This window comes from Lissotriton helveticus, chromosome 12 (genome assembly GCF_964261635.1).
Source record: "Lissotriton helveticus chromosome 12, aLisHel1.1, whole genome shotgun sequence".
Taxonomy (NCBI): Eukaryota; Metazoa; Chordata; class Amphibia; order Caudata; family Salamandridae; genus Lissotriton; species Lissotriton helveticus.
In genome coordinates, this window is record NC_136073.1 from 346466543 (window position 1) to 346538631 (window position 72089).

Genomic DNA, 72089 nt, shown 5'->3' on the forward strand with positions numbered 1-72089 from the left:
GATCCATCACCGTTATTTAGCTCACTGCCCCATCCCAGCTCAGAACCTGGCTATATGCAAATTAGTCTGTCCCTGGCCCAGTGCATCATGGGAACAGGGCAGACCAAACTACCAAGCCAATTCTTCACCAGAAAGGATACAAGCTACCGGGGACTTGTTTCTGGCATTTCAGCCTCGTCGGCCCGGCTCGCTTGAATCCTGATGGAGCAGTGAGCAAGGGACTCATGTCTGAGTATACCCTGCCACACCTATGGTGGCCAAAAACGATTCAGAAAAGGTGGTGGTGATGAACAGAGTGTCTGAATTAAGCAGACCACTCTTACCCAGTCCAAAGATCAGGGCTTGATCCATCACCGTTATTTAGCTCACTGCCCCATCCCAGCTCAGAACCTGGCTATATGCAAATTAGTCTGTCCCTGGCCCAGTGCATCATGGGAACAGGGCAGACCAAACTACCAAGCCAATTCTTCACCAGAAAGGATACAAGCTACCGGGGACCGGTTTCTGGCATTTCAGCCTCGTCGGCCCGGCTTGCTTGAATCCTGATGGAGCAGTGAGCAAGGGACTCATGTCTGAGTATACCCTGCCACACCTATAGTGGCCAAAAACGATTCAGAAAAGGGGGTGGTGATGAACAGAGTGTCTGAATTAAGCAGACCACTCTTACCCAGTCCAAAGATCAGGGCTTGATCCATCACCGTTATTTAGCTCACTGCCCCATCCCAGCTCAGAACCTGGCTATATGCAAATTAGTCTGTCCCTGGCCCAGTGCATCATGGGAACAGGGCAGACCAAACTACCAAGCCAATTCTTCACCAGAAAGGATACAAGCTACCGGGGACCGGTTTCTGGCATTTCAGCCTCGTCGGCCTGGCTTGCTTGAATCCTGATGGAGCAGTGAGCAAGGGACTCATGTCTGAGTATACCCTGCCACACCTATAGTGGCCAAAAACGATTCAGAAAAGGGGGTGGTGATGAACAGAGTGTCTGAATTAAGCAGACCACTCTTACCCAGTCCAAAGATCAGGGCTTGATCCATCACCGTTATTTAGCTCACTGCCCCATCCCAGCTCAGAACCTGGCTATATGCAAATTAGTCTGTCCCTGGCCCAGTGCATCATGGGAACAGGGCAGACCAAACTACCAAGCCAATTCTTCACCAGAAAGGATACAAGCTACCGGGGACCGGTTTCTGGCATTTCAGCCTCGTCGGCCCGGCTTGCTTGAATCCTGATGGAGCAGTGAGCAAGGGACTCATGTCTGAGTATACCCTGCCACACCTATAGTGGCCAAAAACGATTCAGAAAAGGGGGTGGTGATGAACAGAGTGTCTGAATTAAGCAGACCACTCTTACCCAGTCCAAAGATCAGGGCTTGATCCATCACCGTTATTTAGCTCACTGCCCCATCCCAGCTCAGAACCTGGCTATATGCAAATTAGTCTGTCCCTGGCCCAGTGCATCATGGGAACAGGGCAGACCAAACTACCAAGCCAATTCTTCACCAGAAAGGATACAAGCTACCGGGGACCTGTTTCTGGCATTTCAGCCTCGTCGGCCCGGCTCGCTTGAATACTGGTGGAGCAGTGAGCAAGGGACTCATGTCTGAGTATACCCTGCCACACCTATGGTGGCCAAAAACGATTCAGAAAAGGGGGTGGTGATGAACAGAGTGTCTGAATTAAGCAGACCACTCTTACCCAGTCCAAAGATCAGGGCTTGATCCATCACCGTTATTTAGCTCACTGCCCCATCCCAGCTCAGAACCTGGCTATATGCAAATTAGTCTCTCCCTGGCCCAGTGCATCATGGGAACAGGGCAGACCAAACTACCAAGCCAATTCTTCACCAGAAAGGATACAAGCTACCGGGGACCGGTTTCTGGCATTTCAGCCTCGTCGGCCCGGCTTGCTTGAATCCTGATGGAGCAGTGAGCAAGGACTCATGTCTGAGTATACCCTGCCACACCTATAGTGGCCAAAAACGATTCAGAAAAGGGGGTGGTGATGAACAGAGTGTCTGAATTAAGCAGACCACTCTTACCCAGTCCAAAGATCAGGGCTTGATCCATCACCGTTATTTAGCTCACTGCCCCATCCCAGCTCAGAACCTGGCTATATGCAAATTAGTCTGTCCCTGGCCCAGTGCATCATGGGAACAGGGCAGACCAAACTACCAAGCCAATTCTTCACCAGAAAGGATACAAGCTACCGGGGACCGGTTTCTGGCATTTCAGCCTCGTCGGCCCGGCTTGCTTGAATCCTGATGGAGCAGTGAGCAAGGGACTCATGTCTGAGTATACCCTGCCACACCTATAGTGGCCAAAAACGATTCAGAAAAGGGGGTGGTGATGAACAGAGTGTCTGAATTAAGCAGACCACTCTTACCCAGTCCAAAGATCAGGGCTTGATCCATCACCGTCATTTAGCTCACTGCCCCATCCCAGCTCAGAACCTGGCTATATGCAAATTAGTCTGTCCCTGGCCCAGTGCATCATGGGAACAGGGCAGACCAAGCTACCAAGCCAATTCTTCACCAGAAAGGATACAAGCTACCGGGGACCGGTTTCTGGCATTTCAGCCTCGTCGGCCCGGCTTGCTTGAATCCTGATGGAGCAGTGAGCAAGGGACTCATGTCTGAGTATACCCTGCCACACCTATAGTGGCCAAAAACGATTCAGAAAAGGGGGTGGTGATGAACAGAGTGTCTGAATTAAGCAGACCACTCTTACCCAGTCCAAAGATCAGGGCTTGATCCATCACCGTCATTTAGCTCACTGCCCCATCCCAGCTCAGAACCTGGCTATATGCAAATTAGTCTGTCCCTGGCCCAGTGCATCATGGGAACAGGGCAGACCAAACTACCAAGCCAATTCTTCACCAGAAAGGATACAAGCTACCGGGGACCGGTTTCTGGCATTTCAGCCTCGTCGGCCCGGCTTGCTTGAATCCTGATGGAGCAGTGAGCAAGGGACTCATGTCTGAGTATACCCTGCCACACCTATAGTGGCCAAAAACGATTCAGAAAAGGGGGTGGTGATGAACAGAGTGTCTGAATTAAGCAGACCACTCTTACCCAGTCCAAAGATCAGGGCTTGATCCATCACCGTTATTTAGCTCACTGCCCCATCCCAGCTCAGAACCTGGCTATATGCAAATTAGTCTGTCCCTGGCCCAGTGCATCATGGGAACAGGGCAGACCAAACTACCAAGCCAATTCTTCACCAGAAAGGATACAAGCTACCGGGGACCGGTTTCTGGCATTTCAGCCTCGTCGGCCTGGCTTGCTTGAATCCTGATGGAGCAGTGAGCAAGGGACTCATGTCTGAGTATACCCTGCCACACCTATAGTGGCCAAAAACGATTCAGAAAAGGGGGTGGTGATGAACAGAGTGTCTGAATTAAGCAGACCACTCTTACCCAGTCCAAAGATCAGGGCTTGATCCATCACCGTTATTTAGCTCACTGCCCCATCCCAGCTCAGAACCTGGCTATATGCAAATTAGTCTGTCCCTGGCCCAGTGCATCATGGGAACAGGGCAGACCAAACTACCAAGCCAATTCTTCACCAGAAAGGATACAAGCTACCGGGGACCGGTTTCTGGCATTTCAGCCTCGTCGGCCCGGCTTGCTTGAATCCTGATGGAGCAGTGAGCAAGGGACTCATGTCTGAGTATACCCTGCCACACCTATAGTGGCCAAAAACGATTCAGAAAAGGGGGTGGTGATGAACAGAGTGTCTGAATTAAGCAGACCACTCTTACCCAGTCCAAAGATCAGGGCTTGATCCATCACCGTTATTTAGCTCACTGCCCCATCCCAGCTCAGAACCTGGCTATATGCAAATTAGTCTGTCCCTGGCCCAGTGCATCATGGGAACAGGGCAGACCAAACTACCAAGCCAATTCTTCACCAGAAAGGATACAAGCTACCGGGGACCTGTTTCTGGCATTTCAGCCTCGTCGGCCCGGCTCGCTTGAATCCTGGTGGAGCAGTGAGCAAGGGACTCATGTCTGAGTATACCCTGCCACACCTATGGTGGCCAAAAACGATTCAGAAAAGGGGGTGGTGATGAACAGAGTGTCTGAATTAAGCAGACCACTCTTACCCAGTCCAAAGATCAGGGCTTGATCCATCACCGTTATTTAGCTCACTGCCCCATCCCAGCTCAGAACCTGGCTATATGCAAATTAGTCTCTCCCTGGCCCAGTGCATCATGGGAACAGGGCAGACCAAACTACCAAGCCAATTCTTCACCAGAAAGGATACAAGCTACCGGGGACCGGTTTCTGGCATTTCAGCCTCGTCGGCCCGGCTTGCTTGAATCCTGATGGAGCAGTGAGCAAGGGACTCATGTCTGAGTATACCCTGCCACACCTATAGTGGCCAAAAACGATTCAGAAAAGGGGGTGGTGATGAACAGAGTGTCTGAATTAAGCAGACCACTCTTACCCAGTCCAAAGATCAGGGCTTGATCCATCACCGTTATTTAGCTCACTGCCCCATCCCAGCTCAGAACCTGGCTATATGCAAATTAGTCTGTCCCTGGCCCAGTGCATCATGGGAACAGGGCAGACCAAACTACCAAGCCAATTCTTCACCAGAAAGGATACAAGCTACCGGGGACCGGTTTCTGGCATTTCAGCCTCGTCGGCCCGGCTTGCTTGAATCCTGATGGAGCAGTGAGCAAGGGACTCATGTCTGAGTATACCCTGCCACACCTATAGTGGCCAAAAACGATTCAGAAAAGGGGGTGGTGATGAACAGAGTGTCTGAATTAAGCAGACCACTCTTACCCAGTCCAAAGATCAGGGCTTGATCCATCACCGTCATTTAGCTCACTGCCCCATCCCAGCTCAGAACCTGGCTATATGCAAATTAGTCTGTCCCTGGCCCAGTGCATCATGGGAACAGGGCAGACCAAACTACCAAGCCAATTCTTCACCAGAAAGGATACAAGCTACCGGGGACCGGTTTCTGGCATTTCAGCCTCGTCGGCCCGGCTTGCTTGAATCCTGATGGAGAGTGAGCAAGGGACTCATGTCTGAGTATACCCTGCCACACCTATAGTGGCCAAAAATGATTCAGAAAAGGGGGTGGTGATGAACAGAGTGTCTGAATTAAGCAGACCACTCTTACCCAGTCCAAAGATCAGGGCTTGATCCATCACCGTTATTTAGCTCACTGCCCCATCCCAGCTCAGAACCTGGCTATATGCAAATTAGTCTGTCCCTGGCCCAGTGCATCATGGGAACAGGGCAGACCAAACTACCAAGCCAATTCTTCACCAGAAAGGATACAAGCTACCGGGGACCTGTTTCTGGCATTTCAGCCTCGTCGGCCCGGCTCGCTTGAATCCTGGTGGAGCAGTGAGCAAGGGACTCATGTCTGAGTATACCCTGCCACACCTATGGTGGCCAAAAACGATTCAGAAAAGGGGGTGGTGATGAACAGAGTGTCTGAATTAAGCAGACCACTCTTACCCAGTCCAAAGATCAGGGCTTGATCCATCACCGTTATTTAGCTCACTGCCCCATCCCAGCTCAGAACCTGGCTATATGCAAATTAGTCTCTCCCTGGCCCAGTGCATCATGGGAACAGGGCAGACCAAACTACCAAGCCAATTCTTCACCAGAAAGGATACAAGCTACCGGGGACCGGTTTCTGGCATTTCAGCCTCGTCGGCCCGGCTTGCTTGAATCCTGATGGAGCAGTGAGCAAGGGACTCATGTCTGAGTATACCCTGCCACACCTATAGTGGCCAAAAACGATTCAGAAAAGGGGGTGGTGATGAACAGAGTGTCTGAATTAAGCAGACCACTCTTACCCAGTCCAAAGATCAGGGCTTGATCCATCACCGTTATTTAGCTCACTGCCCCATCCCAGCTCAGAACCTGGCTATATGCAAATTAGTCTGTCCCTGGCCCAGTGCATCATGGGAACAGGGCAGACCAAACTACCAAGCCAATTCTTCACCAGAAAGGATACAAGCTACCGGGGACCGGTTTCTGGCATTTCAGCCTCGTCGGCCCGGCTTGCTTGAATCCTGATGGAGCAGTGAGCAAGGGACTCATGTCTGAATATACCCTGCCACACCTATAGTGGCCAAAAACGATTCAGAAAAGGGGGTGGTGATGAACAGAGTGTCTGAATTAAGCAGACCACTCTTACCCAGTCCAAAGATCAGGGCTTGATCCATCACCGTCATTTAGCTCACTGCCCCATCCCAGCTCAGAACCTGGCTATATGCAAATTAGTCTGTCCCTGGCCCAGTGCATCATGGGAACAGGGCAGACCAAACTACCAAGCCAATTCTTCACCAGAAAGGATACAAGCTACCGGGGACCGGTTTCTGGCATTTCAGCCTCGTCGGCCCGGCTTGCTTGAATCCTGATGGAGCAGTGAGCAAGGGACTCATGTCTGAGTATACCCTGCCACACCTATAGTGGCCAAAAACGATTCAGAAAAGGGGGTGGTGATGAACAGAGTGTCTGAATTAAGCAGACCACTCTTACCCAGTCCAAAGATCAGGGCTTGATCCATCACCGTTATTTAGATCACTGCCTCATCCCAGCTCAGTACCTGGCTATATGCAAATTAGTCTGTCCCTGGCCCAGTGCATCATGGGAACAGGGCAGACCAAACTACCAAGCCAATTCTTCACCAGAAAGGATACAAGCTACCGGGGACCGGTTTCTGGTATTTCAGCCTCGTCGGCCCGGCTTGCTTGAATCCTGATGGAGCAGTGAGCAAGGGACTCATGTCTGAGTATACCCTGCCACACCTATAGTGGCCAAAAACGATTCTGAAAAGGGGGTGGTGATGAACAGAGTGTCTGAATTAAGCAGACCACTCTTACCCAGTCCAAAGATCAGGGCTTGATCCATCACCGTTATTTAGCTCACTGCCCCATCCCAGCTCAGAACCTGGCCATATGCAAATTAGTCTGTCCCTGGCCCAGTGCATCATGGGAACAGGGCAGACCAAACTACCAAGCCAATTCTTCATCAGAAAAGATACAAGCTACCGGGGACCGGTTTCTGGCATTTCAGCCTCGTCGGCCCGGCTTGCTTGAATCCTGATGGAGCAGTGAGCAAGGGACTCATGTCTGAGTATACCCTGCCACACCTATAGTGGCCAAAAACGATTCAGAAAAGGGGGTGGTGATGAACAGAGTGTCTGAATTAAGCAGACCACTCTTACCCAGTCCAAAGATCAGGGCTTGATCCATCACCGTTATTTAGCTCACTGCCCCATCCCAGCTCAGAACCTGGCTATATGCAAATTAGTCTGTCCCTGGCCCAGTGCATCATGGGAACAGGGCAGACCAAACTACCATCACCACCCCCTTTTCCGAATCATTTTGTCCATCATAAGCGTGGAAGGGTATACTCAGATGTGAGTCCCTTGCTCATTGCACCATCAGGATTCAAGCAAACCGGGCCGGCGACGCCTGAAATGGCAGAAACCGGTCCCCGGAAGCATGTTTCCTTCCCAGTACAAGAATTGGCTTGGTCGTTTGGTTTGCCCTGTTCTCATCATGCACTGGGACAGGAACAGACTAATTTGCATATAGCCAAGTTCTGAGCTGGGATGGTGCAGTGAGCTAAAAAACGGTGATGGATCAAGCCCTGATCTTTGGACTGGGTAAGAGTGGTCTGCTTAATTCAGGCACTCTGTTCATCACCACCCCCTTTTCTGAATTATTTTGTCCACCATAAGCGTGGAAGGGTATACTCAGATGTGAGTCCCTTGCTCATTGCACCATCAGGATTCAAGCAAGCCGGGCCGACGACGCCTGAAATGGCAGAAACCGGTCCCCGGAAGCTTGTTTCCTTCCCAGTACAAGAATTGGCTTGGTAGTTTGGTTTGCCCTGTTCTCATCATGCACTGGGACAGGAACAGACTAATTTGCATATAGCCAAGTTCTGAGCTGGGATGGTGCAGTGAGCTAAAAAACGGTGATGGATCAAGCCCTGATCTTTGGACTGGGTAAGAGTGGTCTGCTTAATTCAGGCACTCTGTTCATCACCATCCCCTTTTCTGAATCATTTTGTCCACCATAAGCGTGGAAGGGTATACTCAGATGTGAGTCCCTTGCTCATTGCACCATCAGGATTCAAGCAAGCCGGGCCGACGACGCCTGAAATGGCAGAAACCGGTCCCCGGAAGCTTGTTTCCTTCCCAGTACAAGAATTGGCTTGGTAGTTTGGTTTGCCCTGTTCTCATCATGCACTGGGACAGGAACAGACTAATTTGCATATAGCCAAGTTCTGAGCTGGAATGGTGCAGTGAGCTCAAAAACGGTGATGGATCAAGCCCTGATCTTTGGACTGGGTAAGAGTGGTCTGCTTAATTCAGGCACTCTGTTCATCACCACCCCCTTTTCTGAATCATTTTGTCCACCATAAGCGTGGAAGGGTATACTCAGATGTGAGTCCCTTGCTCATTGCACCATCAGGATTCAAGCAAGCCGGGCCGACGACGCCTGAAATGGCAGAAACCGGTCCCCGGAAGCTTGTTTCCTTCCCAGTACAAGAATTGACTTGGTAGTTTGGTTTGCCCTGTTCTCATCATGCACTGGGACAGGAACAGACTAATTTGCATATAGCCAAGTTCTGAGCTGGGATGGTGCAGTGAGCTAAAAAACGGTGATGGATCAAGCCCTGATCTTTGGACTGGGTAAGAGTGGTCTGCTTAATTCAGGCACTCTGTTCATCACCACCCCCTTTTCTGAATAATTTTGTCCACCATAAGCGTGGAAGGGTATACTCAGATGTGAGTCCCTTGCTCATTGCACCATCAGGATTCAAGCAAGCCGGGCCGACGACGCCTGAAATGGCAGAAACCGGTCCCCGGAAGCTTGTTTCCTTCCCAGTACAAGAATTGGCTTGGTAGTTTGGTTTGCCCTGTTCTCATCATGCACTGGGACAGGAACAGACTAATTTGCATAAAGCCAAGTTCTGAGCTGGGATGGTGCAGTGAGCTAAAAAACGGTGATGGATCAAGCCCCGATCTTTGGACTGGGTAAGAGTGGTCTGCTTAATTCAGGCACTCTGTTCATCACCACCCCCTTTTCTGAATCATTTTGTCCACCATAAGCGTGGAAGGGTATACTCAGATGTGAGTCCCTTGCTCATTGCACCATCAGGATTCAAGCAAGCCGGGCCGACGACGCCTGAAATGGCAGAAACCGGTCCCCGGAAGCTTGTTTCCTTCCCAGTACAAGAATTGGCTTGGTAGTTTGGTTTGCCCTGTTCTCATCATGCACTGGGACAGGAACAGACTAATTTGCATATAGCCAAGTTCTGAGCTGGGATGGTGCAGTGAGCTAAAAAACGGTGATGGATCAAGCCCTGATCTTTGGACTGGGTAAGAGTGGTCTGCTTAATTCAGGCACTCTGTTCATCACCACCCCCTTTTCTGAATCATCTATAAGTACCATGACATTTACATTTACATTTACATTAATTGTCTGCGGGAAACTTGGCTTTGGGCCAACACCCAGGCATTCGAAGGATATGTGCAACATCATAAACCTGCTAGTAAAAAAGATTTGGTCGTCCTTCCGGGGGGATTATGACACTTATGTCTACTAGAATGGTAAAAAAAGTGAAGTCTATAACTACAACTTGTAAATGGGTGTTGGTTAGTGAGCTAACCCTCTGTGTGTCTCAAATGCCAAATGAACGACTAATTCTGGTGAATACATACATACAATGGGGCTCTCAAGAGGAGTATGAAAATGAAATGGGTCTGTTTAAGGAGGAAATGAACCTGGTGTGTGATAAATATGGGAATGATCTGCTAATTATTATGGGGGATTTCAACCACAAATTAAACCCTAAAAAACTAGATCCCTGGCTAAAGGAATTTGTAAAAGCATTTGAGATAATGCCAGCACTATTCCCCACTTGTACTACGACTAAACAAGATGAAGCCTTAGGGAAATTCTTGGGTTCAAAGGGGCTAATCAGTTTAAATGGTAGGGTAGACTCTGATCGTCCGGCAAAGCAGACATTTAGAAAAGGAAATCAACACTGCCCCATAGACTATGTGTTTGTGAACGCATGGAACTTTGATACGGTCAAAAAATTCATGGTAACCCAGCGTGAGGAAAGTGACCATAATGCCCTATATTACGAATTAACGAGGGGGCCTTTAAAATGTAGTGAAAGAGTTCTTCCACATGTCATATACAAAACGTCTGACTACAAAATTAACAGATGAATGTCTAGCTACATTAGCAAGCTTCCAAGAGAATGTAATCTTGAAGGAAGTTACTGATTGGAAGGTTTCATGGTTTGAGGATAAAATTAAGCAGATTGTACAATGTCTCAGAGCTGACCTGAAAAGGAAGGACATGGAAGTTAAAAATAAAAGAAAGGAAGTGGAAGTTAAAAATAAAAGATCACCTATTAGAAAGCAAGCTAGCTGGTTTGATCCTGTGTGCAGGAAAAAAAAAAGGATAATAAGGAGAGTATAAAGGTCCCTACGGTTAAGGAATGATCAGGAGGGTATAACTAAACTAAATAAACTAAGGAAAGAATATAAAATGATGGTAAGGACTAAGAAGAGAATTTTTAAAGAAAAATTCAGGGAGAATTTACTGGAAACAATAGAAACAAAAAATGTGAAAGGGTTCTTGAAGTTGATCCAGGATGCCTCAGGTCAGACTCCTGTAACCCTGAGCTGTGTAGTCGATGAGGATGCATGAGAGCAGCATTTAGGTCAATTACATATGGCTAGTAAAGTGCCAGTAATAAGCAAGGATACGGTCCTTAAAGGAATGGAGGTAAAAGAGCTAATTCCATCCTTCTCAGTAGAAAAAGTGAAGGAAATAATTAGGAAGCTAAATCTAACTCGAGCTGCTGGGCCAGATAATTTGCCTGCTGTGATCATTAAAACTCAGCTAGACTTGTGGGCACAATTTATTTCCAAGATGTTCTTAGCTGTTTTGGAATCAGGGACTATTCCAAAATCCTGGAGGGGGCCGTTAATAGGCCTCTGCACAAGAAAGGTGATAGGAACGATCCTAAACTATAGATTAATTAATCTGCTAGATATTGGAGTGAAAGTATTTTCGAAAATAATTTTGGGCATATAAAAAAACTGGGTGGATTCACACTCGATCGTACTGGTCGAACAAAGAAGGCATCAAAGAGGGGCACTCAACTATAGATCATTGCTTTGCCCTATGGGCATTAGCACGTAAATCTATGGAAGAGCAGGGCAGATTATACTGCTGCTTTGTTGAATTCCGTGCAGCATTCGACCTTGTGGATAGGGAGTGCCTCTGGGAAACATTAAGAAGGCATAATATTCCGGAGGAGCTCCTAGCAATAATTCAAGTGTTGCATGAACAGAACTGGGCACAGGTAATTAAAGATGTAAGAGGGGGTTTGACCCCGGAAATAGCTATAAATAATGGCCATAGACAGGGTTGCGTTCTAACCCCACTTCTATTTTTGATATTTCTCTCAGACCTACCATCTTCCTTGATGGCCAATAGAAGTGTAAGCCCAAAAGTTAGTGGGAAGCATATATCCTGTTTTCTGTATGCAGACGTCTTAGTAATTTTAGACCAAACAGAGTTGGGTCTGCAAAGAAAGTTAAATTGGTTCAATACATATTATGCATCTAAACGCCTTAAAGTGAATATGGATAAACCATAATCCTGTGCTTCGGTAAGAGAAATCAAAAATTTAGTTGGACTTTGGGGCAAATGAAATTAGAAATTGTTAACCATTATAAATATCTTGGGATATGGTTCGACAAGTCTCTAAAATGGACTACACACCTGGAGGCCCAGAAAGTTAAAGCCCTAGCTTCAGTTTGTGGGCTGAAAAGTTTCAATAGTAGCTATGGTGACATGTCCCATAGACCACTGTTGAAGGCATTCAATGCAATGATCCTCCCACAAATGCAATATGGTGCAGAAATACTCTGCTTAGGAGGGAAAAGTACCTGGAACAGAGAAGAGGGAAAATGTTTAAAAGCACTATTGTCATTACCTAGCTCATCAATGTTACAGTCAATTAGGTTAGAGCTAGATGCGACTTTGTGAAATGTCCAGGTACAAGTAGGTTTGTTAAGGCTCTGGAAACGGCTGGGAACAAGAGATGAAAGTATCACAATGGTGTATGGAGGAGATTCAGAAGAGTGAACTTAGGTGGGCGAATGAAATAAGAAAGAAACTGTACTTCATCTGTGATAATTTAAACGTGGAAATGGACCCACAGTTCCTGTATATTGCAGAGTGAAAGAGTGAGCTTACACTCCTAGCGAAGGAATTGTCCAAATTAAACGATATAGAGTATCGGTTAAAAAAAGAGGCTGTGCAACCCTTGATAAATAGCTGGAGGAAAGAAAATTGGTATCTCAGCTTAGACACCCTGCCAAATCTGGGGCTTGGGATGGAACTTTTAAGGGTGAGAATTGGGATCAACCCAGCTTGGTCAAATGACAAAATAAAAAGGAAATTTTGGGTCCAGAGGGTAGATGCGCATGCAGGATTCGTACGAAATGTAATTGCTTGCATATATTAATAGACTGTCAAAAATTAGTAGTCGAGCGAAAACAGTTTTTACGACCGATATTTGTAAAATATAGTTTTGGGCCCCGTCTGCAAGCAATTGAGCTCCTCACAGTTATGTATCACCTTGATATCGCCATTGCAGTGGCAAAGTTTATCCAGGCTGTTAAAAAGTTGTTAATGGATTAGGAAATCGAGGATCAGAGCGAGTAACGAGGAATAGAGAATTACGTTTTATTCTTTTATTATTTTAAAATAGGTTTTAGTGAAGTCGATCTACCCTTAGCATTGTGAATGTATTTTATCACTGTATGAAATTGTTTTTAAGATAACTATGATGGAGGATACAGAACCTCACAGTACTTATGGAATCGATATGCGATTTTAGTAATTATTTTAAGAATTTTAAACTAAATATGTATTCTTTGTGGTTTAAAGATCAATGATCTAAATAAACGTACATTTTGACTTTGACTTTGACTATTGTGTTCCTCCTCAAAGAATCTGTTTATCACCTTCAAAGGTTAGTCACCAAGACCACGTATGGATGTCTGCCCAAGAAAACCAACTGAAATTTCAGTTTTGGTGGCCAGGGATGAATGCTAAAGCTAATCAATTTGTGAGACAGTGGGTGTGTGTGCTCCATACAATATAAACGGCAAGAACTGCACCCACTCTACGCAGCCTGTACCATAGCTGAAGTTGGCTTAGTCGAAATTGGGTTTTGACATTGTGGGACCATTTATTAGTTTACCCACTCATATGCAGTATGCCCTGGATCTCATCTATTACCATTCTAAATGGTCTGAGCCTAAGTTCGTGGAAAGTGTGACCACATCAGAAGCTCTTAATTTACTCATGGAAATATTCAGCAGGGAAGGGTACTTCAAATCTTCTGTTACTGAGAATGGTGTACAGTTACTTTGAAGGAAATATCAAGATTTCTCCTACTCCATAAAAATAGGCATCTCAGAACTGCACATTTTGACCTAAAATGTAATTTTTCAGGAAGAACAATTCAACAAGTACCTCAAAGATATTTTCCAGCTTCCTCTCCAAAGTAATATTTCTATGTACTTGGCCATATGGCCATAAGGGAGAGTCCGTGGGCACACTGAATATTACATACTTCCATTACAAGAGTTTTGCCTTTCCATCTTCTAAAGGGAAAACATCCTATTTCCAAGGTGTGTTCCTGGTGGCTCAAGGCCAAATTTGCCATTGGAGGTTTGAGTATCACCATAGTCTACCAATCGGATATCAGAACAAAGGTGGAATTCCAAAAGGGAAAGTTCAAGCACTGCTCTAACACCTCACCTAATGCCTGGGTCACAGACATATCTGTTGGCGATTTGGTCAGGATAAAGTTGCTTAGTCACAATGAGAAGGGTGAATCTAAGTTTTCAAGGCTGATGCAAGTTGTTAAGATCAATAAGTGTTGTCCCTTCTATCAGGTTTGGAAGTGCTGGTACGTGAGGATAGAAGCCAAGCGTATGAGCAATGTGTTGTCTGTGTAGGTTGACAAGGACTCTGAGGTGGGATTCAGTTACAGTTTTGCGTGTAGCCCCACAGACATGGTGAGTGAAGATAATTCCCTGGATGGCGCCATTCTCCTATAATTCTTACTGAAGAAGCCCAACTAGTAGCTTATTCCCTATGACCTTTAGGATCTTCAGATTGCCCCTTTCAGACTGTGTCACGAACTGTGCAAGAGTCAGGACACCTTCATGGAGGATCTTGTAGGACTATTTCCTCTGTCTTCCTTCTTTTTCTTCCTCTGCATATTCTGGTTGTTAAGAAGAGATGTGCGTCATTTCATCCCCTTCACCTGCCTTTTCCTCCTTACCATCACCCATTTTCCCTCCCTATCGTTGATCCCACTAGAAACTTGGTGTTATTAATGTTCAATGGTAAACAGCAGTCATACTCGAGTGTTAGAGCTAAATGCCAGCCCTGCTTGTTTTCTGATGACTGACGTGAACAATCTACTCCAATATGGCGGCCGAATAACGTAAGCGGAAAACCCCTATTTTCATGGTCTTTTAGAATAGAGCGTTTTATCCCTCGTTCTAATTTCCCAATTGGGTACGATATTAGAAAGGAATAATTAGATCTAATATACACTAATAGTAAATAACACTTTTTGACCAACAGGACGGTCGATAAAGGAATAGTGTGGACTTACATATCCAACCAATGGGAATGGGTTGAATATGACGAACAAATGATTCGCTTTGAAACTATAATGGGGTAACTTTCAGACAATGTACGTTTTTTATACTTTTAACATTTGAAAACATTGATACACCGCACCAGAAGTACTTCTAAGATGGATGCCCTGTATAGTAAGTGTGGGAAAGACTACCTATGGATGTATTGACATCCGGTCTCGGAAACTTTTACTTCCGGTTTTACGGGCAGTATTTCCGGGTGATTGACGTATATAAACTAATCATTTCACATCGTCTATCTGCGGACCTGGTAGCCATTAGAGAGAGGACGTTCACGCACACGGTAAGTTAGATATTGCTGTTCGGGGTAGAATCTGCCAGGAGCCAAGACCTTTGCAGGTCTGAGTTTAAACTGGGCTGTTAAGTACTTGAATGTCTATACCATTATTTTTCTGATAACGTGGGGTCAGGTACTATGGGAACACCGGCATTGTAACTTTCTAATAACTCCCTCCGAAATGATTGTACTAGCTACCCAGAGACACGGGATATAGAATTGTTAATCAAATTTTGACTATGACACTTAGAGGTGTGATGTATTGTCGGGGGGTTCAATAGATGACAAATGCTTATACCCCCCGCTCTATGTGTGTTCAGTTTGGGTAAAAAAACATCGGGGATAGTTAGACTGCGAACCAATGTTGAGGTACTTCTGCTGGTCTAGTACAAATGTAAGCTCCATTTTTACTTGGTCTATTTCCAATTTTTTTTTAATATAGGCTTATCAGAGCCCATTACCCACGCCCAACAACTCACAATGTTATCAACACGTGAGTACTTGACGCTCTCGTCTTTTGGAACTAATAGTTTCTAAGAGATATAACGGCCCACTAAATGGGAAAACGAGCTCGAGGTGGCCATAAAAGAAACAGAAAAACCATGGACTGAATTAAATAAACATTAGAGTGTTGGAAGACAAAAGGCTTCACCACTCTTTATAAGTTGTTAATACTGATCATACTTTGGGTATGTGTCTCAAGCGTGACTATGCTTTCTATCCCCATTTCTTTAGGATAAACGAACTCAGAAGGAAAATTATAAACTTGCAAACTTTGATTTAAATTTCCCATACTATATGGGGGTCTTTTTACACAACCTGATAGGAAAACTAACATGTGAGTTTTTCTTATATAAGACTATATGATACAGTTGTAACTAGTTTTAATTCTATGAATTACTCACTCCTTTTTAAAAAACTCTTTGCACCATAGAACCTTTTTCGTTACTTTGAAACCGTCTTACTGAGAACAATAATACCTACAATATGGACCTGACTTGTGAACTACATTGAATAGGAATATTAGCTAATATTTATATGAAGTGAGTATGACTACTCCGGGAATACCATAGTACTGACACAGCAATGGTGGAACATAACAGTAAAACCATTTGTTTTTCGTATATCCATCACATAGGTCAATCGTGAAATGAATTCTGAAAATCTTGAAAACCATCAAGAAAAAAACACAGATACAGATATCCAACCTCGCTTTATACATACCCAGAAGGTTAGCTACTCTGTCAACTTTAACCTGAGTGACGGTCACTTGCACTTCTTTTTCACTAATAAATAAATAGGTATCTCTTATGTTTCTGTCACATATAAGGTGCAATAAAAAACGTTTTTTGACTCTTCTGGAGAGCTCTTTTCTTTTCCATTCCGTTCTTATCGGTTAGCTTCCTGCAGCTAAGGATAGAATTATTCACTTGTGAAATGGAGTTTTATACAAAGTGTATTTATGAATACAAATTTAAAAAATATGATAAATTACTATTTTTGCAGCCTTGAGGAAGTCACATGACGTGACGAAACACGTGTCGGCTGTTGTCTCTTGTGGATCGGGAAGAGGAGGACATACAAACATCAAATGTCCTGTATACTTTGTTTTCTATCCTCTCCTGGCCAGTTTGTTATTAGTAAACATTTGTATTATCCTTTGACTAAATTATAAATTTCACTGATTGTGTTTACCAGTGTATACTAATAAAATTGTCATACTTATTAGAACAAAAACTGTCACTTGTGGTTGAATGCCTGGGATCCATGCATAGAACAAGTCGTACATGGTAATAAATAAGGAACTAAACTGTTACATTTGAGTGCCGGGATATTGATTTATATAATGGCGTTTCAACAGTGGTGTGATGCAACCTCGCTGGGTCTTTCTTAGCAACCCAATGCCATTCTGATTTTTCTACTCGAGACCAGGATGCCATGCTGATCGATTTTTGAGAACTATTCTTTTGCCTTTGGGCTGCCTTTCTGTTGCTACAATTGGTAACTGCTTGACTGAACATTCTTCGCAGAACCATTTCCATATGTTTCCTTCTTTTAATTCTTTGTTCATCCTAATTGACTCACTCTTAATGGTCTTTAATTTTGAACCTTTTCCACATCTTCATAGGATTTGAACTGCTAGACAACAAACTATTCTTCTGCCTTAATGGTGGTAGGACTCTGTATCTCTGTGATACTCATTTTAAACAATAATCATCTAATAGAGCAGGTTTAAATGTTTGGCGTTTTTTATCAAAGCTGTGATATTTTTAATTGAACTTCTGAAACAACTGCTTATTGCAATAAACGTCGAATCTTTAATACAATAACCACATTCATCAATTATCTGCCTTAGTTTATTATTGAGTCTTTGTGATTCTTCCATTTAAACTGTGATGTTTGACGTATTGTGTTGTAGGGAGAATCATCGAGCTCTGACAGAACATCCTGTGTTACTTCTTTTGTTTTGCATTTGCAGAGCTTTTGTTCTGCATTATCCTAACTCAACTTACCTACTTTAGAAGGTTAGGTCTTCCTGTTGCTATTCTTTATTTCTGCAACATGGTTTTGAGAGTGGCGTATCTAAATCTGACTTTTAAATTCGTGAGTTGGCTATCAATTATTGGTTCTCATTTGACAACTAACATTTCCACCCGTCCTATTGGTAAAGAAAGATTCATCGGGGATCCTTGCCTCTGTGGTAAATGGAAACGCTTCAGACTGTCTAATCGTAAAGGGCACAGTACGGTTAGAGTAGTTAGGAGAGCAATCGTATAATACATTTTTTCACCACACTTTCTGCAGGCTAAAGCATTTGCTCATGTCTTCCACTGAGGTACCATGCAAAAATAAATTATATGCTAGAACAGGATTAGAACAGTTCAATGTGTCCCTGACCTTTATTTTTCTACTTATAAAGGTGACTATTACGAGGTAATACCTAACATTTTACCCTTCAAAGCAATGGGCAATTCTTAAAACATTCTTCGGCAAATACAGTGAAAATATAGACACCATTTAGTATATATATAGCTCTTATGATGTCTGTGTCAGTCCTATATAAGTCTATCAATTGCAAAGAAGCAATATAATACATGGTATTCTGTAATCTTTGTACAAATGGCAGTTTCTAATTTCATTGTAATCAGCGACTAGTGACGCACCCAGTTACCGATTATAAAGATAAACTTCAGAACTCTATCATTATACGTTATTACAGTCAAGTTCTGACATAAAAATGACTGCTGCCAGAGCCCACAGTCTGGGGAAAGGCAGGTTAGGTCACAGAACATAATTGAAGCTGTTGTTTAAAGCAACAAAAGCAGAAAGTTGCTTTTTTTGTCTTCTGCTCTATTAATAACTTACAATGAGAACCAGAAAGAATGTTTATTTTTTGCACAGAGAAGCTAGAATTCTTTCTGCATGTTTCTACATATTCTGAAATACTGCAGTTTAAAAAAAATGACTTGCATTAAACTATTTGTAATATCTGTTTTTAACAAATATTGAACAGGTTTTTGTAGTGTTTAACCCATTAAGTACGGCCGATGGGCAATGACCGACAGCTGCACTCCCTGCCCAGTGCTTCTGTTGGCCATTGCATGATACTGGGGTGAGTTAGAAAAGCCCATCCGCACCAGTCGGTTTCTTTGTTTCTCCCTAGGCTCGGGCTGATCGGGAAGATGCTCATGAGCAGCCTGGGCTTTATTTATTTGGTTTGTAATGATGATTAGCATGCAGTTTGCCAAATAAAGCAGCTAACCCTCTTGTTTATCTATCAATACAGGGCTTTAGCACCTTTTGTATCGTGGTCTCTTGGCCCAGCCACACAAGTGGGGTACCTTTCTTATCTGGGTATTTGTTGTAACTCAGGGTGGTAGGAAATGTGAGGCTTCATGCAGATTCTAGAATGTTTCATCACAGAAATATGAGGAAAATTTGTTTTTTAATTAATGTTTGAGGTTTGCAAGGGAATCTAGCTAAGAAAAAAGCCTGGTGAGAGCCAGACAAGTCAACCCAACCCTAGATTCCCCCAGGTGCCGGCTGAGCTAGAGCCAAAAATCCACAGATACCCACTTTGCAAAAAAAGGGCCAGTTTGAGTGGAAAAATATGATGTATTCATGTTGCATTGTGGGCCATTTCATGCTGCAGGCACCAGACCTACCCCCACAAGTGAGGTACCATTTTTATTGAGAGACATGGGGGAATGTTAGGTAAAAGGACGTTTGTGGCTCACCACAGATACCAGAACTTTCTATCACACAAATGTGAGACAATTGTGTCTTTTTTTAGTAAAGATTGAGGGATTTTGGTAAGAGCCACGCAAGTCACCCATCCCTTGATTCCCCCAGGTGACTATCAGAAATAGAGAAAAAGTGTCAATTTTGTGTGTATCCATGTCACATTTTGGGCCATTTCCCGTCATGGGAAATAAGCTTACACACACTATTGAAGTACCACTTTTATTTGAAGACATGTGAGAGTATAGAGTAGTTGAACATTTGTTTTTACCAATTGGATTTTGCTGCTTTTGTGCCTTCCAAATGTAAGCCATTAGATAAGAAAGAAGACATTTTAAAAAATGTTCTCTACAGCATATTCTAGTAGAGTGACCCACAAATTCAGTGATGTACAAATAACCACTTCTCCTAAAATCCATATATTGCGCCCATTTCAGAATTACAAAGGTTTCCTTGATACCCATTTTCACCGTTCATATTTCACTGTATGAATTCGTCTATACTCGTTACCCAAAGAAAAACCATTGTACGGTGCAGCTCAGTTGTTGGCTCCACGTACCTTGGGTTCTTGGCAAACATTCAGACCCTAAATATCCCCACAACCATATGGGTCACGTGAGCAAAATGCTATATTGCTTTTGTAAATCAGCCGTTGTGACAAAAGAGTACAGATAAAAACCTCATGAAATGCCAATCTTTCCTGCTCATTTTCCATATTTCTTTATTTTAACACTTAGGGACTGATTACGATGTCGGTCAGAAAGGCTCTAAAACATTTCAGACCGCCCAGTTACGATGTTCACTGTCAGAAAGCAAACCATTCAGTCAGTCCTAAACATTTCGATCAGCATTCGGAAACTCCAAGTTGGTTGAAGCTGAATCGTACAGCTCTACAGACCATGTTTCTGACCATTGTATTATGATGTCGGATTCGGACAGCGATCTGTCAGACATAAAAACACTGTCGGAAACTGATTTTGAGGGCCCCTGGCAGGCCCACTTTTTTCCTGAGGCCTACAGTTGGGGGCCATAGGGTTACCCATAGGACCTCCCTAGGAACTGTAGGGTGCCTGCCACAGGGTGCAAGGTTTTATACAACCACCCCTTTTTTCTATGGAAGCCCGTGTTGTCGCTCGGAACAAAGACACCCATTGAAGTCAATGGGAGACTTTTCCGAACAGTGTATGGAAGCATCATAATCAGTCGAACGCGACTCGGCCGGACCCGATTCCGACAAGGAGTCGTCGGTTTGCTTTCCGACCAACATCGTAATGGTCCCCTTAGTTTCTTTGGTAAAACCTAGAGGGATCTACACATATGGCCCTATGCTGAATCTAGAAGGCTGTCTACATTCCATAAATCTATAGCTTTCCTGGATCTCCCATGTGTTTACACTGGATTCCACCACAAACCGGAAGGAGGTCGAGGCCCTCAAAAACTAAGAAAAGGGGCTATCTTTTTGTAAAATGCCCAAACTGTGGTAGACAATTAGATTATTTAATTAAGCTCTGCATGTTCTTGAAAGCTGGGTAAATTGTGACTTTAGCACTGCAAATTGTTCATTGATGCCTATTTTTAGGAGCAAAAAAGAAATTTTGATCTGGAGCACTTTATTCCTATTTTTCTCCAAAGCTCAAAATGTAGCTATATTTTACCTACTTTCTCTGTCCAGTCCAGGGGACTTCATAAACCCTGGGAACCTCTAGAATTCGCAGCAGGTTGGACAATGTAAGGCAGAGGATACTGTATCCCTTATATAATGATTCTATTTGACAATGATACACTAAGATGTTTTCCATGGGGGCAAACCTGTCTAATGCAGAGTACTTCACTTCGCACATAGAAGGGGAGAGGGTCAAAAACTATCCTCTACCACCCCGAACCCCCAATAAAATTCAGTTAAAAACACTATAAGGGGTGGAGAGCACAACACAACACATATAGCAAAACAGAAAAAATCATCTGTTTTGAAAAACTGCCCTCACTCACACACCGAAGTATGTGACATGCTTCATCATTGGGCCTGCTTACAATACGCCCTGGTGTAGCCACACTCAGGGCGGAGAATAAGGGAGGGGAAAATTAATAAAGTACGCAAAAAACGCACAACGTAAGACCACAGAACTCAACACGTAACATACAAAGTGATAGCGCAGTGCATATCATCAAGTGACTGGAACTAGTGATGCGACATAAAGTGGAGTTAATAAGGATGTGATTTAAAACTGGTTTGAGGATACCAAACCAAACTTTATTATAAGGTTCCTCCACCAGGAATAAAAAAGAGAAAGAAGGATGGGTAGTGTCTAGAAGAGAAAGTGAAGTTTCTCAAAACACCCCTCCTGGTACTGCTAGTGTCAACATGTTTCGACCGACTTACTGTGCCTGCAAAGGTCACCCCGGTCTTCTTCAGGACTAGTGTCGCTCCCAGTACCTCTTATGGCCCACCGTATTTCGGTTGGTTTGCCACAAATCACCGTGATCCGGTTTACAGGCACTGAAGAAAGGGCAAGCCTACGGAACAGTTGTGCTCCTGGGATACACTCCTGCCGGACATCATTTCTAGTTTGTATATTATATAAACTGGTTCATTTTCTCCTATATTATTGGGAGTACTTTCCACACGTGACCAACAGGGCCAGGATCTAGTTAGACCGGCTCGTGTTTGTTTGTGGCAAACCAACCGAAATACGGTGGGGCCATAAGAGGTACTGGGAGCGACACTAGTCCTGAAGAAGACCGGGGTGACCTTTGCAGGCACAGTAAGTCGGTCGAAACATTTTGACACTAGCAGTACCAGGAGGGGTGTTTTGAGAAACTTCACTTTCTCTTCTAGACACTACCCATCCTTCTTTCTCTTTTTTAATCCTCGTGGAGGAACCTTATAATAAAGTTTGGTTTGGTATCCTCAAACCAGTTTTAAATCACATCCTTATTAACTGCACTTTATGTCGCATCATTAGTTCCAGTCACTTGGTGATATGCACTGCTCTATCACTTTGTATGTTATGTGTTGAGTTCTGTGGTCTTACGTTGTGTGTTTTTTGCGTATTTTATTATTTTTTCCCCTCCCTTATGCTCCGCCCTTAGTGTGGCTACACCAGGGCGTATTGTAAGCAGGCCCAATGATGAAGCATGTCACATACTTCGGTGTGTGAGTGAGGGTAGTATTTCAAAACAGAGGATTTTTTCTGTTTTGCTATATGTGTTGTGTTGTGCTCTCCACCCCTTTTAATGCAGAGTACTTAACATATGAAGTAGGGCTCGAATAACAAAAAAACTATGTCCCAGCCAAATTTTAATTATGCGGGTGTAACTTGCATAAGGTTGGGAATTTCGTGCTATACTCACAAAGCAAAATTCCTGAAAACACACCATTATGCCATGTTATGTAATTATGCACAGTTTGTGGCCAAATTTTACTATGAGCATTTGCTAACAATGCAACCTGCCAGAACTGCTGTTCCTCATGGCCCTTATGTTTTTCGTGCTTTTTTTCTTTTTTATAGCAAAATGCGTTCTCACATTTAAAACTGACACATTTTGTACTGAAATATAGAGTTAATTCATGGATCTCTATTTTGTGCAATTATCCATAATTTTGCATAATATTTCCCAAAATGTGCATAATTACACAAAAGCAAGTTATGTACATTTTGCACACCCCTGAAAATAGCAAGCCTTGCTGTAGTATTTCAGCTAACCAAAATGACAACATTTCTCACAGATAATATTAGATACCTCAGTTGCCATAGAAGGAGTAAAGGGATGACAATAAATCCCCATTTTGTAATTAGAGATGGCTTATTGACATTAACCTGAAGCCGACTAGCCGCAGTGGGGGATAGTTTGATTCCCAATAAAACCGTTGGACACATTTTCCAATTTGGTTGGTTTCAATGGAATACATTTTGCTTATCATTATTTGTCAAGAAGAGAGATTGGGAATAAAGTATTTGACTTTTATGGTTTTTGGACTGCTAGTCAGCCATCAGTGGTAAGTTTCTTTTAAGAACTCTTCAGTAGGCACACATTAGAAACATATTTCATGGTGAAAAATATGAGCAGAGCCTGAAAATGTATGTAATCTCAGTTTGAAATACACTACAGCTTTCTGCTATGAGACATATTTTTCTAAATGATGGATTTTCGTGATCTTGCCACAGACAGCTTTAGTTGTCTCTCTCAAACAGCATTCCATACAGTACAATGTAGAGTCCGATTTGGGTCAAACCCTTGCTCATGGATGTATTTCCTCGATGTCTGGAGCAAATCTTCTTTACCTAAGTTTTGTTTAGGGTGACTTTCATTCTTCCACGCAGACGACACCCTGAACACCGCCGAACACCTTCACTTCCTGATCCACACCGACCCCAACCCCACCCTCAGAGGAACACTCATCTACAGACCCCCCCGGACCCCGGGCTCAGTTCAGCAACTCCATTGCCGACCTCGCCAGCACCCACGCATGCGCCTCCATGGACTACATCCTCCTCGGGGACCTGAACTTTCACCTCGAGAACAACAACGACCCCAAATTACCCACCCTGATCGACAACCTCACCAACCTTCGCCTCAGACAACTCGTCACCGCACCCACCCACGCCACCGGCCACACGCTGGACCCCGTCTTCTCCACAGGCACCCACGTCGCCTTCGACCACACCACCGAACTCCACTGGATCGACCACCGCTGCATCCATTTCACCTTCAAGAAACCAACCACGCACCACCGCACCCAACAGCTGCCTCGCCACTGCTGGAGCAAAGTCACCGAAGACCAGCTGATCACCACCCTCGCCCAGAACCCACCCACCGACCCCGCAAACCCAGCCGCCGCAGCCTGCAACCTCAGACAGTGGATCGACAACTGCGCCAACACCCTCGCCCCGCTCAAGAAATCCTCCAACAGCCACGCCAGCAAAAGAGCCACCTGGTTCACCAACGAGCTCGAGACCTCCAAACGTGAATGCCGGAAACTGGAGAAGATATGGCTCCACGAACGCACACCGGACAACCACGCAGCCCACAAGGATGCCACCCGCAGACATCACCACCTCATCAGATTAGCCAAGAGATCCTCCTTCAAAGACCGCTTGTATAACAACGCACACGACAGCAAGGAGCTCTTCAGCATCGTAAAGGAACTCTCAAACCCCAGCACCAATGCCAACGACATCCCGCCCTCACAAGAACTGTGCGACTCACTAGCCACCTTCTTCCACCGCAAGATCGCTGACATCCACGACAGCTTCAACACCCCGACCACCCCGACTACGCCAGACTCCACCTCCCCTGTGAACACTATCAGCGCCAACCGCCTGACCTCCTGGTCCAACGTCAACGACGACGAGACACGCAAGGTCATGAACTCCATCCACTCAGGATCTCAGTCAGACCCGTGCCCACACCACGTATTCAACAAAGCAGATGCAGCCATCGCACCCCAACTACAGAAGGTCATCAACATCTCCTTCGAAACAGCGACATTCCCGGAAAGCTGGAAGCATGCCGAAATCAACACCCTCCTCAAGAAGCCCAAGGCAGACCCCAAGGACCTCAAGAACTTCCGGCCCATCTCCCTGCTCCCGTTCCAAGCAAAGGTCATCGAGAAAATCATCAACATGCAATTGGCCCTCCACCTGGAAGACAACAACATCCTGGACCGGTCCCAGTCCGGATTCAGACGAAACCACAGCACCGAGACAGCCCTCATCACCGCCACAGACGAGATCAGGTGTCAACTAGACAACGGCGAAACATCAGCCCTCATCCTCCTGGACCTGTCAGCCGCCTTCGACACGGTCTGCCATAGCACTCTGAAGACACGCCTCCTAGAAGCCGGAATCCAAGAGAAGGCCCTTGACTGGACCGGCAGAACCCAGAGCATCCCCCTCCCACCCTTCCTATCCGAAGCCACCGACATCATCTGCGGCGTCCCCCAGGGCTCATCTGTCAGCCCGACGCTGTTCAACGTCCACATGGCCCCCCTCGCACAAGTGGCCCGCCATCACAACCTCACCTTCATCTCCTACGCCGACGACACCCAGCTCATCCTCTCTCTCACCAAGGACCCACACACCGCCAAAACCAACCTCCACGAGGAAATGAAGGCCGTCGCCGACTGGATGAGGAGCAGCCACCTGAAGCTGAACTGGGACAAGACGGAAGTCCTCATCCTCGGACCCACCCCCTCAGCCTGGGATGACTCCTGGTGGCCGACCACACTGGGAACAGCACCAAGACCCTCTGACCATGCACGCAACCTAGGATTCATCCTCGACTCCTCCCTCTCCATGTCTAAGCAGGTCAACGCTGTTACCTCCTCCTGCTACAACACACTCCGCATGCTCCGCAGGATGTACAAGTGGATCCCGACCGAAACAAGAAGAACGGTGACACAGGCCCTCGTCAGCACAAGACTGGACTACGGCAACGCACTCTATGCAGGAATCCCAGCCAAACACCTACAATGACTACAACGCATCCAAAACGCCTCCGCCCGATTGATCGTCAACGTCCCCCGCCGCATCCACATCACCCCCCCCCAGCTGAGAGACCTACATGGGCTCCCCGTCGACAAGAGGATCACCTTCAAGCTCCTCACCCACGCACACAAAGCACTCCACAACGCCGGACCAGCCTACCTGAATAGAAAACTCAGCTTCTACACCCCCACCCGCCAGCTCCGCTCCGCCAGCCTCACCCTCGCCGCTGTCCCCCACATCCAACGAACGACCTCCGGTGGCAGTTCCTTCTCCTACCTCGCCGCCAAGACCTGGAACACCCTCCCTACCCACATACGGCAGACCCAATACCTACTCGCCTTCAGAAGACTCCTCAAGACCTGGCTCTTCGAGCAGTAGCAGCACCCCCCCCTCCCCATAGCGCATTGAGACCCTAACGGGTAAGTAGCGCGTTTTACAAGTACTCTGATTGATTACTGCCAACACCATAGAGCTATTTTTCTTTTGCTCAGTTAATATTTGTGATTTTGCACTCCATGGGAGTGCATGTTCTTATAAGTCCTCTCTCTTTTCCAAGTTCTGCTCAATGCTCGCATTCTTTCCCTTACTCACTCAAGCCTCCCATCTCTTATGTTCAAAATCGTTTTGTTTCGTATGCGGACGACATTACATTGAATGTACAAGTGGAATAAGCTGATCGGTTCATTTCACTGCTTTGGTATTACGGGGCATTTCTCAGCCCCGAGCACCGAAGCACACAGGAGATGTATCATTGGAAAGGGGAGAAGGGATCCACCCCACTAACCATCAGGGATTCATATTTAGTTGTGGGGAGCAGCCACTTAGGCAAGGGTCACTCCCCATAATTGTGGCATCATTGTTGCTATTTTCCGCCCCCTGGGGGCAGAATAAACATATTATTAGGCTGACCTGCCCCCAAGGGGCCAGAAAACCACTAGACACAAGGGATTTACTAATAATACATGTCGGGGAGTGGCTCCTTGGGCAAGGGCCTCTCCCCATTATGGGGGTATTATTTTAGCCGTTTTCTGTCCCCTAGGGGCAGATAAGCCATATTATTAGGGTGATCTGCCCCCAAGGGAGGCATAAAGCCACTAGACCGCAGGGATCATTAATTTAAATGTCAGGGAGCAGCCCCTTGGGCTACGGCCGCTCCCCATTATTGAGGAAGTGTTTTGGTCATTTTCCGCCCACCCTTGGGGCAGATCAACTTTTTTTAATCAGATCTGTGCCTAAGGGGGGCAGAAAACTACTAAACGCCACCATATACGTTTCTCCGTGTGTTAACTGGAGTTTGGCTTATGGTCTGCATGGCTGACAGTGATTATGTACACTGGTGCTTGGCTGGTAGAGTGCATGGACTGGAGCATAGCTGGCTGTGTGAGTGGCTGGCAGTATGTGGGGACATGATTTTGGGTGCATTGTGTGTATTGTGACCAGCAGCAGGTCACTACACAGACACACACACACACACACACACATCTACCACTGAAGCATAAGTCCACACAGTCCACTAGCTTCCAGGTAGTGTGATTGTTGTGTCTGAACTGGCATCTGGCTGCCTGGTATGTGTGGACTGGCAGTGTGTTTGTGGCTGGTAGTCAGTGTGTATATTGACTTGCTTGAGGTGTGCTTGTAAGTTGGCTGAGATTTGGGTCTATGCCTATAGCTGACTGTGTGAATGGTTTTCTGTGTTTGATGCATGAAAGGCATGTTCCTTTGGACTGTAAAGCAGTTGGTGCCTTGATGTGACTTTGCAGCTCAGGAGCTGTAAGTGAGTGTTTCTTTATTCTGATGTTTGAATTATTAACAATTAATTTAATTTGTGGGTTTTATTTATTTGGATAATTATTTTCCATATTACTGTAAGTGCCTACTCTCTCTGTAGTGGACACCTTCTGCCCTCACATCTTTTTGGAAACTGGTCACTAAGGGAATAATATGTGGTATGTTTTGTGCGGATCCCACACTGTTTACTTATCCAGAAGTCCTTGTAAATTTGATTCATTGGCAAAACATATTTCTTCCTCACATTTCTGTGTGGGAAAGTTATGAGATGGCTGGGCCAGCATAAATTGCCTAGCACCCAGCATTCCCTTGGGTCTCCCAATAAAATGCAATCCCTTGTGTGTGGGTGGGCCAACTGCCCATGACAGGGAAGGGCCCAAAATGTATTGTTTAGATATCAAAATGATATATTACAAAATGACCTAGTTTTGAAAGGGGGACCCCTACAAAACCAAGACATTTCAGAAAACTAGACAACCAGGGCAGTCCAGGGAGCTTGGGCTTACGTGGAGCCCCCAATGTTTCTTACCCAGAATCCTCTGCAAACCTCAGATTTAGCTTAAAAGTCATATTTGCCTCACATTTTCGTGTGGGAAAGTTGTGGGATCACTGGGCCGACATACATTTCCTACCACCCAATGTTCCCTCAAGAACTCCGGATAAAAGTGGTACCTTACTTATGTGGGTTAGCTAAGTATTTTCCTGTTTGTAGCTGTAGGTGAAAATCGCCACACCGAGAGCAAAAGTCTCCACCCAGCTTATGAAGGATTCTACTAATACAGGGGGAGAAAGCTACATGTTAAAGGGAGTTGATTACTAAATTGCGAAACTCTACTTTAAGGTTTAGAGAATTAAGTATACATAGTTGTCTAAATTATGTGAATAATTTTAATTTGGTTTACAGATGTTAGTGTGATAGAATGATAGTGAAAGTTTATCATAAATAGGATGTTTGATTGTGATGTTATTGTAGTTCAATATTATTGATTCTGGATGGTATATCTGAATGATGTAATAGTCCCCATTCATGATTGACATAACACTGTCCCACCAGAATAATACAGCAAGCAAATTAGCAGCTCATGTGAAAAATTAGGCATTTAGTCTATCACGCACTTGCTGACCTGTCCTACATTCTGTGCCAAATCCCAGGAACGTGAATTATACCATAGATCAGAGGTCTATTTGTAATCGAATTGCAAGCAGATGTTATGCAATATACCACAGGCTACAACCATCTTGCACACAAGGTCTGTGGAATGGAGCACTGACATTTCCCAGAAGGTCTAGACATAAGTAGTTTGACTTCAGTATCCCAACAATGTTCTCACTGCTGGCTCGTGTTCGTATTTTTGCCCATTTGTTCCTCTGTTGTGGCTGTATTGCTGGATGTCAGAAGGGTCTAAGGTGATAGGGGAGAGATAATAACTGACATCATCTTCAAAAATATCACGTGATATTTCTTAAGATGTAGTTCTAGTCTGAATGCAATAAATCACATTACATACATGCAGTGATTGTTAGCTATTGTTGGAGCAATGTGTCTGTTCTGTTGTAATGAATAATGAGTATGTTGAGATACAATTAACCAGATGCACATGCTGGCACAATGTGAAATGCTGTAATTTACCTGTGAGCCATATGTCACCGTAATCCCAAGCAAGCAACTGATGTGTTAAGCGGTTACTGTAGAAATATACAGATATCTTTTGTGCTTCCAACAGAGTCAGAATACACATCAGTGAAGCAGCCCCTGGATTCACAGTCAGCTTGCACGTTACTTAGCGTCAGCTGTGTCTTTTGCAGAAAAGGTGTTCCTAATGGTACACATGTGGTCAAACCGCCACATGTGTGCATTAAATGGCACCAGACACACAAGGAAGTGGGCAAAGGCCTAGAATTCCCTTGCCTCCCTTTGCCTATCTTTTAGTGATATGGTAATAAACTGGTCCACACATCTGGAGGGGCATTACACTATATGGTAAAAGCATCGAGAATGGAATGCCTGTGAGATGCCTGCATTTTCAAATGTGGCCCTCTTGAAAGACTGAGTGGCAAAGAAATGCTGTGCAGTCAGTATTTTGACATGGTCAGGGGTAGTCTGAGTGATGAACATAGGTGAGCTTAGTCCCTGCTCTCAGACTACAACCAATCACATCTGACAGTGACTGTACATTACCAAAGATTTTGATCATTTGCCTGTAAATGGCCTCTCTTCTCCTCCAAAATGTATTCTTTAAAATGAAAGGCAGAACTATAAAGACATTCAGCGGTGTCGTGAACCAAATGAAGTTGTTTGAGTGTGAGTTCAAACCAAATAAAATCAAGATAAGTTAATTTCTTATGTGGTCAGCATGTATACAATTGGTTAGTAATTCAATGAGTTTCACCTGGAGGTGGGTGTTGGACTCCTTATTCCTTTCCCCTGTTCCATGTGCTGAGAGTTGTCATATAATATATTTAGGAGAATTTGAGATTTTCAAATTTGAAATAACATGTATGAAGTAAATAGATTAAATGTGTTTTTTGTAAAAAAAATTGTCAACGCCATGAAAAATATCTTTTAATTTTTTAATGTTTCCCCAGTGTTAGTTGAGTCCTCAATTCATTTCTAAGCAAGTGTGTTGTAGTACCAGTAATTGACCATGTGTCTTTATTGACTTATTCCAAGGCATGGTTGGACTATATTTGAGCCTGTCTTGTCACTATTAGGGCTGTAGTAGAATTAGACATGTATTATGTCAATAGAAATGTAATTACTCTTTTGCAGGCATCTTTTTGATTTGTGGCTGATTTAAGGATTCTAATCTAGTTCCCACAAAAGTAGTATAGGTTTATAGTGTAATTCTCAACCATCAACTTGTTTCAACCAACGTAAAGAATAATAATGCACGGATTAGGAGTCCAGGAAAAATGGAGGAAGGAATAATACTGACAACCAAAAATGTATCCCACCTTGTTATTTGAAATGTCTGTCACCGCTCTTATTAGGTGGTACACCATCCGCTCATGGGCGGGGTAGGAAGCAATTCCTTTTAATCATACAACCCTCACACACTCTAGTAGTGTCATGCTTCATCATCGGGTTCACCCTGACTCTTAAAGGTCAGGGTGGGCTCGACCACATTCCAAGGAGCAATTAGGAGAGATATGCCAGGGGTTTTATAGAATAAACAATCCTCCGTTAACTCCAGGTATCCCTTTATTGGTGGAGTTACAGGGGATATTAAAAATAAAGAAGTAGGGTTGTAAGGATGTAATAGTCCTATGACCCTAGTGCCAACATGTTTCAGGCCTTAGAGTTTGGCCGAAGTGGGTCCTGGGCCATCTACTCTATTGCCCGCACGGTTTTCGTTGATGCACATGCACATCAACAGAAAACCGTGCGGTGAATAGAGTAGACGGCCGTGATCAACAGGACCCATCCATCGGCACAGCGGAGCACAATTAAGGAACAGACTATTTAAACACGAGCAGACCTGCCGTTCGGTACCTCCCGGGGCGAGCTCATTTCCACGAAGAGGTACCGGCGGACAGGTAAGAAATTTAGCTTGGGAAAGCCTGCTTTCTTGACAACTATCTTTTTAGATAAACATGGGCTGAATACAATGTTTACTTTGATGTAGTGTAGCCTTGGTTTATCGCTACTTTTCCATGACTAAGATTAACTCTCCCATACCTCTGACACTGAAAATTATCTTTATTGACATTCTGTCATCTGAAGAACACTCCCTGCCCTGAATGTATATACAGACCTCACTTTTTCCTTTACCTCATTGTGTCTTTGTCCCTTTGTGTTACAGAGAAACTGGATTTTTAGACAAAAGAAAGTGTAGTCAGAAATTAATGCCTGCACTGGTTTTGTGTCTTTTTTTCCCGCAGTGCGGGGTCTCCCTCCTGAGCAGCCTGCCAGGTAGAGGTGAGGCTGGGTTATCCAACTGTTGTGGGTAAGTCCATAATGCTTATAACCAGTTATAAGGAAATACTTAAATTGTGACATAGTGACTAAGCACAATGCACAGTTTCACATGTGATTTAATGACAATTGTTTGAACTGCCCTATCCTTTATCCTCTCTTCTCTTCTATAAACTGCCCCTGCATTTTGCTCTTTCCACAGATACCCAGAGTATGACCTGACACAAGCAAAAGAATTGAGCAGGATTACTGGTGGTGTATTAAAACTAATTTTTATTACTATTTTTCACGAACTGCAGCAGCATTGTAAACATCCGGTCCTGAAGAAAGCCGCTGATACATAGATTGATCAACAGGCTGAAACATGTCGACCTACTAGTGACAGTGGTTTATATCCATACCACTGTGCTGTTACATTTTAATCCTGTCAGGTAGAACACATTAATAAAGTCAATAGGTGATTCTATCTAGGCAGTTATAATTCACACCCTTCCTTCACACAGCGCTGCAAAAAAAACTTCACTACAACCCATCATCACACATATGGGATTACCGTCCTACTCCCTAGAAACTCAAAACATCTCTGAGCTCCTTCCTTAAACCTTGAAGTAGTAGCTCCCAGTGGTGAATAGGCTTTCCCCACTGGTAAGGAGGCCCCATATGATGAAGCATGTCACCTTTGGGTGAGTGAGGGGTCTTTTCCTTAAGGGATGCTTTTCCCTGTGTTAAAAATACAAAAATATAAAACATTTTTTGCTAGTTTAGAGAGGAACGAGGGCTGTTCTCCATACATTGTATACACATGCATTATACTGTAGGTGTATCTATTGTTTTTTCAAAACTTAGATTCCCTCCCTGGATTGCAGTAAGGTACTACTTTGTTTCTGATAAAATGTGCAGAGAGCTGCACCTAAATACTCATTCATTATGAATTGAGTTTTTGAGTTCAGTTTTGCACGCATTTAGAGAAGTAGCCATCAATGGAGAGCCCATTTCGCCTGCAGATTTGTTTAGTGTTGTTATACTGCATGGCCTCTGCGAGGGGAAAGGCCTTGGGTGAGTTCAATGATTCCATAAAAATATCTTTAGGTTTGCTGGGTTGTTTTGGCTCGGCGTCCCTCCCTCAATGGCCCGGCATTTTGTTTGCCACCAGATTAAAAAATGTTACTAATTGACAATTCAGCTATGGGTCATGTGGTGCAAAGCAGGCCAACACTGCTTGCCTCCGTGTCCAGATCCCTCTTTGATTGAAGTGAGGTTTCAATAGTTGTTTCCGTTCCTTCAAAAGATCTATACAGGTGCATAAGAGGAACAAGAGGACCTCCGGTGCTGTGCCGCATAATTAGCAAGTGGAGCCCACTTGATACCCGAGCTAGTGTGGCAGGTGCTGTATGCATGGTAGCAGCCCCAGTCGATATTTCAGAAGTTGGATTATGATAGTTTAAACATATCGTAAGTTGAAATATTTTTTAAGGGCCAGGGCCGTATAAGTGCTCAGGGTCACCCAACTGTGAGCCATCTTTTTGATAGTGCTGCTTTGTCTTCGATCAATGACAAAAGTTTAGCTGTTTTCCAGTCAAGGTTTTTGAATGTGATATTGTTGGTAGGTGTTTCCCAGTGCTGCAATAGTCTTGTGTTACTCAGGCATCTTTTGTGACAAAAGCAGGTGATGAGTGTCTCTGTAGTAATTCTAACCATACGTACTGATTGTGTGCTCCTGGTGTGGCTTTCCAGACTTTGTTCCAGGTGGTGATGTATAATCCTTGTCTTCTCTGGGTCGGTTTTTGTAGTCCAAACTCCAACAGAACATAATTCTGTATGCTGTTAGGAGCGTGCGGTCCAGAATCTTTGAATCCCTGCTCCTCTGTAGTTCACTGCCAGTGGCTATAGTTTGTAAATGCTTGGCTTGTGTTACTTGAGCTAAGTGGAGTAGCGATGGACCACTCAGCTTTGAGCTGAGTTTCCTTAATGTAACTGCCAGGGCAAGGCCCTTACTTCTGATTGAGTCCTTCTGGGAGACAAAGTGGCATCCATTATCTATGATCACACCTAGGTATTTGTATTCCGTTGGAGGTCCAGTGCGTGTTTTGCCCCAGTACCAGACTGGTTACTTCTTTAAGTTTTTCCTAATCATCATTCTCCTTGTTTTCTCCAGGTTGATGGTTAGGCCGTTAGCCTTGCAGAATTCCTATGTGGTGGTGAGGAGCTGAAGGCTCACCTGCGCATCGCTGATCAGGACTATCTCGCCCTCATAGAGAAGGCAGTGCTAGTCTTCCTATTCTTGGGGCGTGTGAGTTGCAGGCTTTCAGTGCAAGTACCAGATCTGCTAAGGAGAGGTTAAATAAGGTCGGGCCAGGACGCACCCCTGTTTAAGCCCCTCGTTGGTTGGTATACATATTGAGAGAGGAGAACCATTGCCCTTCTTTATCTAGACCCATGTATCTGTGTGAAGATTGATTACCAGGTTCAGCAGAGTCTGTGGGATTCCCCATTGTGCCAACTTGACCCAGAGTCTGTTGCGATTCACATGATCAAGATCAGCTTTATAGTCGATAAAGCATAGGTGTAGCAGCATTTTTGTTACTTCTGCTTTGTCAATTAGCAGTGCCAAGGCCAGGATGTTGTTGTTCTGACAGACTTTGCAAAGCCTGTCTGATTGAGAGGTATGATTGATTTCTCTTTCGCCCATGACTGGAGCTCTTCTAGGAGTGTTACTGTGAAGTATTTTGCTGCGTTGTCGAGTAGAATGGTAGTTTTTTGGTAAAGACTTGTCTCTGAGCTTGAATATTCGGGAGATTATTGAGTCCCTCCAAAAGGTTCAAGTGTGCAAATTTTCCTTATCACAATAAAGAAAGGACTAGGGGCTTTGGTCCAGAGTTCTGCATCCTCTTTCAACAGTGCAGGAGGGATTCCATTTTGTCCCAGGGCCCCTTCTCTCTTTCCTTTTCCTATTTGCCTTTAGATTGCTATGATGCTGCGACTTGGAAATGCTATGCTCATCATGTTTCCCTCTGTGGTGAGAGGTTCTGTCACAATCCCTTCCTCAGGATGGATTGCGGGGTTCCTCCTGTGTGTATGGTATATCTTGATCCAGTGGGCTGTACGTTCTAAATTTGATGGAAGTGGACCCCAGGGTATCTTGCCCAGTCTTCATCTGAGATGTTGGATGAGACGCCCTTGGGTGTGGGCTGAATGAGTCTGTTTATTGTTCCCCAGAATATTGCACTGTTTTTCTGCTTGATGTTGACATGCAGTTTTGCCCAGTGCTCCTCTGTTGGCAGCCCAGTTTAATATTTTGACCTGAACTTTTTGCTGTCTTAGTAGTGCTTTGTTGGTTGGATTGTGACGGAGAGATCTTAGTGTGCAATAGATTGTGCTTTTGGTAAACTTGATTTGGGCCCTTTGTTGTTGTAATATTTTATTCGATAGATGTATCATAAAAGTACAAACATACAAAAATAGATAAAAACAGTTTATCAAGTATAACAGTTTCATTTAAAACATATCAACGCTACAGACATTTAAAAGATGGAGGGGGCGTCTACACAGAATTAAAATTCATTCTTGGGGAGGATCTGAACAGGCATTGGATAGCAGTTTTGACCGAATAAACCAGGCGCTCGCCAAGTACTTAGCGACCCCACAAACAATATACATGGAGGTGGTGTTGGTTAAAATAATGCGCAGAGCTGATCTATGGTCCCTGACTCCTAGCTCCCTACACACTGGTTTCAACCATTTTGCTCTAGCCTGCTTATAAGCAGTACATGCAAACAGAAAGTGGCCAAGTGATTCTTCCAGACATGGGCAACCTGGGCATTTTAGATCATGCTCCCTCCTGACCTTCCATTTGGGCCCTTTGTGCTTTTGGGATGCACTCCATCCTATTGTAGTTATTCTGCACCTTTGGTTTAGTCAGTGCGGCAAAGGACATTTCGTTGGTGAAGCTCTCCTATTTGTCTGTTTCGCTTGTTCCAGACCATGTCTCAAAGAGAAGTATAGCTCATTCCAAAAGGCTCCTCATTGATGTTTGTGCAAATTTGACCCTTCTATAATTGATTGCAAGATATCTTTCCAGGGAAGCCCGAGACCATGCAACGTGGGCATGGTAATTTGAAGAGAGAATTCTTGAGAGCAATTGTCAGCTTTGCCACCGAGGTGGTATGAGGCAATTTCATTGAAAAGGGGTAGAGAGTTGAAGGTATAGTCTAGTATCGAGCTTGCGGTTGAAGAATAGTGGGTGGTAGTCAGAGGACTGTCGCCGGCAAATCAGCAATTAGTGGCTCTGACGTTGAGATGTTCAAAGTCCTCTAATAGGCACCAACCAGTTTTAGTTAAGTGTCCCAGTGTGCTTTTTCCCTCCATTGGAATGTCCCACAGTGAAATTTGGACAGACACTTCATCAGCAGTTGCGGAGCTTAATAGGTTTAAATTTAGATCACAAGTGAGGATGTCTGCACCATATCTACTAGGATGTGGTGCTCTTCAGCTCTTTTCCTGCACTGGCACACTTGAGGCTTCTAGTGCTATGATCAAATACCCAAAGCCAGCAAAGAACTGAGGGCCTAAATAGGCTGCATCACCAGAGCGTCACTTTTTGCGACACTCTGGTGGTGCAGGGGTCGGCTCCATATTTACCAGGCAGCACTAAGCCACTTTGCATGGCTTAATGCTGCCTTGTAGATATCGTTCCCCTTAACTCAGCTTTATGCAGTGAAGGGACATGCAATGGGTGTTGCTGTTGGAATTTCCAGCAACACCCATGACTTTTTGACACTGACCTAGATTTACGAGGAATTATAACTCTGAGGCAGCACCAAAACGTTCACCTCCCTAGGGGAGGCGTAAGGGAAGGGCAATAGGGATAAATACCTTTATTTCTCCTCCCTTTTACTTTTTCTATGTGTGCTACTGAATGAATCATATATAGAAAGAGGAAAAAATCTTTTGGTATTGTTTTGTGCAGGAAGGATTCCCTTCTAAAGTTTGTAAATAAGGCCCTTTATTTAGTCTGACCAGGTAATCCCTGAATTTGAAGGTTCAGTTCCTGAACTATTGTCTGTGGGCAAGATACATGGACTATGATTCAACAAAGAAGTTAGCATGGACTAGAATGAAACTAGAATCTCCAATATACATAAGCTACATTTTTGCTCGTTATTGTCCTGTCATACTTTTACATTGGGTTACAAATATACTTTGGAACATGGGTGCTCAATTAAAAATTCAAGAAAAATGTCAATAGTGCCATGAAGTAAGAGAGGTTTCTTCTGGATTATCTCATGTTCTAAAATATGGGATCTGCCTCAAATATGTTATACTCCTATGAACAGAAATTGTCGTTATTAATTTAGCCGATCATTGCCTTGAGCAGTCCAGTCCTGACTTTTTTCACGTTCCATTAACTGCATCTGTGAACGGCAGATAGCCCTTTATTTTTAAACGTGTTTGTTGGAGCACTTGAATACATAACAGCGCCATCCAATTATCATACATGTCATGCGTTTACCGATATCTGCAGAAGACAGTTGCTGCTGAATAAAACATGCATTAAGCAGCACTTTAGTAGAACGTTTGTTTACAACCCTAATACCGAGGTCTGAGCAAATTGGATTTTCAGTTCTACCTAAAGCTATCACAATGTAAACTCGAATCCTATAACTCCTGCTTTCCTACAATCAGCATTCCAGTAGGCTTCTTTCTGAATGTACTGAGCAGATTTGCCATTTTATGGACTTCAAGTGGTTACAGTTTTTCATAAACAAGGCTTGATTGGCATATTAAACACAATGTTGTGATTCAAATGCAAACAGATTTATGTAGTCTTTGCTCAGTGCCACTACAGTATACTACCAGAGGCATCTGAAAGCCAGTTTACCAGCCCAGATTGCAGAGCCTATAAATGCTTATGGTTTATTTTTACTTTTCTAGCCCACGAACAGCCAATGCGGTGGATATAAATCTTTCTGGTTAATACTTTACTATTGAAGAAGCATTTGACAACTATAAATACTTGCCTTAGGTGAACTTCTCATCTGCAAAATAAAAAAAAGTAACATTTTGAGGCATTTCGAAGTTGCAGATGCCTCTTTCCACCCACAAAGTGGCTCCCCTGCCTCATTTAGAGGTGGAGTAATCAGAGATATCTCTAAGAAGGAGCCATAATTTGGCTAGGCTGTTGGAGGCCTCCTCCAGAGGGTCCCAGTTCAACACTTTCAATGTCCTGCATTATTTAGAGCAGGCTCTTTGGAAATGTGTTTCTCTTCCAAGAAAGACGGTCACGAACATGGAAAAATGCAGAAGTTTCCTCACGGTTTTGAGAGAAAACTCCCAGCGCATCATGGACATATCTTTGTTGCTCATCGGAAACAAATGGCAGCTTCTTTTAAAAAAAAAAAAGGAATAATCGTAAAACAATGCTCGTTACTTTCAAAAGTATATATTTGTTTTGAAGAACTGACATTTTCATTCTCAGGGAATACTTACTAATAAAAAGAGAACTTGGCACAGAAGCTGAAAATATGAAAAGACATCTTTATTAAATTTAACATAGTGAGGCCACGTCGCACAGAAGCCGTAGCAACTGAATGAGGTAGTCTGAGGAATGCAGAGGACAAAGGCCTTTTATATGTTTTAGGATTACATGACTCAGCACAAAAGTAAAGGGCAGTTCTAGCTTTTGCAAGCATGCAAAAAAAACAACATTCCTTCTTACACAAGCTGAACAAACCCATAATAAAAACGGGCACATCCCCATCGTAAACAGGTCATAAAGAAAGGAGCAGAGACAGGTGTGAGTAAGATAAGACATAGTTGTGTGCAATAAAGGTTTATGATGTCCTGTGCCTTGCTGCTTAATCTTGATCAGCTACTGGGAAAAGAACTGGCCTAACAGGTTTGGCTTCAGGCAGGAGGGTCCCTTCGCTCGGGTCATTCAGAAGTCAGCTAAAGTCATCAGCCTATGTGAGGGCAACTACAAAATGGCTGCCATGCACAAAATGGAACCCAAGGATTCAGAACGAAATCTTCAAATACACAGTGAATCCATAGGTGTTACATGATGAAAACACTCATACTTGCTGAGCTCACTGTTTACGGTTCGCTGTTACCAAAATCGTAACAGAACCACGACCTTTATGACCCAGGTTCAGAATTCACGGAACCTCAGTTTCAGCATTTTTTTTTTGGGACATCCCGTATGCTTTCATTCAATGGCAGAGGCAGTTTGTAGAAAATAATGTTACCAGAATGGCGGAGAACGCTCCTGGATTTATCCATGCCCCTACTTCATTAGAATGAGTTTAGACAAACCGCAAGTGATTTTCAGAGCCTTTGTAAATTAGCTGTTAAAGGCACAATGCTATTTTTAGTAAGTCTCCTAAAGTTCACTGTTAGCCCTTTCAGCCTTAGGGTGTTCTCACCCCCAACTTTTTGCCTTTGTCCTCCATTTTTCTGATCTAGTTTTTTCTGGCCATAGGACTCTGTTAACTTTATTTACCACTGCTAGCCAGTGTTAAAGTACTTGTGTCCTCTCTTCCAAACATGGTAATATTAGCTTTCCCATATTTACATATTTAATTTACATATAAGATCCTTGTAAAGTGGTACTAAATGTATGCAGGGCCTGTGAATAAAATGCTATTAGTGGGCCTGCAGCACTGATTGTGCCTCCCCCATAAATAGCCTTTAAACATGTCCACAGCCTGCCATTGCAGATCCTATGTGTGCAGTTTTTAACAACCATTTCGATCTAGCAAAATTAAATTGTTGTCAGGCCCAAACCTTCCTTTTAATACATTTAAATCACTCCTAGGGTAGGCCCGGGTGCCATGTAATTAAAAAATAGGACGTGTTCTTCTAAGTTTTACATGTCCTGGTAGAGAAAAACTCTTAAATTAGTTTTCCACTACACCAAGGCCTATCTCTCCCATAAAATAACATTGGAGTTGCCTCATTACATTTTATAAGTCTAATTTACAAATGGGAAAAGATAACCTGTTTATGTTTGATGTTTCTGGAATTAAAAATTAAAATCCTAACTTATTGTAGATTCAGATTTTAAATTTCCATTAAAAATGCCACTTTTAGCAAGTTGGCATTTTCTTGCCTTAGCCATTTAGTTCCTGCAGCCTGTCTCTGCCCATGACCGGGTGTAGCTGACAGCTGAGCTTTGTGTATTCCTCCTAGACAAACAAACACACTAGGGAGCCTACGTGTGTCTGGATGGGCTATCACCATCAGGATGGGAGGGAGGAGCTGGGCACAGCCCAACATACACCTAAATAGGCTGTATCCTGCCTCAAAACAAAGCAGCTACATTCCCCCTGTAGTTAGTCTGGAGCTAGGGCAGGAAAGGCTGGATGCCTGGGAACATCAGAAGGAAACCTATAGAAGCTTCACCCCTACTTCAAAGGCACAGCTTGGTATAAATACAGGATCGCAGACACAACCCCTTCAGAACACTTCTAAAACCATGGATACTCTGCCAGGACGAAATACTGCTGTGCTGCTGAGGGTCTGCAACTCTGTTGAACCCCTCCTTTGCTGTACTGTCCTGCCGCCTGCTGCCCTCTTGTTTGGGTGAGAAGGACTGGACCTGCATCTCCTGAACCCAGAACCCAGAGAGACTCCAAGGGGTAATTTGATGGCCTCCTGATTTGAGCCTCCAGGACATAACAGGCTTCCAACCACCTTGCCTCTGCACCTGGACTCTGCCTTCTGTGAGTCTACCCAAGTGGTGTTACTCCAGTCCTTGACACTTGGAAGTTGAGTTAAGGTTCTTTGTCAGCCTCTGTGGATCCAGTGGAACAGTCGCTTCTTCTCTGCTGCACGGTGCAATTCCGAGCAGAATCGGCACATCTCCATGGCTGCGTTGATTAAACCTATTGCCAAGACGCACATCATAGCTGCGGCCCACATCACTTTCGGAATCACTGCTACGTGATGATTCCTCAGCACAGGGCCTTGCACTTCTCATCCATGCCAGCCTCGACAACAATGACAAACTCTGCATCAAAGCCTCACAGCTCCTCAGAGCTGGCACATAGCCTTGACTGTGCTATGTATCGCCTAACTCTGAACTTTGCATCGCAAGCCCTTGTCGATGGGATCCTCAACATCAGTGGAACATGACATCACCGGATCTTAGGACTGACTCTTCACTTCGGCTGTTTGATGCATCTTCGATGCAGATCCTCGCAGCATCCGCAAACCCGGATTGAAGGTACTCCATTCAGCATGCCTAACTGGATCCCTGTAGCCGACCCACTCTCCATCGTGGTCGGACTGAACTTCTGACTTTGTCCCGGTGTGGCTCAACAAGATATCCAGATTTGCAACTTTAAGCCTCTTGGCCCTTTTTTCTCTAAAACGTTTTCGAATTCAATATCTACAGCTCTACTAATTGCATTTTTGCTGTTTTGCAATTGTTTCATTTATTAAAAATCACTCTATTTTTCTAATACTGTTGTGGGTTGTTTTTGTGGTATGTTTTTACTGTGTTACTGTTTGACTTGAAGCCTGATTGCTCTGTGCCAAGCTTCCCAAGTGTTGAGCACAGGTTAATTTAGGGACTGTTTGTAACTTCACTCTAAGAAGAACTTTGGTTTCACCCACCTCAATGAGTAGCCAAATGTTTTATATTCACCAACACCATCTCACTTGTTTGTCTTCTTGCCTCTTATAAAAAATAGTCAACCACAAGGACTCCATCTTAGCCGATGTTTTGTGAAACTCAGTCCCCTTATACCTTGGAAAGATCCCACCTGTTGTCATTACAACATTACAAAAAACTCTCAAACCCCTCAAGGTCCTTTTTTTATACCTGGTTCCAGCCTTTGAGTGGGGGATTCACTGACCTACCCCACAACACTGGTTCGGGTCAGTTCTTCCCCTAGTCTTGGCTCAAACTCTCTACGGTAACAAAGGCAAAAACAGGCATGGTGTCAGGTTCCTTTGTGTGTGCTGCAGGCATGGCTCTTTGAAATATCATCAGAGCAGGGGACAGCTCCTCTCCAGCCATCCTGTTAAGAATATTCTCTACCCTAGCACCTAGGCTTCTTTTGTTTCACTGTCTGGAAGCAATACACAACACCCAACAGCAGAGCCAGTCAGAGTCATGTGAAACAGAGCACTGGCAGAAGGGCACAGTTGGTTTCGGCAAGAGAATATCAATTGGTTTAAAGTGGCATTTAAAATACAACTTTTCCATTAATGATAATTTTAAATTGCAAGTTATTTGAGTACACACAGCACGTCCCTCTGCTTCCAATTTGATGTTAGCACTTATTAACTATAAAAAGGTAACCCATTGTTAGTCTGCAGGAGAGACAGGCCTTACAACAGTACAACAACACTTTAGGAGTGTTTTAACTTCCAGGAAATATAAACCTTTAACATAAATGTCTAAAACTGCACTATAGGCTGCAGTGGCAGGCCTGAGACATGATTTAAAGGGCAATTTTACTGAGTACCACAATGAGTACTGCTGCCCCTGAATACCAATTAATTCACAGGCCATGGGTACAGACAAGACCATTGGCTAGGGACTTACAAGTAAATTAAATGTGCCAATTAGGTGTAGGCCAATTTTTAAATGTTTTAAGGTGAGGAGTGGGCACAAGCACGTTAGCACTGGTGAGCAAGGGTAAAATGCAGAGAGTCCTAATGCATACAAACATGAATTCAGCAAAGTCAGGACATGAAGACAAAACTGTTTGGGGTAATACTGTGCCAAGAATGTCAGGTCTAACAGGGAGAAGGAAACATATGCATCTTTGACATGTACCCAAATTAGTGAGTTGAGTAATAATGTTTATTTGTGCAAGTCTGTATTTCACTATGTTTTGTTAGTCAGAATGCTCTGCAAACCTCATAACTGTGGCTACAATCATGCATCTTTTTCATATTTCTGTGAGGGAAACTTCTGTTATTTGCAGAGATCCACAAAAGTCCTACCACCTAGTGTTCCCTAATTTCTCCCAATACAAACAGTGCCCCACATATGTGTCTATACCTATCATATTCTATACAACAGACTCCAAACCACATTGTGGAAACGTCAAGTATTTGACCCAAATTGGTAATGCGGGTAGCTGTGGTGCATGGAATGAGGCCTGGCTGCCATCCATGGAAACCAATAATCTCTAAAAACTAGATACACAACTGAGTCCAGAGCGGTCTGATTTGAGCATATCCCACAAGGTTTTCTTTTTCAAAATGTTATGTTATATTACATGGATTTGTACAGGGCACTTATCACCCAAGGGGTATCAAGGTGCTTGGGCAGTTGTCTAGGTTTGTGTGCCCCCAAGGTGCTTATAAGAAAAAAAAGGTCTTCATATTCTTGCGGAACTCAAGGAGTGTCTTGAATGCAATGTAGGAGAATGAGCGACCTACAGTTTTGCTTTCGCGGATGCAGGGAATGTGTGCACGTGAAAGAGAGGCAGAGTGCAAGTGTCTAGTGGGTTGGTGAAAGTTTATGCGGCTGATCAGGTATTCTAGTCCTGTGTTCTGTAGGGCTTTTTATGTGTCAGTGAGAAGTTTGAATTTGCTGTGCTTGTGGAGCCAGTGAGGCTTCCTAATGTGCAGTGTCATATAGATGTGGCATAGAAGGTCGAATATGAGTCTTGCAGCGGTATTCTGGATTTTTGGAGTTTGGGTAGGAGATGTTTGGAGGTTCTGACATAGAAAGTATTGTAGTAGTCCAGCATGATGGTGATGAGGAGTTTTTGACAGTCTGTCGGGTGTTCTGAGGCAACCATTTGATGGTTTTTCACACCATGTGGGGGATATGGAAGCAGCAATTGCACACGGCGTTGCCTTGAGGTGTCATGTTATGCTTGTTGTCTAGGATGATATCTAGATTTCTTGCATGGTCTGTTGGTGTGGGTGTTAGTCCTAGCTTTGATGGCCACCAGGTGGAGTCCCATGGGGAGGTCTTGTTGCTGAAGATCAGTACTTCCGTCTGTTGGAGTTGAGTTGCAGGCAGTTGGTTCGCATCTAGTCTGCTACCATAGTCATGCAGTTGGTGAAGTTGGTGAAGAATGCCATACACATGTCCAAAGTCAATGACATGCTTTCCTCACTTTTCTGTCAAGAAGAGTTCCAAAATCTGCAAGGATATACCAAATTCTCAAAAAACAACTTTCCTAAAATGTTCCCTATAAAATAACTTCCCACGTGGGGCTACCATCCAAAACACAATAGGCCTCCAAATGCAATGTGAAGTCATTCAAATTTCTGAGATAAACATTACCTCCTTTCGCCAGGTGAGCAGCTGCAGTATTCGGGCCCTGGCTAGGTCACCACACTAGGAAACCTACTAAATTCAGACATTTCTTGAAAACTAGACTGCCAGGGAAGTCCTGAGTTGTGTTACTTTCATGGATTTTTCTACTGTTTCTTACCCAGAACAGCCTGCAAACATTAAACTTTGGGCTAAAATCCTGTTTCCCTCACAGTTTTGTAACAGAAAAATGCAGTAATCTGGGGGATCCACAAAAATCTTGCCATTCAGTGTTCCTTTCTTCCCTGGTGTCTAGTGGGTATATCCGTGTCTGGAGATCATCCCAGTAGGGATTGATTAGAGAGAGGTATAAGAGGAAAGGGGGCATTGTACATTTCCGTCCATAACTTTCCCACTTGGATCAGTGCTCAAGTAGGGTGGGATATAACCCTCAAGCACTGAGCAGTGAAACCTTTTGGCACCATATGTGGTACAATTTATGTTTCTATGGATCTCTGCTTTGAATTTATAGAAAATAAAAGAGAATGAAACAGTGCCGGATTGTATATATTTATAAGAGCTATTAAATCTTATTATGTCAGTTTCAACAGGTACATTGTAACATATGGAGAAAAATAAATTCATTTTTTCTGATCTTTTGCTAATTAGACTACCACTACTACTATTATTAATAATGAAAAACAGAAAAAAAATAATAGTATTATCCTCACTACTACCGTGTTTAATAACACTACAGTGACAATGACTACTACTACCACTACAACAACTACTACTACTACTGCTACTACTGCTCTTACTACCACATTTCTCCATTCAGCATACCAGTGCTAAGCACTTACTAAATCATAGTTCTTTTTTTACCCTGAATTCTCGTGTTTTGACCAGCTGGAAACTTTCACAATGGGAGTGTCAAATTCTCATGATTGCAACATTACCTCTAACCCTTCCACAAACCAGGAATTGATTCAGAGTTGATATTATATGTCAAGTGCCTAGTCAAGTGATCCTGCTCAATAAAAAAGTGTCTACTAGTGCCAGTTCTCCTACCTCCTTTGAAAAATGTTGCATGGCCCAAGAAGTAGGTATCTCACTGCAATCGTTTAACCAGCACCAGCAGACCCCTGTAATAGAAGCTGTAAGGAAAGGTTGGTGGTGTTGCATGATTCCATTCACCAAGTGATTGTTGAGGGCAACTGAAAACCACGAGGGTAATCTCGTGCCTAAATCAAGTCAGAACCAATATCCTCCCAGTCTGCCACTAACATTTTGGGCACTCCACACAAGTCAGTTGAGATGATCAGAGATGAAATTGAGCAGTTCACATTTCAATATTCTGTTTGTAGGAAGTGTTGAGGACTATTATGTGTGTGATCGAAAGTAGCTCCTGTGCTTAAACATAAAGCCTCATTTTCTCTCTGGTCAGTTCACTGTTTTCAGTTTGTTGTGCATTTTCTTTTTTTTCTTTTTTTTTATTGTTAATCCATGATCACACAGAAAGTCACATTAGAATAAATCAGCCAGTCATTCCATATACTTAGTTTCATACATGGTACACAACCTGAATCGAGAAACATAGAAAAGAAGAAAAAAAAAGAAAGAAAAGGACATACAGTTTATTCACCCATATAGGTGACCACTGGACCCCAGGGTTTCCTGCCTAGTTTCTTTTTCCGTTTGCCTTTCAAAGCATATAAACAATATTCTATATTGAAAGTTGCTAGAAATATAGCCCTCCATATTTCAAAAGATGGCGCATCCTCCTGTAGCCACATTGAGGCAATACATAGTGTCACTACTGCAGTTGCCATAAATATTAGGCACCAATGTATATACATCACTTGGTCCCTCTCCGTTCCCTCATCTACCCCAATAATACATGAGCACAAGATAATCGCAACATGAATGAATGAATAAGTGAGTACAGATTTGTATAGCGCTGGCTACCCGGGGGGATCCCAGCGCTTTAGACCCAGCTCAGACAAATCACTCAGCAGAACAGGAAGGTCTTCAGCCGCTTTCTAAACTGTAAATGATTAGGCTCAAGCCGCAGGTAATCGGGCAGCTGATTCCAACTTTTTGCTGCCTGTACTGAAACATCCCACCCAGCATCTCCGCCAAAAACTTCTCTATGTGCCCAAACAAATTATTTAAGTGCCTGCATGTATAAAAAATATGTACTATATCTGCCTCATCTGACCTGCAACGAAAACATTTCCCGTCATTAGACCCCCCACATTTAAACAGTTTAGCAGGAGTGTAATATAAATTGAAAATGGTCTTATAATGTTGTGCATGTAGATTAGCAGCCATAAATAATCTCCCTGCCAAATCAATAGAGGTTTCGACCTGAGTGCCACGGCACCCCAGCCGACTATCCCATTTTGAATTTTTAATCTCTAAATCATTGTCCTTAGTATATAACAGTAAAGAATATAAAAGAATAATACAAGCATTCTTCCCCACAGCTTCAATAACAGGGTTTGGTTCAATTTTCCAACGATTTCTAAGCAGATAATCATGGACTTGCAGGTATTTAAAGAATTTGGAACGTCGGATATGAAATTTATCAACTAACATTTCAAAATACATCAGATCCCCATTAATATATAAATCGCCTATAGTTTGAACTCCTTTAGTTCTCCAGTTGTCTACTATACAATCCCAAAATATAGATGGAAGGAGCGTCGTAGCGGTTAGCGGGGTATACCCTGATATCTTTCCAAAAATATAGTGTTTTTTAACTGCCCTCCATACCTTATAGGCCGCCATCAAGACCTTAAACCGCGTTCTCTTATAGTAACTCATATCCACATTAATAAACAGTCGGTTTTTAGCATCACTTCCAAGCAACATTTGGTATATGGACGGCGCTTCAGCTACACTGCACGGTTCTGTCCCGGTTAATAAGATATTCATATGTTGTAAAATGCATACATAATAATATAGAGTGAAATCCAGGACAGCCCAGCCACCTGGTTCCTGAGACAGAATCATAAATCGCATGTCTCTCCGCGATTTACCCTGTGCCCACACAAATCTAGCACACAAAGATTGTACCAGAGTGAGATTAACTCGAGGAATCTCAAGTGGCACAGATCTGGGAAAATATAGAATTTTGGGGAGGACCAACATCTTCAGGACATTACATCGCCCAACCATAGACAAGTGTAAACATTTGCACCGGTCCAGTTGTTTCTGCACATCCCTTAAGAGGAGCTGCCAATTAACCTCTACCAGTGCAGTTAAACAAGTCCGCAGCTTGATCCCCAAATAAGTCACCTCATTGACAACCCTTTGATCACCAAATGTAGTTATATTAACACACAGCATTTGTGTCTTGGTAGTATTGAGTTTATAGCCTGAAACGGCTCCAAACCGTACCGCCGATTGCTGTATTCCTGACATAGCTGTTGAAGGATTTGGTGTCACCACGGCCACATCATCTGCATATGCAAACACCCGGTAGTGTTCTTGTCGCCAAATAACCGGTTCAATCCTAGAATTGGACTCAAGCATTTTTATAAAGGGATCAATGTAAAGGGAAAACAGCAGGAGAGAACAGGGACATCCCTGCCTTGTTCCCCGGGTAATATACACAGGGCTAGATTCTAAACCCATAATACAAATTCTAGCTATCGGTTGACGATATAGCATTTGTAAGGCAAATATAAAATTTTGCTGGAAACCCTAGCGTTGTAGCACTGCCCATAAAAATCCCCATGTGACCCAGTCGAGAGACTTTTCGGCATCAAGTAATATAAGACTGAGTTCACCCCCCGTGCTATTTGCAATATCCATTAAAGTCACCACCCGGTTAATGTGATTAGTTGTCCCCCTCTTGGAGATAAAACCATGCTGTCTTTTAGATACCAACGGGGTTATCACTTCAGCCAAACGGGTCGCGAGGATTTTAGAGTAGATCTTACTGTCTGTGTTCAAGAGAGAAATAGGACGATATGAGGCCGATATTCAGCAGGATAATCCTTTTTCTTAAACACTGTGATACTCGCCTTATCCCAGGTCCGGGGGGAGGGAACCTGCCTGCGCCTGTTTAAAAGTAGCAAGCTATCAAAAAAAGTTTTATATATTTTGAGTGGGTGCTTGTTCGGTCCGGCAGCCTTTCCCATTGCTAAACTATTAATGGCTCTCTCCAACTGCTCCATAGTAATAGGAGCCTCCAAGAGCTCAAACTCTTGTCTACTCAAATTATTGTCACAGAAGCGCTGGACCAGAGCCTCCCCAGCTTGTGTGTCGTACCGTGCCCCTGTATATAATGTCTCGTAAAAATCGTGAAATATATCCAAGATCCCAGCCTCTGTTTCTACAAGGCCGCACCTAGCATCTCTAATCACATTGATCCCCTGGGCCGCCTCTTTGGATCTAAGCTTCTGATCAAGACACCGTCCACTTGCCTCCCCATATTCATAATTCAAATGCTTTTCAGTCAGATATTTCTTTGCTGTTTCCTTGCTCCAGTAGAGGGTTAATTTTAGCCTTGCAACGGGCCACTTCAGTTAGGAGGTCGGTAATCTCATGGCCCCCATGTATACCTAACATAAGCTTTTCTTCTGCCAGCATAAGTGCAGCATACAATTCTTTTAGTACAGCTCGAAATTGCTTTTGCTTATATAGGTCGAAAGTGAGAACTTCCCCCCTGAATGCGGCTTTAAAAGTGTCCCATACACACCCGGTCCCTGCACCATTACGATTTATTATAAAAAAATGCTTGATCCAGATCTTTATCTCACTTACAAACTGTGTATCAAACAACAATTTCCTATCGAATGAGAAAGCTCGTGGTTTAGTTCCCGTTCTAGGAAGCATTAAGCTAAGTACAAGAGGACCATGATCCGAAGTAACCCGTGGATACACTTGTATTCTAGCACCAACCAACGTAAAACTAGAAGCAAAAAGATAATCCAGCCTTACCAGTTTCTGATGGGGACAGGAATAAAAGGTATACTCAGGTTCCTCACCTCTCAATGTGGCCCAAACATCCACCAAACCTTGGTCAACCAAGAGTGACTGAAGTGCCTTAAAGACCTTTGGCTTCCTCCCTTTATAGTTGATACTACTGTCCTGTAAGCCCTTAGGCTCAAGATGTATATTGAAATCACCACAAATGATTAGTGGGGTAGGCCACTGGGCCAGCTCAACATTAAGCCACTCTATTATTAAAGCCTTGTCAAAGTTTGACCCATATATAGAGCATACCGTCCATTTCTGCTTCCCGATAATACATTCAGCAATGGCCCACCTCCCTTGCTTATCTGCCAATACCCTACCCGTCCCTTTTACATGATTTTTAGCTAGGATTGCAACTCCCCTCGTGGTGGTGGACTGCTCTGTGCATACCAATACTGTGAACCCAAGATCCACTAGTAGTTTTCTTTTAGCCCATGCGATATGGGTTTCCTGCAGACATATCAGGTCACTCTGCAACGTCACCAGCTCACTCGCAGTCCGCTGCCTTTTATTATAATTGTTCAGACCACTAACATTCAAAGAACAGCAACGTATGCCACTACATATTCCACTACCCGCCATCTATTTCCCCTATACTTATCGACTTACAGACTGTGCACCAAAGACCCTCGACTATCTCGCTCCGTATTCCTGTCGACTTACAGACTGTGCACCAAAGACCCTCGACTATCTCTCTCCGCATATTATTGTGCATTTTCTGATGATGAAATACACTGCAAGGATAAATAAAATTAACCCCCCTCCCCATGACACTCACAATGAAAGGATAAAGAAGGGATAAAGTAGGGGTAAACATTATCACTAGGTGTAAGAAGTGTCCTTATTTTTCCATAGTAACAAATGAGAACATTGATGAGATCGGCATCTAGATATCTGCATAAATCTAGTAGGAAAGGGAGAATACTTCCCTGTCCTCTACCGTATTTTATGAACGGTCTCATAACTATTTCGTGGGTGCCCTTTGTCTGAATATAGCTACGACGAGGTGCAACAGAGGCCTGCCATTTAAGATCCTTAGCAAATATTAACTAGTTTGGTGCTATTGAAGTGACCTCCATGACAATAGTGTTCCCCGCTGGGTGCTGAAGACGGGGAACTGCTGGCACAAAAGGGATTCCTTTACTTATATTCTGATCAGGATGCTGGAGAATTACTTCCGCAGAAACCGAGGGGCATATTATCAAGGGGGTTTATCTCCGCTTTTTTGGCTTTAAAAGCCAAGAAAGCGGAGATAAAATTATCTCCCTATTACCAAGCTGTCGCTAACACCAGTTAGCGACAGCTAATAGGAGATAGCGACCATCTTGGGCCCCGCTTTGCATGTCAGTGATATTTATCACTAATGACATGCAAAGTGGGCGTGCCAAGATGTTAGCGACTGGAAACAGTCGCTAACATCGCTATCTCCTATTACCAACTTTTGGAGATAGTCGCGCTAAGCGTGAATATCTCCAAAAGCTAACACCTGCCCAGGAGCAGTTCTTAGCCATGTTATCCAATGGGAGGTGGATAACATGGCTAAGAGCATTTGCTCGATAATGCATGAATATCGCTGACTTTTCAGCGATATTCATGCATTGCGGCCGTTTTTTATCGCATTTGCGATAAACCTTGCTAATAGCAAGGTTTATCTGCGATAAAAATCGCCGATTTGCGGCGATAATTTTTGTCTCTAAATAAGTTAGAGACAAAAATGATCTCTATTGGTTGGTAATATGCCCCCTAATCCCTTTTGTCTTTCAATGATAAGCAGATGGATGTCATTACTGTTAAAGTGAAAGTAAATAGTAAAGCCAAAATGTTGTTCATGTGGTCTTGTTTTTGATGTGCTCCTGTTGCGGGCACTAGACTCAGCCTCACAAGTGTGTTACGGTTTCTCTTGGGGATGTGTTGGAATGCTGGGTGGTAGGAATTTTGTGGGTCCCTGCAGATTCTAGAAGATTCTTTCACAGAAATGTGAGGAAAATTTGTGATTTTAGGCGAAGTTTGATGTTTGTTGTATATTTCTTTTCTATGCATTGAATTTCTCTCCATTATTGGCATCCAAATGTATTCTAGTATGCAAGAAAGTTCACCTTTTGCAAATTGCCCTCTGAATCACAACAGTGTGCTGAACTCCAAATCAGAGGTGAACGCACTATTCATAACCTCACCATATTATGCACATTTGAAAACCACATACCCACTTTTCTTCAATACATATTGCCATATTTTAATTTCTGCATAATCGGTATTCAATTACAAGCTGCAGCTCACTTGCTGTCTTTGTTTTTTAACAGCTAACAAAAAAATAAAAAAACTATATATTTTGGCAAGTAGAAGGACCTGACAGACGTAATGGTATTTACTTCTGTAAATAGGCCATCATGGAAACAAATGACAGATATGTCTCTTTCAAAAGATCATAACAAATAAACCTTCAGGACTGGAAAGTCTATGTTGAGCAGTTTGCATGTTGTATTTAGATATCGTTCGTGATAGAGTCCTTTGAGAGATGACCCGAAGGATACTCTGCACTGATCCTTCAAGAGTCTAAGTTAAGGCTGATCTTTCAATTCAAAGTCCATGGCATCAGAAAAGATGATGAGGTTCTGTAATAACCATTTTGCGTGCTGCCATCTTCCTCCTTCATCTAAGTTAAAAAACTGACCATTAGCTCCCAGAATGGTACTTAGAGGTCAATATCCTAGTTCAGCAGCGGTCTGGCTTGCTCCTTGATCCGAGCAACCAACCTGACTGTGTGAGGAAGATTAGCTTCCTTCTTGACAGTACAGATAATCGATTTGAGATTCCTGGGTCTCAGATGTGATTACTTGACACTTCAGCAAATACTTTTTGGTTCTGACTCCACGTTCTGTTGGCCTTAGAAAGACTGCAACAACAATAACACAGAGATGGATGTTAAGCTTGAAGTAATAGCAGCCACTGATAATAGCTTGGGGTGCATCCCAGTCCATCATTGTTCACCCACCATGCCACCTCAATTTGGACCCCATCTTATGCAAATCAGTCTTGCCCCTGCTCCAATGGAACAGTTCAGCTTGAACTGCCAGATCAAATCCTTCCTGAACCAGAAAACAAGTAACGCAGGACTGGTTTTGCCCTGATTCAAGCTCATCAGCCAGGTATAGGTTGGTCCCAGTAGCACAGTGAGAATGGGACTCACGTTTCGGAATACCCGTCGCACTTAGGGCACCAACTGCAGCAACAAGAAGGTGATGGAGGGTATGCTTGACTCAATCTCATCCACTGGCAATCGCTTGGGACTCACCCAAGTCCATTGTTTATCACTCACTGTGCCACCTCAGCTTGGACCAGTCATATTCAAATCAGTCTTGCCCCTGTGCTATTGGTAAAAGAGCAGCCTTAGCTTGCAGATAGGTACTCCCTTAACTGCAAAACAAGCAAGCCAGGACCAGTTACGCCCTTATTAGAGCTCATTAGCGAGGTGTAGCTTGGTTCCAGTGGCACAGTGAGCATGGGACCCACAGTTCAGAGAGGACCTGATCTGACAGGTCAAGTTTAACTGTTTCCATTCGAGCAGCCATTGACCAAGAATATGAGGTATAGGTCATTAAGAAAGGTTGATTGATTGAAACAAGCTTTATTTCGATATATTGCACATATCTTAAAAAGCATTACAAATACACATATATATTAAATGTTAAAACTCAGTACAATACTAAAAACATTTCATTTTATTATTTACATGACGATGTGGACATTGATGCAGGATAGTCAACTGGCTATTAGGTTACTATTGATAGCCTCAATGATCGGATCCGCCATGCCCAAGCCAGAAATTCAGCAAGACAGAAAGCAAACAGAGGGCAGGGGTCAGATCTTAAAATTCGTAGAGCCTCAAGATAGGATCTGGTTCCGAAACTCCGGCACAAAGGCTTTAGCCAGATGCGGCGCGGGGCAAAATAGGCTGGGCACACGAAAAGTATGTGAGGCACAGACTCTAGCCTACTATTACAAAAAGGACAAAATGAAGATAAATGCGACAAACCCCTCCAGCTGGCAATCAGTTTTCCCACTGGCAGTAACCCCAACCTGAATTTGATATACAGTGCCCTGTCCCAAGATTTAGTAATCAGGTCTAAATATGGCTCACAGTAAGGGACGTCCTTGATCAAGAGAAATTCGACAGAAGTTCTACAGAGTTTGGAATTGCAATTTCTGGTGTCCGTCAGCCATGACCAATATAGCGTCTTTAGATGCTGTTTGGGCGGGGCAGATCTATTAACCCACGCGTCCTCAAGGCCAAGTTCGATGAGAAGGCACTTGACTTCCTTGAGCCAACGGATTTTGGACCAACCAGGTGTTAGAAGCAGTTCCCTTAGACCATCAGCATAGCTAGACAATTCTGGTACCCTCCAGATGCGAGCCCAGAGGAGGAGGGGGCGCAACCTCGCCTGGTCCCCTATGGGACGAGTACCAGCGTCTAGGAAGATTGGGAGAACAGGAGTGCTATGCGGCAGGCCCATAAGGTCTCTGTGAAATTTGTTTTCCGCTCTGGTCAAAAGGTCTGTGTTCTGGAAGCCCCACAGTTCGGATCCGTAAAGGGCTGCGCTCACCCCCCTTGCCCTGGAGATGTCCAATACAGGACCAATGGGTTTGAGAACCGAGGCCCGTTGTTCTTTCAAAAGGGCCCCTACCACCTTCTTGTGGGTCAGCGATGCCTTTTGGAGGTGGGGTTGCCAGCTCATTGAATCACTGAGACGAATGCCCAAATAGTCAAACTCCTTTACCCTTTCAAGTGGGACGGAATCCAGAGATGGTGGGATGACAGTTTTCTTAATAGCGTTCAGGACCAGGAACTTGGTTTTACTCACATTTATTGATAGTCCCCTTGCGTCGCAGAAGTCCTTAAAGCCAGTGAGTAGGCGTTGCAGACCTACTGGGGTTTTTGAGATCAGGAGGGTATCGTCTGCGAAGAGGAGAGTAGGGATTTTCCTGCCAGCCAGGGAAGGTGCGTCAGCAGGATGTTTAAGAAGATGCTCCACCACTCCATTAACGTATAAGGAAAATAGAGTGGGGGCTAGCACGCAACCCTGGCGGACTCCCCTATTCACAGAGATACAAGATGTTTTTTGGCCCTGATCTCCCCACCTGATCTGCGCAAAGCTGTCCTCAGGCAGTTTTTTTAGCATATTTAGCAAATACTGGGGCATGCCCATTGTGTCCAGAACGCACCACAGTTGGTCTCGTGGGACTAGATCGAACGCAGTTCGTAAGTCTATGAAGGCAAGGTACAAGCTGCCCTTACCCAGGACGACCACTTTCCAGAGGATCATTAAGAGCCGGAAAGTTTGCTCGATAGTACCAGTGCCTAATCTAAACCCCGCCTGATAATCCGAGAGGATACTTTCCTCCTCAATCCACTGTTGGATCCTTCCTAGAACTACTTTGCCCGCTATCTTCTGCGTAGAATCAAGCAAACTGATTGGGCGATAGTTTGCAGGGTCGTCCCGGGCCCCTTTTTTAAAGATAGGGACGACCTCCGCTCCCTTCCATGAATCCGGGAGGGACCCGCCCATCAGAACAGCTTTCAGAAGAGCGGCGATTAGACTGCTCCACTCTAGTGTACTGACCCTTAATAAGTCGCCTGGTATTCCGTCGGGCTCCGCGGCCTTATTCGGGACTAGACACTTGATTGCCCCCTCGACTTCTTTGATGGTAAAAAGACCAGCCTCGTTGAGAACTAAGCTGTTGGAGTGAGAGTGAGCGCCGGGCTGTTGGACCATGGGGCCAGATGTAGGACCCCCAGTTGGGGAATAGAGCTGGGAAAAATGAGCAAACCACACCTCCCCAGTAATGTTACAAGTCATAAGGGAGTCTTCGGGTTTGTTTTTCAATCTCACCAGGTCCCAAAAGCCCTTCGAGTCTTACCTAGAGCTCGCCAATTTTAAGTCAATCCAGAATTGAGTTTCGTGCTCAAGCCTAGCCGTGGTTAGTGCCTTCCGATAACTTTTCCTGGCAAGTTTTGTGAGGTTGGCATCCTTGGATTTCACTGCTCTGATGAGTTCACATTTTGCAGAACGACAGGCAGGGGTGAACCAGGATGCTGCACCTTTTACAGTATTTTTGCCCTTACGTCTCCCATCTGCTGGGGCGATGGTGAACAGTTCTCCCAGAGCTTTAGTTGTTTCAACGAAAAGGAGCGGGACGTCCGCATTTCCATGGCTCATGGCGTCAAGCCCCGCTTTCGCGTTGGACATTATGGAATTTGCTAAGGTCATCTTCCCGTCATCCATAGCAACTTTTCTCCATTTAAGCCTCCTTCCACAATTTGAGAGGCACACATCATGAGTTGATTTCCATAAGTGAGGAGGAGGATTTGGCTTTGAACCCCTCCAAGGAGAAGACAGTGTCAGTGCTAGTTGGTTATGATCACTATCGGTGGTTGTTAAAACCTCCATATCGAGCAGGTGAGCCCAAAGCTTGTGGTTAAGGAGGATATAATCAATCCGGGAAGTGTGACCAACCCTGTTGTAAGTGTGTGCCCCGTTGGAATCAGATATGGATCTGCCATTGGTTGCCCTTAAGCCAAATTCCATACAAAGGGCATTAAGATATATGGCCCCCTGTGACCATTTTTTAATAGGGTTGAGTGTTAGTAAAGGGATACCTCTCCTAGTGTCTTCCTCCCAAGTGTCTAGGATGTCCTCGCTGGAGAGAGGTTCGAAGGACAAGAGAGTTGGCATTACAAGTTCCAAGTTCATCCTCTATACCTGTCAGTGGCAACGTGGAGACACCACCCCTTGCCCCCCTTAAGTAGATGTTAAATATTTCCAGGTTTTTCCTCCCCGGGCCTTTAACTAATATTCTCTGTAAATCAGGGGATTTAGTAAGTAAATGCCTGATGGAAAGGCCCAGAGAAATACTGACCCAGATTAAGAGGCCACCTGATGGGCGCCCTTTGGTGCCAGATGGTTGTGATGCAGCGACAAAGTAGGTAGTATAACCCACTTTGTGACGGGGTTCTAAACACCAAGTTTCCTGCAATATGCAAATCCCGAAGGATTCAACGAAGATGTTCCAGTCTGGAATTTCAAAGTTGCGAACAAGACCTGCGACATTCCAACTCAGGATCCGGAGCGCAGAGCCCAGTACAGTGCTCCCAGTAGCCCTCGCTCCCGATGTTGGAACAATTACAGGGGGAATCGGCTGAAGACCCAGGCTCCTGACTACAGGTGGCGCCATAACATCTGCTATAAAATTATCCACTTTGGGATGAGACCCCGCCCCAGCTGAATGTTTGCCTACCGTGGGAGCGGGTGCAAGAACTACATTGTCACTATAAATTGGTGCGAGTGTGGTTGACCATGGTGGTAAGTTAGACTGGGGCGAAATGACCAGTGCCTGGACTTCTTTGTGGGTGGCATTACTCATCGGCCCCATATCAGCTTCAACATCTAAGGTTGAATAGTCGGATGGATGGCTATTGGGAAGGTGGAAAATGGGGGCGCTGGGCAGTGACCTAACGGGCTTCTCTATTAAACACATGGCAGGGCTACACACAGTTGGGCTGCTCTCAGGAGTAAGGGGAGCTGTGGTTGCTGGAGGCAATTTGACCTTGGTTTCATAGGGTAAATTGGGAGGCAGAGAGAGTCAGTCTACCTCTTCTAAACAACCAAATCTATTGGCGGTTTCTACTCCGTGCCACCACCCATTAGAACCTTGCCAATCCCCTCTAGCCCCTCCACGTGCCGGATAGCGAGGATGAGACCAATCGCCCCCATGGTTTAAGGCAGGGCGTGGGGGGTAAAAGAATGTTAAGGGTCTTACAAAAATAGGTGATCTGACCTCCCCAGTGTTCCATGCACAAATGTGTTGTGCAGTCTGTGGATCCTCAAAAGAGACTACAATACAGTCGCCTTGGATAGTTTTGCGTGAGGGTCCTATCCAGGGAACTCTACGCACCATTAGGACTTTGCTTCTCAGATGCCTTGGGATCTGCCTGTTAGTGCTTAACCAGTGGATAGCCTTGTTTTTAAGGGACCAATAATTTTCTTGGTTGGGACTCCCCAGTTCGGGAACACCCGCTAATACTACCACATAAGGCCTTGCATCCGGGGGTAAATCAATGTATCCACCCACGGAAATTTTCGGCATTACGTGGGCCCTGCTTAGTAGTTTGGTTATACTTGTTGTCGTTCGCCCTTTGAGCAACTGCCTCTTTGTTTGGTTTTATTGACTGTTGTAAGGGCTGCAAGGGTGGCTTAGCGGGGGGATTGGTGGATTTAAGTTCAAAGCCCTTTGTGCGTGGTTTGGATATTGGTTTACTGGATGGCAGTACAGTTGGCATAATGATGGATGTGTCTACTTCGGCTGCGACGGGCCCTTTATTGTTTTGTAGACTAAGGCTTGCTAGGGTTAGAATACTTTTTTCCACCTCTAGAAGGTGATTTTCAATGCGGGAGAGTCTTAGGTCTAACGGGGTAAGTAGCTTTTTAAGAGAGTTCCAAACTATTCTTAGAAACTCCTCATCGTTTCCCCCAACCTCACTTGGTTGCGCCCCAGTATTCGCCTCCGTGGCGTCAGTGTCTTTGGGGACCAAGCATGGGCGGTTCTCAACAGCGCTTGGAAGGATCAAGTCTTGGGCAACAGTTATTGCTACTACTCCCTGTTTAAGTTGGTTAGCGTTGGTTGAGCAGTGTACCCTGGCTATTTTAGCCTTCTTCCGTGAGTAGGCAGACCTTACAGTGCATTTCCTTTTATAAACTGTGCCCTTAGAGTGAGAACCCTGGGGATTAGCATACTCCTCAATGGAAATGGGAGGGATCGGGATAGGGGCTGAATCAGTATGGGTGACAAGATCGGGGTCGCTAACATGCAAAGGAGAAATTTGGCTATTTTGCAATTGAGAAAAACTTGAGGTCACAGACATCCCGGGCGATAGTGGTGGTGATTGGTGGACCTCGGCATGCGTTGTAATAAGGCGAGGAATCAATGGGTGCTCGGGGCTTTTTACTGTTGCTATGTGACCTAGGGAAGATTTCTTAGACATTGCAAAGCTTTGGGACAGTCTTCTAGCTGCTTCTAGGTCCAGAGAAACACGTGTTTGCATTTTGGAAATTTCGTGATCGATAGCAATGTTTGTTCTAGTAATAAAGTCGTCCAGCGTTCCATTTACCTTCCTCCCACCCTTCACGGCTTTGCAGCGGCTGGCCCGTGTGTTCATAGTACTAGGTTGGTTGTGACGTGACTTATTTAGCTGATGTGTAGTGAGGCTAACAGGTGTGCTAACAGGAGGACTGAAGAACCTGGGGGATGGGGTCCAGGCCAGGCTCTCCGGTCCTCGAACGGCCTCAAACGGCCCGCTCTTTGCCCGGTCTTCGCCCCGAGCTCCGTCCCGCGTGCGTCCCGCGTCGCGGAGGAGGTGATGACAGTAAAATACGTGTAGGTGGTGGGTGTGGCCGCCGGGGGAAGAGGCACCAGCTGGGCTGACTGTGGAATGCTGGTCCTCGCAGCCCCCCGGTCGGTACCCTTCACACTAGGACTCGCCTCGAAGCCTCAACCCACAGGACTCCAGCTGGGAGCGATATCGGGTCTTGCAGGTTGTGTGAAGTTCAATCCGTCAGCAGACAGCAGGGAGCAGGAAGGACACTGTGAGCGGCACCCGCGAAGCGGGTGTCGCGAAAAGTAATGAAGTAATGAAGCCGGGAGGCGGTGGGCGTGGCCGCCGGGGGAAGAGGCACCAGCTGGGCTGACTGTGGAATGCTGGTCCTCGCAGTCCCCCGGTCGGTACCCTTCACACTAGGACTCGCCTCGAAGCCTCAACCCATTAAGAAAGGTATCAGGGAGAGGAGTTGGCCTAACGGCTAGGGCAGTCGACCTCTAATCTGGGGAACTGGGTTCGAGTCTCGGCAATGACACTGAACATCCAGTGATTCTGGGCAAATCACTTAATCTGCCCGTGCCTAACAAAAAAATAAAAAATGAATGTGCCCTCATGTAATGCAACTGGTGCTATGTAAAGCGCACTGATACCTGATTCGGGTCAAGTTTGCGCTATATAAAACTCTGTAAAATAAAATAAAAGCATTTTTTAAAAATTATTTAAAAAAAAATAAATAAATAAATCAGCTTCTACCCGTGGGGAGGGCATGAGAGTTTAATCATGGGCATTGCTGAGTAATGGCTCCAATAAGTTCAAGTTAATCAGAGACCTGAAAGCATTAACCATTTTTTATTAACTACATTTTAAAATTGGAGGGCTTCTATAATGCTTTGCCAGTTATGAGCTCAGTGAGATCTTCTCTTTTCTTGAATGCCAGGATGCTTATTTTTAAAGGCCAATCAGGTTCATACTTGGGGTGGGTGTAACTGGTGTAATTATCTCTAGTGGTAATTACCGCAAAATAACTGGTAATTATTGTATCAGTGCCTTAATCCAACATTTATCTCTAGTTTCTTAAAGCAAAATGCACCCTCGCTTTCAAAAGGTGCCAGAGGATGCAAAGGGGTCACTCTGGTATGTCTGATTTCTTCGCCTTGGTCGCAATTTATTTTTATATAACAATAACCTATAGGCTAATTAAGAAAGATACAATACCAGATGACATCAACTATGGCTCTTATGTATGTCTAATTGTGCTATAAATCTTGGCTTATATTACCGTGGAAATTTGCATGAACATAACAACCTAACTGGATGTTCTGGCATATCAATGTTTTCTCTACTACAATTCACAGGACAGCATCCCTTGTCCCAATACCTTCTGAAGTTTTTGGGCTCCACATGGCTGCAATTCCATCAGTCTACAAGTGTCCAGTCCAAATTTCTATTTAGCAGTACTTGGATCAATTTCCTGTCTGTATTGTTAAGCGATGTTCCTCTTAGCAACGAAAAACCCAGCCCAAGAACTGTTTTCTAAAACCTGTTGAACTCTGCATCTTCTAGGATACATAATAAAACTATTTTCAGGTTGATGTGAATAAGGCAATCCAGGACTTCCCCTAGCACTCTATTCCTACCATAGAAAAGATCCTAATGCTTCTACAACTTTATACTGTGTGGGGGAGGGCCCTTTACTCCACAAGGCATTCGAGACACAGAAGAGTGGAGTCATTGCCTAGTCTCACTCTCTGCCTAGTGTAATGATTTTTATGAAGATATTTAAATTCAATAAGTAGGAACCTCAAGTAGATATTAATCTATCTTGAAGTCATAAGTGCAGACTGCCAAGTGATGAGTGGAGTGCGTTAATTAATGCCAGCCACTGATAAGTACTCAACCCCGCATTCTATTCCATCTTTTTCTGCCTATTATTCCACATCAGACAAGAACAAGCCATGTGCAAATAAGCCTCGGTTCTGCTCCAACAGGAGAAGTCCAGCCCAAACTGCCAGGTCAGATCCCCTCTAACCTGGAACATAAGCAACCCCAAAGTGATTTAGGCCTATTGGGCCTCTTCAGTAGGGTAAAGCTTTGTTGCAGTCAATCAATCAATCAGTGCATTTGTAGAGTGCGCTACTCACCCGCGAGGGTCTCAAGACGCTGAAGGGAGGGGGGTGCTGTTACTGCTCAAATAGCCAGGTCTTGAGGTACTTCCTGAAGATGAGATGGTCCTGGTTCAGTCGTAGGTGTGCGGGGAGGGAGTTCCATGTCTTGGCGGCCAGGTAGGAGAACGATATTCCTCCTGTTGTGTTTCTGCGGATCCGTGGGACGGTGGCCAGGGCAAGGCTGGTGGAGCGGAGCTGACGGGTGGGAGTGTAGATTGAAAGGCGGTTGTTGAGGTATTCGGGGCCCACGTCGTGTAGAGCTTTGTGTGCGTGGGTGAGGAGCCTGAAAGGGATCCTCTTGCTGACGGGGAGCCAGTGCAAGTTTTTCAGGTGGGAGGTTATATGGCTGTTGCGGGGGATGTTGAGGATGAGACGTGCAGAGACGTTCTGTATGCGCTGAAGTCGTTTCTGAAGTTTGGCTGTGGTTCCTGCGTATAGGGCGTAGTCCAGGTGGCTGGTGACGAGGGCCTGGGTGACCGTCTTTCTGGTTTGAGTGGGGATCCATCGGAAGATCTTTCGGAGCATGCACAGGGTGTTGAAGCATGACGATGAGATGGCATTGACTTGTCTGGTCATCGTGAGGGAGGAGTCCAGAATGAATCCCAGGTTGCGTGCGTGGTCCGTGGGTGTCAGTGCGGTGCCCAGCACAGTGGGCCACCAGGAGTCATACCAGGCGGATGGGGAGTGTCCGAGGATGAGGACCTCCGTCTTTTCTGAGTTCAGTTTCAGACGGCTGAGCTTCATCCATTCCGCGACGTTTATCATTCCTTCCTGGAGGTTGGATTTGGTGGTGGCTGGGTCTTTGGTGAGGAAGAGTATCAGCTGGGTGTCGTCGGCGTAGGAGATGATGTTGAGGTTGTGTTTGCATGCGATGGCGGCGAGGGGGCTCATGTAGATATTGAAGAGGGTTGGGCTGAGCGAGGATCCTTGGGGTATGCCGCAGATGATCTTGGTGGCCGCGGAGCGGAAGGGAGGGAGGCGGACTCTCTGGGTTCTGTCGGAGAGGAATGAGGTGATCCAGTCAAGGGATTTTCCTTGGATTCCAGTGTTGTAAAGGCGGGGTGTTAGGGTACGATGGCAGACGGTGTCGAAGGCGGCCGAGAGGTCCGGGAAGAGGAGAGCGGTTGTTTCCCCGTTGTCCATCAGGGTCCTGATGTCGTTGGTGGCTGCGATAAGGGCGGTCTCGGTGCTGTGGTTGGCTCGAAATCCGGACTGGGATGGGTCGAGCGAGTTATTTGCTTCGAGGAATGCAGTCAGTTGTTTGTTGACGGTCTTCTCGATGACTTTTGCCGGGAAGGGAAGGCGAGGGATGGGGCGAAAATTCTTGAGGTCTTTTGGGTCGGCTGTGGGTTTCTTCAGAAGGGCGTTGATTTCTGCGTGATTCCAGCTTTATGGGAAGATGGCTGATGCGAAGGAGTGGTTTATGATGTCGAGGAGGTGGGGTGCGATGATGGCGTCGGCTTTGTTGAAGATGTGGTGAGGGCATGGGTCGGAGGGAGAGCCAGAGTGGATGGTGTTCATGACGTGGGTGGTGTCTTTAGTGCTGACTAGGGTGCAGGCACTGAGGAAGGTGGGAGTGATTGTTGGTTCGGTGTCTGTGGGCTGAGTCTGGGTGTTGAAGCTGTAGTGTATGTCCGCGATCTTGGGGTAGAAGTACGTGGCGAGGGAGTTGCAGAGGTCTTGCGATGGTGCGATGTCGTTGTTGCTGGCGCTGGGGTTGGAGAGCTCTTTTACGATGTTGAAGAGTTCCTTGCTGTTGTGGGTGTTGTTGTCTAGCCGCTCTTGTTCTTTTGGTGATGTGGATCAGCTGGTGGGCTTCGCAGGTGGCGTTCTTGAGGGCTGTCATGTTTCGTGGCGCCAGGTTATTTCGAGGGTTTGGCAGGATTTCTTTGAGTCTTTGAGGGCGTCGGTGAACCATGTGGTTTTCCTGATGCTGGTCTTGCCTGTGGGGTTCTTTAGAGGAACGAGGTCGTCGGCGGTTTTGGTGATCCACTGTGCGAGATTCTGGGCTGCGTTGTTGGTGTCAGGGGTGTCGACTGGTGGGTTCTGGCTCAGCGATGTGGTTAGCTGGTCAGTGGTGACTTTGCTCCAACATCCGCGGGGGATCTGTTGCGTGTGGTGGTGAGATGTGGTCTTCTTGAAGGTGAAATGGATGCAGCTGTGGACTGTCCAGTGTAGTTCCATGGAGTGGCTGAAGGAGACGTGGTTGCTAGCGGAGAAGATGGGGTCGAGTGTGTGGCCGGCGTAGTGGGTGGGGTGTTGCTTGAGTCCGAGGTTGGCGAGGTTATTGAGCAGGGTGGTGGTGTTGCTGTTGTTGTTGTTCTCCAGGTGGAAGTTCAGGTCCCCTAGAAGGATGTATTCGGGTGAGGCTATGGCGTGCGGGCTGATGAAGTCGGGGATGGTTTCGCTGAATTGTGTGCGCGGGCCAGGGGGTCTGTCGATGAGGGTTCCTCTGAGTGTGGTCTTGGGGTTGGTGTGGATCTGAAAGTGTAGGTGTTCGGCAGCCGAGATTGTGTCTTCGGCGTTGGATGTGATGCTGATGATGTTCCTGTAGATGATGGCGATTCCTCCTACGGTTTGGTTGACGCGGTCCTTCCGGGTGATTTTGTTGCCGTCTGGGATGGCTATGGCGATGTCGGAGGCCGAGGAGACGTTCATGCCAAAATTGTAATGGTTTTTACTACTGGGCCTACCAGTTGTGCTTTGGGCATTAACTGCAAAAGATAATGTTTGATCTGGGGGTCTCTAGTTGGCAATGGTATACACCTTTGTCCAAATTGCTTCTGAGTCAGGATGAGGGGATTACACTCCTAGATAACCCCTGCTCATCCCCTTGGTAGCTTGGCACGAGCAGACAGACTTATCCCAGAGGCAGTGTGTTAAGCATTTGTGAATATGTACAGTAATACAGTGAAAACACTACAGATGGACACAACGCCGGTTTTATAAAAATAAGTACTCTTTATATAGACTTAACACAAGACTACAAACATCAAAAATCCACAATACTGTACTTAAGATTGACTTAAAGGTGGTAAAAGTTGATTAGTCCAAGTTGGATGATAAATGCGACACAGTTCTCACGAAAGTACCTGGATGGGTAACGCAAAATAAAAAAATAGGCTCGCAAAGGGAGATGCATCAGTTCCGTGCTCCGGGGGAGATGATGCGCCATGCCTCAATGCTCGAACAGAGTAGGGGATGCGTTTTTATCCTTACCGGTGCGGGGATGATGCGTTGGTTCTCAGCCTGCGACCCGGTTGTGATGTGCAAGATGGGGCTTCGATGCGATAATCCTGGTGCGATGCGAGAAGATGGCGCCCTTAATGCAACGGTGCGATGACGATGCGTAGACGCCCTGGCAGCCTTGCGACGACTCTGTACTTTGGAGCCCCGACAGGCCCTGCGACACGCTTCTCCGGTAATGCGATGGCAACCCTCTTGATGGCATCACGCTTCTCCGGTGATGCGACAGAAGACCACTTCGACGAAGACTCACTTCCTGGGAGATGGGGTGGCAACACGCTTCCCCGGCGATGCGACGTCTACAGCTGTGGTGGCGTCACACTTCTTCTCATTGCGTCACGCTTCCAGTTCCCAGCGGCATGCAGGCTTCTGCAGATAGAATTTCCAGCAAGGAAATTCAGAAGGGAGCTGGAGGTGAAGTATTTTGTCCATGAGACTTCAGTAGGAGGCAAGTACAAGTTCAAACCCTTGGAGTAATATTCTGCAAGATGATGAAAGTTCTTAAAAAGTACCTTCTCCTTTTATTGGCAGTGAAGAAACCACTACAGGCCAACCCAGCAAACAGCACACTGGCAGAGGGGCAGTCCAAAACTCCTGAAGATTCCTTGGTTCATCTCCTTGGCAAAAGGTTTGTCTTGTTCCCAGAAGTGATCTAAAGTTCTTGAGTCTGGGTCCCAGTATTTATACTACTCTTTGTTCTCTGAAGGCAGAGGGTCCTTTCCCCAGTCCAACCAGTTTTGGAGCACTCTGTTTACCTGACTCCTTTCCTTTCACAGTGGAGTGCAGAAACATCAGATGCCCCACTGGAGGTGGAGCCAACATTGTGGAGGGAAACCACAGCCCTGGAGCACTTTGCTGACATGATTCCTCCTCTTCTTTCACAGTGCAGGACAGAGACATCAACCGCAGACCAGGGGGTGGAGCCAGCATTGTGGAGGGAAGGCCAAGCCCTTTCCAGGTCCCAGGTGCAACACCTCCCTCCCATCTAGATGCCGATCTCCCTATTCACCACTGGGCTGACCCATTCTGTCTCCTGGAATCCCCCCGCCCTGTCACTCAAACTCCAGACAAGGAATACACAACCTAGCAGAGGTAGGCCTGGATAGTTCGACAAGAAAAATACCGACTTCCTAAAAGTGGTATTCTCAAACACAGAAGGTTAAAAACCAACTTTACTAAAAGATGTATTTTATCAGTCTGAGTTCAGGCATACTAAATTGGAATTTCTACCATGTTCCATGTGTCAGTTAGGATTATAAGATTTAATAATCTAACTGCCCATTCTGGCTTATAGAGAACAGGTAGCCTTGCAATAGTGAAAACCGAAAATGGCTGTAATTCACTATTAGGACATGCCAGACACACCAGGGCATGTCCTATCTTATACTTACAATGAACCCTGCCCTTGGGCCTACCTTTAGGGTGTCTGATATGAAGAAAAGGGAAGGTTTAGGGACTGGCAAGTGGGTGCACTTGCCAAGTCGACATGGCAGTCACAGACTGCACACAGGCCTTAAAATGGCAGGCTTGAGACACACTTTACAAGCTGCTTCTGTGGGTGGCACAAGCAGTGCTGCAAGCCCACCAGCAGCATTTGATTTACAAGCCCTGGGCACACATGGTGCACTGTACTAGGGTCTGACAAGTAAATCAAATAACCCAATCATAGAAACACTAATTTGTACATCAATTTAAAATAGGGAGCACTTGCACTGTGGCACTGAATAGCAGTGGCACAGTGCCCAAAGCATATACCCTGCAAAAACATATAAAAAACAGAGGAGACAATCAGTAAAAATGGAAGGGAAGCTCACACCAATGATGCCAGGTCTAACAGATAGCAAGGTGATTGATGGAATGTTTTAATTGATCACACCCAATGGTGAATGCTCAGGCTGCACTCCAATCCATCAATGACTAATAACATTTCACAACAGGCACAGAAATGTCATCAGGAGGGTATTAATGAGCCCATGTAACCTGATGTAAACTTTAAAGGGAAGTTCTGTGAAGTGTGGAATTTGCTTGTTGTGCCTCCAATTTAACTAGCGCTGCCATTTTAAATAACAACACCATCTCCATTAGTAATACTGGCAAGTGGCAGCAGTGGAGCCAGTCCGCTTTTAGCCCTCTGAACATTAGAAAAGCATTGCCTGTAAAAACGTTGGTTTCCTCCTTATCAATGCTTATTTCCATATAGAAGCTGTGGAGGGATACACCAATAAATGAATTGGACATGCATTCCTCAACTTCAGCTGACTTTTCAACCAGGGGCATACTTGACTTGGTCCAAGTGACCTTGGGGCCAGATGATACACTGAATATTTTTAAGATGTTTCTACCCATAGTCCTGACCAGATTAAATTAGTTGAATAGAGAAGAATGTCATCTACATTGAACAAGACTTACTCCTACAGTTTTGAAGTCCTGTGGAAGCATATAACATCCAGTTGCAGATAGATTCAATCATCAAGGGCTAAATTACTTTGGAAATAGAGGGTAACCCTGGTGCATGCTCTGCCCAAAGGGTTAGATAAAATACCACAATATTCACCTTTTTATCAGGCTCTCATCAAAGTAGATGTTTGAGACCAGATTTCATCTAGCAATGAAGGCAGAACATATATTACAAATTATTATTTTTAAATAATTTTTGGAAGGTAATTGGGGGAAACGTTAAGGCATCCCAGGTTTGTAATTGTAATTGAATTTATATAGTGCTTACCACCTTTCATGAGGCATGAACCGCTTTTTAGCGAGTAGCACGCTAGGCCGGAACCCAAGGTTAGTGGGTAATCAAATGGTTATTGTAGGTTTTAAAGACAGGGATGACTAGAGAAATGGTATGAGCAGTCATCCAATTGTAGATAAAAGAGATTAAGCTGGGCAGGCATGAGGCTACAAGCATGCTGTACTCAGAAATAGAAGGCATGCGGAGGATGGCCGGTAAGACGAAGGTCACTCTGAAAAAAAAGGAGCGGAATCTAGTGGGAGTTAGTCATAGTCAATTTTCCATCTAGGTATTTTTGTGTATAGTGGGGGAAGGTTTTGTGAGATAGCAATCAATCTGAAGATGTAAGCTGTAGAATGAAACCACATAATACATAGTGCTTAATATCCAGGGCAGACACTTTAGACATGCAAGTCTAAAGATCACTTAAACATTAAAATCCTGAGCCTGCTGTGTGCCAAGCCTAAGACAGCCTTTTAAACATATGGGATTATCCTAACCTTGGTACACGTTCTGTACGTTGCACCAATAGAGTTAGCATAGAAAAATAGGAAATGTCTCATTTCAACCTCTTCCCTCACTATTCCGGATTAAACATGTTTTCACTTACTAGAAATGAGTTATTCAAAAAAGGGTGATCTCACCTGCGCTCCTCAAATGTTAGTAAGTTTCTCTAGTAAGTTGAATAAGTATATCACTAGCTTAAATTATTTATGATACGATTCTGGTCCTGTGATGTAACCAAAAAGTCCCTGGTCACAATTTTACACAATACCAATTCCTCTAATCCTGGTCAAAAAATCAACTGTTATCCAATTCATATAGAAATCCAATTCATATAGAAATGTTCAAAGTAATAGTCCATAAACAATAATTTGAAACATAGAAATCTTCTTTATTCACTGGTTATCTTGAGTGGTGTTGTCAAAACTTCATTCAGTCAACAGCCAACACGTGTTTCGTCTGGCATGTCACATTAGCCAATGACTTCATCAGGGCTGTTTATACAAACATAAAAAAAATAGGAATCAATAATCTATTTCTTCTATAATTCTGCTAGAATAGCAGAAAAAAAGAGAAAAGAAGGGGAAAATAAAAAGGACAAGTACCAATGTGCCATATTACACCCCAGTGATTAGATAGAGGAATAAAGAATAAGTAAAGACTGTCAACACAACTAAGGCCATAAGGTCACCTATGTGTACAACTATTCATACTAAGTATTGTTAGGTTAAATTATTTTGGTCATAGTCACCTTTATAAACAAGTAGCGAAGATCTCATAAGAAAATATCTCGTCCTCCTAAGAACATCACATCGTCATCTTGTTTTCTAAATAACACAGACATATAGTAAATACTCGTCCCAACTTGACTGCAATACCTCCTCATACTATCACCATTAAATTGTGACCATTCCCTAACGTCCACTCATATATCTAGAGTGGAGGATAGAATATCATCCCCTGGTTATCAAGTCACAATTCTCTCTAACTTACCACTTCAAATAATCTTCGTCACCTCCAGTATTAACGAAAAGGTTACCTGGCTGCACGCAAGTATTACGTCTCTGTAATAAATGAGTTCCCAATATCAGTCTGGTTTCTGAGTTGTCTATAATTCCAACGGTTAATATCCAATGTGATGAAACGTTTCCCTTACCAATATCAATACACCACAGGTTCTAGCTGATTTCCAATCACCAATTCCTTATCTATATATAAAAATATGAACATATATATATATATTTATATAGCGAATACTTTATCTGTAGTTGAACAAAGTATTCGTTTGTATGTATCGCTCACCTTAGCTCCAGTCAATTAATATTTATAACCTTCAGATTAAAAAGAAGAGATATATCAGTATACTCTTCCCTAATGAATATGCAAAATCTCACAAATAGAGTTCCCCATAACGAAACTCACCAATATTCTTCATAATTTTCACCATGTCTGTATCACGAACATGTAAAGATAAGAAAGAAAAATAATGCTTCAGCGCATATTCTCACGCCTCCGATTTCGTATTTAATAAAGTCAGCATAGGTTCATGTAACTCACCAAGTAATAGCATGTCATCGTCTGTTCTAAAACCGGCGTGCAGCACGGTCGCCATATTGGAATGTCTTTAAGTAGTCTCAGAACTTGAGCGCCATCTTGTAAGGTGCAAATATTTTACTAAATCGTAACTTGCCCGTAAACACTAGTTCAAAGTAAGATAGGATGTTACCATTATATTCAATCCACTTTCTGTTCACCCCAGAGCCCCAATTCGTAAGATAATTCATCATAATTGTCTTTCCATATGATGATCATCAGTCAGATTGTGTCGCAAATATTTACCCCTAGTAAAGCAACTGTAAACGTCCAATCGTTAAACGAAAACGGGTTCTAAAAGGAATAGAATAACTTAGTTCAAAATATAATGTATATTATTCCAACGAGATCTCAATGTATAACAATTGTACATATATAATTGTAAGTCACCGTAGTCTCGAACCTACGTATCATGTGTACATAGTTCATCACCTCGACCTCAGTCCTGTCGGGTACAGAGCCAAACCGTGTCTCATATTCAATATAACTACAAATTTACAACAACAAATTCCACAAGGACGAGAATAACCATCTAATTTCGTTAGTGGTTATTTTAAAAAAAGATATTATTTTTTATTTTTTAGTGAGATCCACAGTGAACAAAAAGTGGATGTATTTTACCTATCTAATATAAATGATTGTTACTTATTCAGTTAAACTAATAATTAATAGGAGCCAAGAGATTCACGCTACAACATCTCAAGAAGAGGTGTAATCAACAGTATGGGTCAGGTAGAATCAATGTTAGAACAACAGGAAAATAGTAGAAGGACAAGAAAAAAGAATAAATGATTTAAGGAGAAAAAAAGTAAAGTATCCAGTCTATCTCTAAATAGATCCATAATAACAGACAGTGAGGTGTGCATTAGCAAAGGAGAGAAAGACGGCAGCCTCATATCCCCTCAATATTATACAATAATCAGTTCACTTGTGTCGATATACAACAATAACATGTACAAATCGATCTCAAATACATATATACATTAAGTTGATACATTGTTGTGGCTACTGAAATCAGACAGTATGAGCCCTATAAATTCATTTAGTTACCCAAATAAAATTGTAATTCAGAATCTATATTAAGGCCATCCTCGACGGCCCTAAGTTTCATAATCCACATACATTCCCTTCTTCACAGCCGAAGGGTCCTGTCACCTCCTCTTTTACCTGCTTTCACTACATCAATACCATGATACTGAAACTGATGTTTCATCCTGTCATTTTGAGTCCTAATGTAGTGAGCAGCAATTGGGTACCTGGTGTCTCCATTTTTCAGTGCCCTAAAGTGTTCTATCATCCTGTCACGTAATTTCCTAGTGGTACTCCCCACATAAATTTTGGTACATGAACATACAATCACATAGACTACATAAGTAGTTTCACAGTTAATAAAAGTATTAATTTTGTAAGTACCCATTCGATTGTAATTAAACTCTTTTATTTTCTTAACGGCCCATCTGCAAGAGCTGCAGTTGCCACAGTAGTAAAAGCCTGTTGGTTGGCGGCTAAGCCAATTTGGTTTTTCAGGTATACAATGGTAACTAGGACACAGTGTATTAGATAGAGTTGTTCCTTTCCTACATGTGATACTTGGTCTGTCATTCAACATGTCTTTAATGTCGGTGTCACTCAATAACAGATGCCAGTATTTCTTGAGTATTCCAAAGAGCTGATGACTCCCTTTACCGTAATTCGTCACCAGTCTTACTAATTGCTTAGTCTCTTGTTCATTATGAGAACTCGGTTTGGGTTTTAGTGTTTCCAATCTAGAGATATTCTTAGTTCTTTTCAGAGCTCTATTGATGGCCCTATCTGAATATCCCCGGGCTTTGAACCTCTTAGTCATATCAAATAAGTTGTCCCTAAAATCTATCTCCTCTGAGCAGTTTCTGCGTGCTCTTAGCATTTCTCCGTAAGGAATGGAGTTAATCTGACATGCTGGGTGGCAACTGTCCGCTGATAAAATTGCATTACAACTGGTAGCTTTGCGGAACATTCTACTACACAATTTGCCATTCTTAATAAACAATTCTACATCAAGAAAAGTACATTTTTCATAACTATACTCTGTAGTAAAGGTCATATGCACTTGGTTACTGTTAAGGTGAGCAAAAAACTCTTCCAGTTCTTCTGTAGTACCCCTCCAAATCATCAAGCAGTCGTCTATGAAACGACCCCAATAGTATAAGTGGTCAATCCATTTACTGCCTTTAGGGCCCCAGATCCACTCCGCCTCAAACCAACCCATAAAAAGGTTGGCAAAAGACGGAGCGAACCTGGAACCCATCGCAGTCCCGTGCTTCTGTTTGTACCATTTGTCTTTAAAAAGAAAATAGTTGTTCTCCAGTACCAGTTTTGTCATTTCTAATAACATCATAGTATGTTCAAATTGCTCAGCTGGTCGTCTCATTAGGAAGCTTTTAACAGCTTCTATTCCCAAATTGTGTTCAATATTGCTGTACAGGGAGACAACATCCAATGTTACAAGAATCATACCACTCTCCCATGTGATGTCATTCATAAGGTTTAACACGTGTCTGGTATCCTCAATATGAGATGGCAAATTGTGCACAAATGGTCGCAAATAAATATCTATGAATTGTGACAATTTCTCTGTAGGCCCGTTAATTCCGGATATAATAGGTCTACCTAGTGGTTTGTTCCTATCCTTGTGGATTTTCGGTAAACAGTAAAGGCAAGGTCCTCTAGGTGATACAATTTTCAAATACATGTATTCATCAAAATCCAACAGAGACATATCATACCATGTTTTCAGTTTGTCATTAATCAAAGAAATTATCATTAATAGCGGGTTCGAAGCCACCTTCTCATAATAATGTGTATTAGTAAGTTGAGAGAAAATCTCATTTTCATAATCAATAGTATTTTGAATGACTTTATTGCCCCCCTTATCTGCCATTTTTATGACAATATTGGGATTTGATGTTAAAGTCCTCAAAGCCATACGTTCTTTCGTAGTTAAGTTGTTATTGTTAAGGTACCTCTGATTGTCCCTGATATCTTTAGTAATCAACTTGTCAATGTCTAAATTTACTGCCTTAAAGAAGGCATCTATCATATTGCCCGAGGATAATTGTGGGGTCCAACGTGACTTATTCCTTAAGCCACTAGATTCAATGATAGTCTGATTAATTTCCAAATCCATAAGTAGTTTGGACATGGTCACTGGGTCATCCTCACTCTCTGTGAGTGACAGTAATAGTTTGGTATCATGGACATCTTGGATACTTGGTATGAATAGTTGTACACATAGGTGACCCTATGGCCTTAGTGGTGTGGACAGCCTTTACTTATTCTTTATTCCTCTATCTAATCACTGGGGTGTAATATGGCACATGGGTACTTTTCCTTTTTATTTTCCCCTTCTTTTCTCTTTTTTTCTGCTATTCTAGCAGAATTATAGAAGAAATAGATTATTGATTCCTATTTTTTTGATGTTTGTATAAACAGCCCTGACCTGATGAAGTCATTGGCTAATGTGACATGCCAGACGAAACACGTGTTGGCTGTTGACTGAATGAAGTTTTGACAACATCACTCAAGATAACCAGTGAATAAAGAAGATTTCTACGTTTCAAATTATTGTTTATGGACTATTACTTTGAACATTTCTATATGAATTTGATTTCTATATGAATTGGATAACAGTTGATTTTTTGACCAGAATTAGAGGAATTGGTATTGTGTAAAATTGTGACCAGGGACTTTTTGGTTACATCACAGGACCAGAATTGTATCATAAATAATGTAAGCTAGTGATATACTTATTCAA